Source organism: Cornus florida, unplaced genomic scaffold (genome assembly GCF_030987335.1).
Source record: "Cornus florida cultivar Cherokee Brave unplaced genomic scaffold, ASM3098733v1 CherokeeBrave_3.0.0_Hap2_Chr04, whole genome shotgun sequence".
Lineage (NCBI taxonomy): Eukaryota > Viridiplantae > Streptophyta > Magnoliopsida > Cornales > Cornaceae > Cornus > Cornus florida.
In genome coordinates, this window is record NW_026775574.1 from 101,366,552 (window position 1) to 101,438,640 (window position 72,089).

Sequence of the window (72,089 nt, forward strand, 5' to 3'; positions counted from 1 at the left end):
GGAGCACGAGGTAGAATCGATTTTCAGGTGCAAAGACCAATCACAGTTCATGACTTGGACAAAATTCTCAATTTTAGATAAGCAATTATGATCGGTTAATCAACTATACATCAACCTTCGCAATAGCACGAATCATTGTAAAATAGGGCTATTGGTCGGGTAAGTCGAACCACTGGGACTGCGCTAGTCTAAGGCAACCTAAGTGTCTAGAGTCATTCTTAGGATGATGAAGGGGTGTTCATAGAGGTTTTGTTTTTTTTGTCACTGAAACTACGAATTCAGAATGCATAAAACGATAAATTGAAGGAGATTAAAAGGAGTGAAACTTAGGTGGAGAGGACTAGGGAAATGAATCCACCACACACCTCATAAACATGTTAGCTTGCAATTAACTTGGGGAACTACTTATGTAAATGACCATGATATATAGAGATGCATGATAACTACACTATCTTCAAGAAGTTCATACAATCAGAGCTAAGTATAAACCATCTAAGTATAATCCCCTAGGAATGGCCTATCAAATCCCTTACTTTGTATGGTAAATGCTGATAAGCGCCGAATATTATATATTCAAGCGCCCTAAATTGCATTAGTAAAGTCCGTTGTATGTTAATTTATGTAGATTATCTTCATTTCTATGTTTTTATGCATTTTCAGGTTCATTGGCCAAAATGGAACAAGAATAAGGCCTTGTGGAATCTTGAGCAACAAAAGGTGCCAATGCTGAATTCTGGCAGCAGTAGAACCTGGGATTTGCTCGCCATTTTGACCTTCCAAACTCGAGAACTGGACTTCCCTCATAACATGAAAGATTTAGAGCTCTGAATCAGCTTTCCAAATCTTCAAACGGTTTGTCATTCGGAGCTCGGAGCAGAGAGTTATGGCCTTGTTACCAGAGGCGCGCAGAACTGCCTGGCAGCAATGAAATTCTGCCTTGATCTTCATTTTCGACCAACCATCCTTGAGAATTGGATCTCCACCAAAACATGAAATATTTAGAGCTCTGAATTATCTTTCTAAATCTTCAAACGGTTCATCATTCAGAGTTCGGAGTGCAAAGTTATGGCTGTTTAACCAAAGTAGGTCTGGGCGGAGCAAGTGAAGCATGGGCATTTTTACACTAAATTCGAGTGCTCGAGGCCTTGCTTAGAGTGCTCGAATTTTGGGCAGAATGCCCTTCGGAAATGGCTCATTTCAGCCCACTTGCACCTTGGTTTCTTCACTTTGCTTTCCTCTTTAATGAAGTGGTTGGAGATGTTGGTTGGTGACCTTTTGGTGGTAGATAAGGCAAGGAAGGCCACACATATCATTATCCCATATTCTACAAGATTAGAAGAGAGAGAAGAGAGCAAGGAGATAGAGTTCTTCAAGCTTGAAGAAGGGAGCACGAAAATGGAGGAGGTCTTCAAGCTTCTTCCTTCTTCCATTGCTCCTATGGGTAACTAAATCTTCTCTAGGGAGGTGATGAAGCCCCTCCCTTGTAAGCATGTTCTAGTGTAGATTTTACTTTTGGGATTTCAATGTATTATTGTTGGTGATTTTATGATCTAGAGCATCATATGTGTTGTAATGAATTCTAATGTCTATACATGATTATTTTGAGCTATTCATCTTGTCTTAGATGGTTTCTCTTCCTAATCATATTGCTTGCATTTCCATAGTGACAATGGAAGTTAGATCATAGAATGGTTTTAATGGCATGGAGTTTGAGAACTTTGATAAATCATTGCTTAGGATGCCCTTTGATGGTTTATACTTGATTCTTAACTTTGTGTGCTCTCATCATTTAATTAAGGGCTTGATAATCTTTGGCTTAGGGAGCATGTTGAAGACTACACCCTAGTTTAGGTAGTTCAAGCATGTGAATCTTTGATGGATTATTCTTGTTTTTGATTTAATGAACCTCTTGAGGATAGTATAGCAACCAAGGGTTGTTATGTGTCATGACCATCATTTATGTTGATTTTCCCAATTTAATCTCAATCTAGAATTTGTATAGGGTTGGAGCGGATTCATTTCCCTAGTTTTTCTCTATTTGTATTTCGTTTCTTTTTAATTCTTGCAAGTTTCTAATTTATGCAATTTCAATATTCTTAGCTTAAGTGACAAATAACAAAACCTTTATAAACCCTTCATCATTCTAGAAAGATTCTAGACACTAAGGTTGCTGTAAGACTAGCGCAGTCCCTGTGGTTCGACTTACCCGACCAATAGCCCTATTTTACAATGATTCGTGCTATTGCGAAGGTTGATGTATAGTTGATCAACCGATCAATTTTTGGCGCCGTTGCCGGGGACTGCAAACGGTTTAGCGACCAAAGTTCTAGGGTTAATTTTAGTTTGATTGTGAATATTGTGTCTTGTGAATACTCCTTGTGTATTTTTGATCATCTTCGTGTTTGTGAGATTCTAGGGACTCGAAACTCGCCGTAGGAATGCTAGCAAATTGTAAGTCTAGAGGACCCCAGGTAAGTCTCGTGACTTCTAGTTTCAAATTGTGAATATCGTGCATGTGTCAAGCTTAGAAGTAGATAAATTGCAAGCCCTTGTCGAGGCTTTTTCAATTGTGTATTTTCAATTCCAAGCATCGGTCCTTGTCGTGGCCATTTACATTTTTATCTTGATAATTGAGGAGAAAGGGAATATCATATGTGGAGGTTATGGTGATGAAGTGTTGTATTGATTGCTTTGTGTGTTGTTGAATTACTCCTAGATGGAGGATAATTATCTCCCAACTCAATTCTACACACCACATGCGTTTTGTGCTTTTTGCTCTAGTAATTCACATCATACAAGAGATTGTCTTCCAACGAGACAATTCTCGGATTTTTATCTAGAGCAACCAAATGAAAATTTCTTTGAACCGGGTAGTAATCCATACTTCAATGGTTACAACTCGGGTTGGGGAGACCAACAAAACTTCTTGTGGCATGACATAGGAAATTCAACCCCACAATCTCATATGCAACCTTTTCAACCCAATGATCATCCTTTCCCGCCCTCTTCTCCTTTTCCACCGTCTCCATTGGATGAGCTAATTGCTGCCAATGAACAAATGATGGAGTCTTTCCACACGCAAATGATGGAGTCCAACAAGCAAATGTTGGATGACATTATTGGCATGCAATCCACTACTCATTCTCATTCCCAAGTTAGTGCAATGATAGATGACCAAATATCTCAAATTCAACAAAGGATTAATGCTAAAAATCATGAAGAGGAGGAAACATTTTCATTTGAATTTATGGCCAATCCAAAAGAAAATTCTATGAATGATGAGATTACTCCTAGTAACTTTCATCATGAGAATGATCAAGTGGTTATTACATGTGAAAATGATGAAATGGTGGTGGAAGATCAAATTGTTGCCCCACATCAAAATGAAGCAATTGTGGCTCAAAATGGGAAAAATAATGATGTAGAGATTGTCTACCCTACTCCAAAACAGCCCCTACATAATCCTTTGCTTGATACACCTCCTTCAATGGAGGATCCTCTAAAAGCTTGTTTGGCTCATTTCAATTGTGAGGATTTTAATGTTGACAATTCCATTTCGGAGGTGAATTCTTTGCTTAATATTCATCCACCTATTCATTCTCTTCCTTGGTCAACATCAAATGTATCTCTTTCTTGGGAGCTTGCATCTCATCCCATTCCCTCACTTGAGTTGTCTCAAGTTGTTGAACCCGAACCGCCGGATAAGTGTGAGGAGGATGTTGAAATTTTGAAGGATAAGTTGTCGAGCATTCCCGTGCTCAATATGACCCTTCAAAAGCCTTTGCTAGGTGCACTCTCACCTACTCCATCTTCCTATAATCCAAATAAGCCCCATAATCCAAAGTTCTTCATTGAGGATGAAGAGTGGATTGAGGTCTTTCCATTACCTCTTTCCAACTTTTGTCTTCAAGCTCTTTTTCTTCCGCTTCCAAAAGAACTTTCTTATTTATGGAAGCTTGAATCTCTTGAGAGACATGGTATAGGGTGATGAGGACCAACTTGATCTCGATGCGTCTAGCTATCGACGTTAAATTTAGCACTCATGGGAAGCAATTCTTCCAATTTCCATGCTTCCCTTGTCTTCAATTGCTCGTGCCTTGAAATTTTCTGGGAAACGGTTTAGAAAAGCCAAAAGTTTAATTTTTCTGGAAATATTTTTAGTTGTGTTCCACAATTTTAGACTGGCCTCTTAGATTATCTCAATTCTCACTTTCATTCCTGGAAGTTTCTATCTTAATGCATTAACATGATTCTTGCAAACTTTGAGAATTTTCTCAAAATCATCCATGTATTGGAGAGATTGTATGCAATTTAAAAATTTTCTTAATTTCATCCAGGCATTAGAAAAGAGGTTAAGCAATTTAAAAAAAAAATTTCTAGAAATTTTCCATGCATGGCTTGAATTGAAGCTGCTGCTTGCAATGATTTTTCAATGCATGGGAATGACATGAAAAATTTTAGATGCATGGAATGGCATGCAAAGTTTTCAAATATTTTTCCAACTGCCATGAAAAGCTTTAAAAATCTTTCCATGCATAGGAATGGCATGCAAAGTTTTCAAAATTTTCCTAAAAATCTATCCATGCATTGGATTGGAATAGCATGCAAAGTTTCCAATGATTTTCCAATACAAAGTCTCCATTTCTTCCCATGCATGCCAAGCTTGAAAATTTCATTTTTGAGAAATTCATCCATTTTGCATCATGTTACAATGTATCAAGCTTGGAAAATTTTCCATTGGCATAATGTTGCAATTGTTCAAAAAAATCCTTCCCAGTGATTTCATCCGCCTAGCATGCTCACTGCCTCCAGTTCGAGGGCTCTAGCACCCATTCCGAGTGCTCAGCATTTCATCTCATAAGCCTCCTCATTTTCCCGAGCTTACTGATCCAATTTCGAGCAATCTACCTTCCCTGTCGAGTGCTCGTTGCTGCCTCCAATCTTGCATGCACCACTGTCCTGATTTCGAGCATTCAAGATCCAAGTTAGAGTGCTCGCAGCTGCACACCAATTTCAGCCCATCATTCGCAGCTACTGCCTCTATTTCGAGCCCTCGAATCCCAATTTTGAGTGCTCGAACCTCCTCCACATCTTGCCAATCTCTCTGCCCCAAGCTCGAGCACTCTAGCTCCCATTTGGAGTGCTCGAGCCTAGCCAACATGCCCACCATACAACAAACCAAGCAACCTTCCCATCATCAACCAACCTCTTCACCCCATCCTCTCCACCAACCTCCTCAACCAACCCACATCAACCCACACCCATGCATGCACAACCATGCATGCACAACCTTCATCTCAAACGCATCAACCTCACCTCATCATTCTCAACCCGCATCTCACCTCCCAAACCAACCACCATCCCTCTCGGCCTCACACCATTCAACCACCATCAACCTCACTTCACCACCCTCATCTCATCCCACCATGCATGCAACCCATAACTCAACCAACACCATTCCCTCAACCTCATGCCTGCCCAAAACCATCTCTCTCTCTCGGCACTTTCATGCAACTTGCATGCACCTCACAACCAACTCCAACCACCATGCAACCCAACCTCCATCAACCATGTTCCCACGTCCTCCATGCATAACCACCTTCCTCACCCCTCAAAAACCCACCATCCACCACCCTCACTCTCGCCAACCCAAACCCACCCCTCTCTGCCAATTTCTAGAGCACTCGACCCCAAGTTTTGAGTGCTCGCCATTGCCCGGGCTCTCTCATACCAACCAGCCGAGGCCACTGCCCCCATTTCGAGCACTCGACGGCACCCTTCGAGTGCTCGAACCAAGCCTCTCTCTCCCTCCCTTTTAAAACCCCAGCCCACCACTCTCACTCAACCTCATCTCCTCTCCTCGGCTGCCAACCCCTCTCCTCCACCAACTTCACAACCCAACCACCCTCAACCTCACCACCCCATGCAAACCCACCTTCACCTCCTCCACCTTTTTCCCCACTCTCCTCTAACCCAAGCACCATCATCAACCTCCCACCCATCCCCACCATTTATCCCACGCACACAGGGCCTTTGGTTCTCCATTGTTGGGTAAGTGTCTAACCCTCTTTTTCTTTTAATTTTTGATCAATAGAGGATGGGATTGCTTGTGGGAAGGATTTGTGATTGTTTGGGAGTTGTGTATTGCATTTGCAGGGCCAAATTTTTGGATTTTCTCATCTCTAATCAACCTTTGGCCCTCTTCCTTTTTGTCTTGCACACCACGTGTTTGACGAATTGCCTAAGCCAACTTCATCTCTCTAGATGCACGGCTTTTGGCACTTTTTGGTTTTGCATTTTAAACTTATGACTCATGTGTGCCAATTTGTTTTTTGTACGGATTTTTACCTTGCAATAACATTCGTCTTAGTGTTTTCATTTCCGTTTTGATTTTTCTTAAGAGTCCTATGCTTTTACCTGTGTCTATTAGTGCTGTTTTGATAGGTCTTCCTGTCCAAGTTTGGGGGACGCGTTTGCGCATTCACATCGATGGATATTTTTGCATTCGTCACTCCACTTGGTAATATTGTTCTTTTACCTTCTTTGCTCTTATTTTGTTTAGCTTGTCTTCACACATTGAGAACAATGTGACATTCAAGTTTGGGGGTGCAATAGGACATTTTTGGTTTTGCATTTAGACATTTTTGGTTTTGCATTTTTGCTAAGCAATGATAATGGAATTTGAAACTTGCTGGAGATAAAAGCATATGTTTAAAACTTTGTGTATAGAAGCAGCTGATATTTTTGAAAATAAAGAAAATTTGAGTTGAAATGATCATGTAGATTCAAATTAGTCTGTATAAATGTCTCAATTAAATTCTCGCTGGATTTGACACTCTTTTAAGCTTCACAATGCACAGATGCACATTGGAAACTTAACTGTGAGGCATGCAACTTGATCGACCTTGACCTTGGCCTAGTTAATTTGATTTGATGAACCTGATAGATGAATATCTTTGGCATGATTTAAGTTGTTTAAAAAAAATAAAAAAAAAAAATAAAAAAAAAAAAAAACTGAAAAGGAAAGAAAATAATGACCAGTTGACGTTCGTAGCCTTTCCAACTCGAGCTATTAAGCCCTAGGAGTGTCTCTACACTTAACACCCTAAAGCCATCTGGTTTGGGAGTTGTTGGCCTAACGCTTGCTACAAGGGTTGGTTAGAAAGCTTAAGGGACTTAAACATTGTACGGTCATTCAAAAAAAAAAAAAAAATAAACTGGTAATAAACATGGTTCGTTGGAGTTCGTAGCCTTTCCAACTTGAGCTATTAAGCCCTATGGAGTGTCTCTACACTTAACACCCTAAAGCCATCTGGTTTGGGAGTTGTTGGCCTAACGCTTGCTACAAGGGTTGGGTAGAAAGCTTAAGGGATTTCATCATTGCACAACCATTCTATGTTTCGCTTGAGTTACAATAAATTGTCAACAAGCAACAAAAGTTGTCTTGTAAATAAAATCATGCCTTAGGGACCTCATTTAAAGGGGAATTCAATGATTTGAAAACTTGCGCTTTGGAATTGGAAAAGAAAGTAAAAGCCGCATGTTGAGAATCTAATTCACTTTCACTGAAGCTAGAGTTGATTTCCATTCAAGCGATGATAATTGAGTTATTTATATAGACTTTGATGTTGATGCATGTATGTGGAAATGTATTTAGCCAATTTTTTGTATCAATGCTTCATATATGCAAGGTAGTCTTCCCAATGACCCCATCTCCAGCTCTTTTTCTATTTCAAGTTATTTTTTGAGCAATGTATATATCTTATTTTACCATGGATGATATTTTTGCAGTAGTAAGCCCATGGTTGTCTTTTCATTAAATTTTTCATTGTAGTTTTGCTAAGGGACTAGCAAAATGTAAGTTTGGGGGTGTGATAAGCGCCGAATATTATATATTCAAGCGCCCTAAATTGCATTAGTAAAGTCTGTTGCATGTTAATTTATGTAGATTATCTTCATTTCTATGTTTTTATGCATTTTCAGGTTCATTGGCCAAAATGGAACAAGAATAAGGCCTTGTGGAATCTTGAGCAACAAAAGGTGCCAATGCTGAATTCTGGCAGCAGTAGAACCTGGGATTTGCTCGCCATTTTGACCTTCCAACCTCGAGAACTAGACTTCCTTCATAACATGAAAGATTTAGAGCTCTGAATCATCTTTCTAAATCTTCAAACGGTTTGTCATTCGGAGTTCGGAGCAGAGAGTTATGGCCTTGTTACCAGAGGCGCGCAGAACTGCCTGGCAGCAATGAAATTCTGCCTTGATCTTCATTTTCGACCAACCATCCTTGAGAATTGGATCTCCACCAAAACATGAAATATTTAGAGCTCTGAATTATCTTTCTAAATCTTCAAACGGTTCATCATTCGGAGTTCGGAGTGCAAAGTTATGGCTGTTTAACCAAAGTAGGTCTGGGCGGAGCAAGTGAAGCATGGGCATTTTTACACTAAATTCGAGTGCTCGAGGCCTTGCTTAGAGTGCTCGAATTTTGGGCAGAATGCCCTTCGGAAATGGCTCATTTCAGCCCACTTGCACCTTGGTTTCTTCACTTTGCTTTCCTCTTTAATGAAGTGGTTGGAGATGTTGGTTGGTGACCTTTTGGTGGTAGATAAGGCAAGGAAGGCCACACATATCATTATCCCATATTCTACAAGATTAGAAGAGAGAGAAGAGAGCAAGGAGATAGAGTTCTTCAAGCTTGAAGAAGGGAGCACGAAAATGGAGGAGGTCTTCAAGCTTCTTCCTTCTTCCATTGCTCCTATGGGTAACTAAATCTTCTCTAGGGAGGTGATGAAGCCCCTCCCTTGTAAGCATGTTCTAGTGTAGATTTTACTTTTGGGATTTCAATGTATTATTGTTGGTGATTTTATGATCTAGAGCATCATATGTGTTGTAATGAATTCTAATGTCTATACATGATTATTTTGAGCTATTCATCTTGTCTTAGATGGTTTCTCTTCCTAATCATATTGCTTGCATTTCCATAGTGACAATGGAAGTTAGATCATAGAATGGTTTTAATGGCATGGAGTTTGAGAACTTTGATAAATCATTGCTTAGGATGCCCTTTGATGGTTTATACTTGATTCTTAACTTTGTGTGCTCTCATCATTTAATTAAGGGCTTGATAATCTTTGGCTTAGGGAGCATGTTGAAGACTACACCCTAGTTTAGGTAGTTCAAGCATGTGAATCTTTGATGGATTATTCTTGTTTTTGATTTAATGAACCTCTTGAGGATAGTATAGCAACCAAGGGTTGTTATGTGTCATGACCATCATTTATGTTGATTTTCCCAATTTAATCTCAATCTAGAATTTGTATAGGGTTGGAGCGGATTCATTTCCCTAGTTTTTCTCTATTTGTATTTCGTTTCTTTTTAATTCTTGCAAGTTTCTAATTTATGCAATTTCAATATTCTTAGCTTAAGTGACAAATAACAAAACCTTTATAAACCCTTCATCATTCTAGAAAGATTCTAGACACTAAGGTTGCTGTAAGACTAGCGCAGTCCCTGTGGTTCGACTTACCCGACCAATAGCCCTATTTTACAATGATTCGTGCTATTGCGAAGGTTGATGTATAGTTGATCAACCGATCAAATGCACATGTAATCAAAGACTAAGTATAATCCATCCACGGTTGGTATGAACCATCTACATAACTACATTAAACTAGGGGTGTAGTATGGTTCATCGTTCCTAGGAATGGACTATCAAAACCTTCACAAGACATGCCAAGAAAACCATTTCATATTCTCATCTCCATTCTCACTATGAAGATATAAGCCCTATAATCATGAAAACATACAATCTAAGACAAGATGATACATTTAACACAATCATTTATTGAATTGAAGAACATTTACAACATGTGTAAGTCTCTAGAATATGCAAAGATCACAAATACACTTCATTCCCCAAATTAAAACAAGATTATAGCATGCTTACAAAGGAGGCTTCATCACCTCCCTAGATGGAGGTTTAGTTACCCATTGATGCACTAGAGGAAGGAGGAAACAAAGCCTTGACCTCCATTTTCAAGCTCCCCTCTTCTAGCTCCAAGAACACACCTTTCTTGCTCTCTTCTCTCTCCTCTATCTTGTAAAAATGAAGCTTAATGTCAATGTGTTGATTCCCCCTCTTATCTTCTGGAGATAAGGCTCAAAAAACCCCCACCAACCAACATCTCCAACCAACCATTAAAGAGGGAAATTAGAATTGAGGAACCCAAGATGCAAGTGGCTGAAAATGGGCCATTTCCGGATGCAATTCTGCCCTAATTTCGAGCACTCGAAATAAGGGCTCAAGCACTCAAAATTGGAGCAGAATGCTCCATTCTTGCCTTGCTACGCCCAGACCTACTTCGGTTAAACAGCCATAACTTTGCGCTCCGAACTCCGAATGATAAACCGTTTGAAGATTTGGAGAGATAATTCAGAGCTTTAAATACTTTATGTTTTTGTGGAGATCCAATTCTCTAGGATGGTTGGTTGAAAATGAAGATGAAGGCAGAATTTCATTGCTGCCAGGCAGTTCTGCGCACCTCTGGTAACAAGGCCATAACTCTCTGCTCCGAGCTCCAAATGACAAACCGTTTGAAGATTTAGAAAGCTAACTCAGAGCTATAAATATGCCATTTTATAATAGAAGTCTAGATCTCGAGCTTTCTAGGTCAAAAGTGGCAATCAAAATCAAGCTTCACTGCTGCCAGAATTTCAGAATTGGCTCCCCTATTTTGTAGACATGTTACTCCACCCAAAAAGCCCTCTCTCTCCTCCAAGAAACATCCCCAACCAACTCATAAAGAGAGCATACAAAGTTAGCAAATTTCTGAGCACAAGTGGCTGATCTCGTGAAGCAATCTGCCCTAATTTCGAGCACTCGAAATAAGGCCTCGAGCACTCGAAAATTGGCCAGAATGCCCTATGCTTGGTTTGCTCCGCCCGGACCTACTTTGGTAAAATGGCCATAACTTTGTGCTCTGAACTCCAAATGATGAACCGTTTAAAGATTTGGAAAGCTAATTCAGAATTCTAAAAACTTTATGTTTTGGTGGAGATCTGATTCTCAAGTCTGATTGGTCGAAATTGAAGAACAAGGCAGACTTTCATTGCTGCCAGGCAGTTCTGAGCACCTCTAATAAGAAGATCATAACTCTCTGCTCCGAACTCCGAATGACAAACCGCTTGAAGATTTAAAAAGCTGATTCAGAGATCTAAATCTTTCATGTTATGATGGAAGTCCAGTTCTTGAGTTTGCTAGGTCGAAAATGGCGACAAAAGTCAGGTTCTACTGTTACCAGAATTTCAGAATTGTGCCTTTTGATGGCCAAAGCTCCACAAAGCCTTGATTTTGCTCCTTTTTTGGTAAATGGACCTGAAAATATATACATACACACAAATGAAGATAATCTACTTAAATAATCAAACGATGGACTTAACTAATGCAATTTAGGGCGCTTGAATATACAATATTTGGCGCTTATCAAATTATCAATTAATCGTCGATCGGTGTCAGAATTAATTGCTCGTTTGGCTCCTTCGAAGCGGTCCTTAACATCCTCGAAGAGAGGAGGTATCGTTGTTAAGCAGGAAATGGAAGCGAGGTCGTTTGGGAGTGGGTCGGAGAGGGCGTTGAAGTGGAGGCTGAATGTGTGGCGATGGTCAAATTTTCAATTGTGTGTGGTGGGATTCGGTCGGAAAGCCCCATGCCAAAGAGACGGAGCTCGGTGATGATACCGAACTGGCATGTCACACCTTCTTTAGCCAGAGCTCCGATTCTGTGCACTCTTACTAATTTGGTTTGTTAAATGTGGTTTTGTGATTGAAGGTGAGATGGAAGAGAAGGGTGAAGGTGAGGTGGAAGAGAAGGGAGGTGAATAATATATATGCCTATACATATAATATATACACTCAAAACGACCGTGTTTTGTGCTTTGGTAACTTAAATGTCACCAAGGGTATTTTTGTAATTGGTAAAATACCTATTTTGGCTTTTTTAATTGATTTAGTGTATTAGAAGAGTACTTTCGTCATTTAATCACAAATATGGTGCAATGTGATCAAATTTCATAGCGTTGGGGGTTTTCTAAAGTAGGTTGGGGGTATTTGATAAAAAAAAAAGTGATAATATTGGGGGTTTCGTGAAATTTGCTCTAATTTATATCAATAAGAATCTTGTACATCAAAATCAGGATTCATCTTCCATTACAAAACACAAAGTCTATGAATCTATGGACTATTTAGCTGCGTAGCCAAGAACAAAAGCATTGAACAACATAACAAAAAGAGCAAAATAAACTTTTTTTTCATTAGGAAAGCCAAAAGGATAAAATTATCAAGCTAAGAGGAATAGAGAAAATGCTCATATAGCTCTTAGGAATTTTCACTATTTTCTATGGCATCATTTCTCGACAGCTACAAAAATAACAAAAATAATTAAAAGACATAAAAGTTATAATATAAAGGACAATTAAAACATTTATTCACGCCTAAAATGAATGTGAAAAGTTCATACCTGATTAATGTTATCAAAATTATGGCTTGCTTGATTTTGTATAACATTGTTGTATGACACCTACAAATACATATATGAAAATGATGTGTGTAAAATTTTTATGTCTGACTGAAGCGCACAATTAAGTTTTAAAAAAAAAATTTACCTAGCTCCAATTTGGCAAAAAAGAGTGTATTTGTTGAAAGTTTTTAAAAGGACTATTATGATATCCAAAAACATGTATGATAAATTGTAATAGACCTAATAAATAAATAATTATTATAAGATAATCTCTATATGACTACACATACACTTTGTGTTATATTGTACCTGATTGTGGAAGTTAGAACTCATTTGTTGAGAGCAGGCAGAGACGTGTGAAATATCTTCTCTTAGGGTTAGTTTGGTTAGCGTGAATTAGCGAGAAAGGAAAAGAAACATAAAATTTTTAAGATTTTTAGCCGCTTGGTTAGCGTGAAGAGAAAAGTTTTCAGAAAAGTAATATTCCCGCAACTGCTTGATTTTCCTCAAAATGTTTCCTCTATAAAACACGCGAAAATTTTAGTTTCGCGTGAAAGTTATATCGTTATATATTAATTTCCTCTTATACCCTTGTGAAAAATGTTTCTTTTTGTTTCTTAATACTCAAAAAAGGAGAGTTACACAAATTAATACTCCTAAATTGATTATAACTCTTTTACTCTTGAAATTAAAATTCTTCGCTACACCTACAAAACAAAGTAAACTAATCTAATAGCAGAGTCCTAATATAAAATGAAAACTTCAAAAAAAAAAAAAAAAAAAAAACTATATAAAGAGACACATACATATCTAGACATATATATTTATTTATAAATCTAATTATATATATTATTTTATCACTATTATTATTATTATTAAATTCATAAGGGTAATTTAATTGTATATATTATTTTACAAATATTATTATTATTTAATTGTATATATTATTATTATTTTACTATTAAATTCATAAGGGTAATTTTGACATATAAAATCATTTTCCTTTCATTCTTTTGCTATCCAAACTAATTAAACAACATTTTCTCACAAGTTTCTTCAAAAAAATTCTTGCTAACCAAATGCATAATAGAAAACTAATTTTCTTTTCTTTCACTTCATTTTCCTTTTTTTTACTTTCCATCATCAATTTCTAGCTAACCAAACGGACCCTCAGGGAATTTGTTGCCTTTTTTTTTGCCTTTTTCTTTCGCTTCTCCAAGCAGCCCTTAAGCCTACTATATATTACCCCTTTTGGCTTCATACGTGGAGGATCCAACACCACATTTTCACCAATTGAGTAATTTACTTCATTCACAACATCAATTTTATCAGAATCACAACTATCCAGCACATTCCTTGATTTAATCTTTCTAACTTCTTGCACTATTTGGTCTAGATGGCCATTAGCAATTGCAAATGTTTCCTCATCATATGCACATAAACTCATAACACTAAAAGCTTTGCACATGAGCTTGTTCAAGAATATTGTCTTTGATAATGATATCGCCTTTTGGGATGGCTCGCAATACTCATCAATGATAATCCCTTCCTTTACACCTTTTGCCCACATCTTCAATATATTTTCACTTGGAATTTTTTGGATGACATTAAGATTTAATATCCTTAAACTATGTTAATACAAAAAACCTAAAGATTCAAACCTTTTACAACTACACTGAATAATGAAATTTTACCATATGCTCTCGATGACAACCCATTTTTAAAAATATATATGACAAGTGGCCCAATAGAATCAACCCGTATAATTAACCTCTTCATTTATTACGGCTAAGAACTCACTTTGAAACATTCTAAAAATGGTATGTGTATACACTTGAGCTACATGTATTAAAATACCATTATTAGGTATTAGCACGGGAGGCATATCTCAAGCAGATGAAAAATCATCACTCACTTCAATTTCATGGATTTGGCTTACACTTTTATCGTAATGCTTCACAAATTTAGTAAGAGTCATGGTCTTCCAAGCAATATGTTGAAATATATTATTTGTACTCTCCCTTCTTTGTGTTGATGTAATATCGGCCGAGAATGTATCACGACTGAAAGTTGGGCACCACTTCTCACGAATATCATACAATTTACTCAACCATTTATTTCCTACAATGTTATGTTCCTCATTTATGTTCCCCCAGGTGGACTCGAACTCTTCCTCAGTTTCATAACCATAAAAAAGCTTGTTGAACTTTTCCTTGAACCTTGGATTTGCAAACAAAGTAGAAATGTTTAGGGCGGCATTTTTCAAGATATGCCATGTACATAGGTGATGTCATGTGTTGGGTAACACCTTACGTATAACATTTGCCATTGCACCATCTTGGTTGGTGAAAATTGTTCTAGGAGCTTTATTTCCCATAGCCTCCAGAAATGCTTCAAATAACCACACAAAAGAAGTTGTGGTTTCATTCAATAGAAAAGCACAACCGAATAGTACATTCTTCCAATGATGATTTACTCCAACAAAAGGGGCACAAATCATATTGTATTTATTTGTGCGATAGGTGGTATCAAATATCACGACATCTCCAAAACATTGATAATCTAATTTGGAGGAACCATCTCTCCAAAAAAAATTAGTCATTCAATTTTGATCATCCACTTGAACTGTGTAAAAGAACATTGGATTTTCTGATTGCTTGGACTTGAAATAATTAATTAGAGTTTGAGCATCCCCTGTTTTTATTGATTTTGATTTTTCGGATTGTAAAAAGTTGTGACAATCACGTTCTGTGAATCCAACATTTTGAACTCCACCGACTTCTTTAGACAAGTATGAGTATGCCTTGGTTGCTCTTATACCAGCTTTGGACATAGAACTCAAGACAGCGGCACTAGTGCTGGTCATCTTTCGCCCTGACCTCAACAAGTGTCTTTGCTCAGGCTTTGCAATTAGTGCATGGTTATGTTCAGAAATGAACTTAACCAATTCCTAAATACCATTTTCCACATTAAATACAACACGAGCTTTGTAACCAGTCCTAGTTAGCATTCTTTCAAACTTTTTATCTTCAAAAGGTGAAATATCTTCTTTAAAACCTTCACATGAACACAAAAAGAAGCATTGTCGCAAACCACTCGTGCCTTCATACTTCCGAACTTTGCCTTTCCGCACACTAAACCCTTTGTTTATAGCACACCCATTGTAGAGATTATAAGCTTATTCCTCACTATATACCATACCAGCATTCCAACTTTTAGATCAAAATTATCATCACTCTGATGTGTGACATAAGGGTTGTTATCATTGTCAACATCAATGATTTTTTCATTGGTGCATGATGATTGTCCATTAGGGTTGTATGACATAAGATCAAAACTATAATAATGTTAAAACATTCATCAATCAAAGCAACCTCAATGTGTCATATTAGGTTCAAATGAAAATAATGAGAAAGAAAACTATAATTCTGAGTTTAAAGATGTCTATTAACAAATTTTGTTATTTATTTTTATCAAAGATTATTATGTGAATCAAGACGTGATACAATGTATTATTAAAATTTTCATTCAACATCTTATTTGAAATCATATTATAAAAAGAGGAAAAATCATAGTTGAGATGAAAAATTATGTATATAAATAAAAAGAGGGATACATAGAAGCTAAAACACAAGCCAATATAAAATCAATTTGTCCGTCAATAATGCTCGTATAAGCAAGTTGAAATTTCTCTTATTTCATGTAGCTTAAATTTTGATTTTTTTATATTTTACAGTTAAATATGTGATGTTCAGCCCACTCATCACATATTTAACCACATATATATATACATGTGTGTGATACATATATATAGTCTTTGGACTTGGAGATTTACCATAACTTCAAATTCTAGATCATGAAATCTAGAATTCGACTAGATTGAAAATTCTCTTAATTTCAGGTTTTTTTTTTTTTTTGTTTTCCTGAATCGGATGTTTTTTGTTTTTTTATATAAGGAAAAATAGTACAATTACAAAAAGATTCAAAATCCCATTTCATTTTAGACATCGATTCAATTTCAATACAAGCCAAGAAATGGAGTAAACTCCATTATCAAAGAAAAAATCCAAGTCTAAGACTGAATGGGCAAAATATGAAAGCAAAAACAAAAACTCAATGTTCTCATCCTGCTTTGAAATGAAAAACAAGACTCTGATGTTGAACAAAACCATGACAGCAGCTCAGCAACAAAACCAACAAAAAAGCAATCCCCAGCAAATTCACACTGAACAAAACTCCAGCAATAAAGCCTTAATTTCAGGTTTTAAATATTTTAATCTACATATCTTATTTGAAATCACATTTAGTAATATATAAAGGAAGTAATTCATAGGCTTATCGGAAAAGAGGACAACAGAACACGGAAATAATATCAATAATATAAAAATATAAAAATATATATATATTTTAACAGAGTAAGAAATAGAACAGGATAATAATATCAATAATATAAAAATAATAGAGCAGGAATGTACCTGAGATGCTTATGAGTGAAAGAGGAATAACATAGCATGAAATTTTGTTATGTTGATGCTTATGGGTGAAAGAGGAAAAACAAAGCACAGAGTTTTTGTTGGGTTTAAAAGAAGAATTTGTAAGAAGCAAAGATGAACTTTGGATGATGCAAAAAGCGGGAAAATGAAACCAAAGAGAACTTTGGATGATGCAAAATGCGGGATAACAAGCGGTTTCTCTCAGTTAAGTTTTTTCGTCTTTTGGTACTGACATGGCAGCTTATATGTAAGAGGTCATTCTACCTTGATTATATAGTCTAGTCCACCAAATAAGCTATCTAAACTGGTGGATTAGGACTATGCAATAATTTCTCGTGGACTTGGTGAAAAGGTGACATTTTCAGTCTCTTCCTGACAAGTGTATTTTTCACATTCAGGACAAATTAACTCCCCCCCCCCCCCCCCCCCAATTCTCAAATATTTAGCAAAATGAAACATTCTCCAGCTAGAAAATTCAAAATAAGTGTGTAGTCAATAATTACTTATTGCTATTATTTATTTTATTTATAAGCTTATTGAGGATGCGGCAAGTGGCATGGGCCGGATATGGATCGCGGAAACGAGATCGGGTCGAATGATTGAAGAAGGATCCATGCCAAAGCACCCCGAAGTGGGCCGAACGTGGGGGGTCCACCGAGGAAGGTCAAGCCCATTACAAGACCCAGCCCAGGAGGAAGAGAACTTTGGGCTATAAGCCCAATGTAATTGGTTAACTGCAAAAGAGGGTCATGGCCTATAAATAGACCATGACGGGTGGAAAGTAAAAAAAGGAGGAGCTAAGGAGAAGAGAGAGAGAGAGAAAGTAAGAGTGAGAGAGATGAAACGGAAAATTGTATCTTCAATTGGCGCCGTCTGTGGGAAACGAGGACGAAGATCAATTCGAGCCCGATCAGTACCATATTAGTTCAATTGAGTTTGTGAATATGCAGTGTGACTTCTGAAAGTTGAATCCAGATCAGTGAGATTGTAGTTCGTTCCGAGAGAATTCTTGCTTATTGTGGATTCTGAGGCATTTGCTTTAGAAGGACGCAATTGTGATTTGCTCAGTTACAATCAGATCCGACGAGTTTGAAGCTAGAAAAGTTCAGATCTAGCAAACAGCGATCACGATTCGGTAAAGATAAGCCCAGATCTAGCGGAGTTTGCATCGGTAACTCTTAGATCTGTTTCGAAGTTCGTAATTCATGCATTTGCTTCGATCCGGAATCATGATAGGGGGTGACAACTCTAATACGGTTGAGAACGTCCAGCAAGTGAAACTTGATGAGTTGATGAACATGATCAAAGCTCTCCGGAGAGAAAATGCAGATCTAAGGAATGAAATACAGCGTCAAGAAGCTCCAGTAATTCCACGACCACTTCCGGTAAGCGAAGAAGGTGCTTGTACCGACGTGGCACATCACGGTGAAGAGGTTGAAAACAATCTGGTCGATCCTCACCGCGAGGAAATCCGGCGAGACGGTTTACCGCCAAATCTTCGTCGTATGGATAATCGTGAAGGATCGATTCACATGGATCCACGGCGTGAGCAGATCAAGCAAAACGAAGCGATGACTTTTGATCCACATCAAGAAACTATCAACCGAGGTGAAGCAACAGAGTTGATTCGTCAGAAAGCTATGCCTCCATGGCGCAAAGACTTTGTTGAGGATAGATCATTCGATCCGACCTACCGGCCTTCCATGACGACGTTCGATTATTACAGCTTAGAGAGGAGATCAGTAGACCAGAGAGCAGCCGCGGGATTCCAGAGGGAGAATGAAGCACTCCGTTCAGCAGCTCGAACGGTGGATTCACCGTTCACCGATGAGATTCTGAATGCTCCGAGTCTGAGGAAATTTTCCATGCCCGTTTTCATTCTATTCGACAGAATGACTGATCCGATCGATCATGTGTATCACGTCCAGTTGAAAATGGCTCTAAACACTGAGAATGATTCTTTGATGTGCAAGTGCTTTCCTACGAGTTTAGCCGGACCAGCTCTGAATTGGTTCAAGAACCTGCTGAGGGGTTCGGTGGATAGTTTCCGAAGCCTGTGCGATCGGTTCATAAGCCAATACTATGGAAACAAGCGTCCAACGAAAGATATTTCGAGTTTATTCACAATGAAGCAACACGCTGAAGAGCGTCTCCAGGCTTTCCTAACCAGGTTTAACCTTACCAAGAGCATGGTTATTGAATGTCACCCATCAACGGCAGTTCAAGCATTCATTCTGGCTATGAATCGTGGCACCCCGTTCCACACAAGCTTGGTGGTCAACACGCCAAGGACTATGGATGAACTTAACGAAAGAGCCGATGGATTTGTACGCTTGGAAGAAGAAGAGGCGGCAAACGCTCGGAAGACATCCGTTATATCTATGGAAGAAAAGACCAAAGCAAAGATCAGGCAAAAACAGGTCCAACCGCAACGCTCCTCGTGGAAATCTGAGAAGAGGCCCAGAGAGGAAGAGCTGATTACTCCATTGAAAGTTACCCTAGCAAGACTGTACCAAGAAAATAAAGATAAGTTCCGACCTCTTTTACCAATCAGGCAACATCTCGAACAGAGGGATCAATCTAAACACTGTGCATTTCATTCTGATTTTGGCCACCAGACTAACGAATGCAGGAACCTAAGGAGACAGGTAGAGATGCTGATAGCCAGAGGGGAGTTCACAAGTTATATTCAAGGACCAGCGGTGGAGCAGAGTCGGCCAATTCTCACAACACGCAACCAGTTCGAGCAGTGAAGAAGAATCAGAAATCGAATTCTCACAACACGCAACCAGTTCGAGTAATTAATGCAATTCACGGTCGGCCAGAACCTGCTGAAGAATCAGATGAATTGCTTCGCACACGCCTTCGTCAGGTACGGATGAAGAGAATGATAGGCAGTGTAAACACTCTGCACCAGCAGAGCGCATCAACGCAGATAAAGTTTGATGCAGCAGACTTGTTGCGTGTTCAGATCCCTCATGAGGACCCGCTGGTCGTAAGTTTGACAGTGGCTAAATGCTTGGTGCGCAGAGTTCTAATTGACCCTAGAAGTAGTGCGAACATCATGCCAAGAGATACATTCGATCGGCTCGAGATCAAACAAGATCAGCTGAAATCCACCGGGAATCCACTAGTAGGGTTTGATGGAAAGCGAGTGGAGCCCGTCGGCAAGGTGGAAGTAGCGGTACATGCTGCCGAGAGGGTTTTGATGGAAACCTTTGTAGTTGTTGAAATTCATCCCTCTTACAATCTTCTGATGGGCAGAGGGTGGATCCACAGGGTTCGAGGTGTTCCTTCCACTCTGCATCAGGTAATGAGATGCCTGGCACCAGATGGAACCAAAGTGATTGACATTCATGGAGACCAAGTTGCAGGCTAAAGAATGTTACTCTGTAACGCTGAAACATGTCGAAAAAGGGAAAGCTCCCATTCGTTCAGTAAGTCCGAGATAGCAATTACAGGAGCCTCCCTCCAGGCAGAACGGAGAGGAGGAACCAGAGGGCTTGACCGAAGAACCCTTACTCGATGTGCAGATCGATCAGTTCCAACCAGAACGAACAACCAGAGTAGGGGAACGACTCGTTGAGGAGGAAAAGCAGGAATTAGTTGATTTTTTGTCTCAAAATGCAGATGTGTTTGCATGGAGTCACCTGGACATGCCCGGGATTGATCCTTCGGTATCTTGTCATTCCTTGAACGTTAATCCCAATGCAAAACCTGTAAAACGGAAGCAGCGGCGGTTTGCCCCCGAGCGCAACCGAATTATTGTCGAGGAAGTTGATAGGCTGCTTGATGCGGGGTTCGTAAGAGAAGTGCACTACCCCGACTGGCTATCGAATGTGGTCGTTATGCAAAAGAAAAATAGGAAATGGCGCGTGTGCATTGATTTTACCAATTTAAACAAAGCTTGTCCGAAGGATAGCTTCCCGCTGCCAAAGATTGATCAGATGGTGGATGCAACAACTGGATATGAACGCCTGACCTTTTTAGATGCTTATTCGGGTTATAATCAGATCCCCATGGACCCCGCTGATGAAGAAAAAACTTCTTTCGTTACTGAACGCGGGACGTATTGCTACAAAGTTATGCCGTTCGGACTAAAGAACGCCGGGGCAACTTACCAAAGACTTATTAGCAAGATTTTTAAGGAACAAATAGGGAAGACAGTGGAGGCTTACATTGATGATATGGTGGTCAAAAGTAAGAAGAAAGCCGATCATGTGCAGTATCTTCTAGGCGTGTTTGATGTTTTGCGGCGGTATGGAATGAAGCTCAATCCGACCAAGTGCTCGTTCGGTGTAAGTTCAGGCCAATTCCTAGGGCACGTGGTTAATCTCAGAGGCATCGAGGCAAGCCCTGCCCAAGCAGATGCTCTGACTAAGAATGCCGAGCCGACGACAATCAAAGAGGTGCAAACACTTACGGGACGGATTGCTGCACTGAGCCGTTTCATTTCCAAATTGTCAGATCGATGCAAACAATTTTTTGACACAATCCGAAGCAACGGCAGGCAGGTTTGGGGAGATGAACAACGCCTAGCGTTAACTGCTCTGAAAAAATATATACGGAACCTTCCAGTACTGTCAGCTCCAAAGTCAGGTGAAAAGCTATTTTTATATCTCGGAGTATCCAGTATCGCAACAAGTGGCGTTCTGATCCGCTACGCAGAAAGGAAGCAATATCCAGTGTTCTATGTTAGCAAAACAATGACTGAGACCGAAAGACGTTATTCAAAGGTAGAGCGGGTGATACTCTCGCTAGTGCATGCGAAAAGAAAGCTCAGGCATTATTTTGAATCCCATCCTATTATCGTTCTAACCACTTTCCCTATCAGAATAATCCTGCACAAACCAGATCTCTCCGGAAGAATGACGAAGTGGGCCATAGAGTTAAGCTCATTTGATATCACATACGAACCTAAAACAGTAGTCAAAGGGCAGGCGGTGGCAGATTTTTTACTATAATGTGATTCAGAAGACGTGGAGGAGGATCTTTGTAAGTGCTTATGGAAACTCTTCGTTGATGGATCCTCAAATCAGATGAGTGCAGGCATTGGGATCAAACTGCAGACGCCAGAAGGTACAGCCTTAAGCCAAGCGCTTCGGCTTGAATTCGCAGCCACGAACAATGAGGCAGAATATGAAGCGTTGCTAGCAGGAATAAAGCTTGCCAAAGAACTTAAGGTCAGGAATTTGAATGTTTTCAGTGACTCACAGTTAGTCGTTCGGCAGGTGATGGGAGAGTATGAAACCAAGGATGAAACGATGGAAGCATATCGTTCTGCTGTTATGCGGGAGGCCCAGAACTTTGAAAAAATTGAATTCATTCAAATTCCGAGGGAGTATAACAGAGATGTCGACAGGCTAGCATGTAGCGCCTCGGGTTCTGGAGAAACATTGGCAAGGGTGGTTCCAGTGGGAATATTAAACCAGCCATCCATCTTCGAAGAACCTTCAGGCTCAGATCCTTGGCAAGTGAACGTTATTCCATATGAGCCAAGTTGGATTGATCCGATCATAACTTACATCCGAGATGGTACTCTGCCTGAACAAAGAAATGAGGCTAGGAAAATCAAAGCGAATGCTGCAAAATACGCCGTAGTGCATAACCAGTTATACAGAAGATCCTTTTCCGGACCGTACTTAAAGTGCGTTACCCCCACAGAGGCTCAGTAAATATTACGAGCTATTCATGAAGGTGTATGTCGAAACCACTCAGGGGGGAGATCATTAGCACACAAAGCAATAGCGCAAGGGTATTTCTGGCCAAACATGTCGCGAGATTCAGAAGAATTGTCTAGGAGGTGCGATAAGTGCCAAAGGTTCGGACCACTGATCCACCAACCGCCTGAAGACTTGTATGTAATGGCCACACCATGGCCTTTCGCACAATGGGGGATGGATGTAGTTGGCCCTCTACTAACTGCCAGAGCTCAGAACAAGTATGTGTTACTGGCTACAGACTACTTTACTAAGTGGGTGGAAGCAGAGCCGTACCCGAGCGTTACTCAAACTCATGTGAGACGATTCATTTGGAGTAATATTATTTGCTGGTTTGGTGTTTCGAGGTCAATCGTCATGGATAATGGTACCAACCTTGACAGTAAGCAAGTAAGAGAGCTGTTGGAGGAGTATGGAATTAATCAAAAGCTGGCAGCAGTAAGTCACCCACAGGCCAATGGACAAGCGGAAATTACAAACAGAACAATCTTTACTTGTATCAAGAAGAAACTAGAAGAAAGGAAATGAAGGTGGTTAGATGAACTGCCGAACGTCCTATTGGCCTACAGAACGACCCCAAGAAGACTGACCGGAGAAAGTCCATTCACCATGGCGTATGGAACCGAGGCAGTTATACCGGTCGAGCACTTAGTTCCGACTGTTCGAAGCTTGGCATGGAACCGTGAGCATAATGACAATATGCTAAGGTTTAACCTCGATTTGCTGGAAGAAAAAAGAGACGCAGCAGCGGTGAGGCTCGCCTCTTACCAGCAGACACTCGCGAACAGCCATAACAAGAAAGTAAAGCACAGAGACTTTAGGCCAGGTGACCTGGTTCTGAAAAAGAAGGTGGGGATAGTCAAAAAGATGATGCCACCATGGGAAGGCCCATACAGAATTGCAGAGGCCATAGGAAAAGGCGCATATACCTTAGAAACCATAGCCGGAAGGCTGGTTAACAAGCCTTGGAATGCTACTTCTCTAAAGAGGTATTATCAATAAAAAGTTGAGATTCAGTACTGAATTCTGTTTATTTTAAATTGAAAACAATTGAATGTATGAGTTTCTAAGATTTGTAAAGATTGCACTCCTCTTTAAAATCCTAAGCAAAGTAAGTGGCGGCTGGCACTATGAGCCGAACGCCAAACACTTGCTAAGAAAAATAAAAGGCCAAGTAGCAAGAGGCATTCCAACCGAGCGCCAGGCACCTAAGCAAAGTAAGTGGCAGCTGGCACTATGAGTCGAACGCCAAACACTTACTAGGAAAAATAAAAGGCCACGTGGCAAGAGGCATTCCAGCCGAGCGCCAGGCACTTAAGCAAAGTAAGTGGCAGCTGGCACTATGAGCCGAACGCCAAACACTTGCTATGAAAAATAAAAGGCCAAGTGGCAAGAGGCATTCCAGCCGAGCGCCAGGCACCTAAGCAAAGTAAGTGGTAGCTGGCACTATGAGCCGAACGCCAAACACTTGCTAAAGAAAATTAGAGGGCCAAGTGGCAAGTGGCATTCTAGCCAAACGCCAGGCACCTAAGCAAAGTAAGTGGCAGCTGACACTATGAGCCGAACGCCAAACACTTGCTAAAGAAAATTGGAGGGTCAAGTGGCAAGTGGCATTCTAGCCAAACGCCAGGCACCTGAGCAAAATAAGTGGCAGTCGGCACAATGAGCCAAACACCAAACACTTGCAAAAAAAAAAAAAAAGAGTTGACACAAAAAATTTTGATCAGGAGTCGGCCATCTCATTAATAATCTTCAGAAGGTTTCAAAAAATGAGGTATAAAGATGGCACATATGCCAAATTCAGTACATTTAAAAAAAAAAAAAAGAAAAAAGGAAGAGGTCCTAACTAAGAGGCGTTTGCCTCGACCGCCTCTTGATGATGTTGGGCTACCTCCTCATTGTTGGTGGTGTCGCCATCCTCACGAGGTGGAGAGTCAAGGTGAATGACAGAATCGTTCTGTTGAATCCTACCCTCAGCAGCGCTGGAAGAATCATTCTGCTGAGGGTTATCTTCAGCAGGAACGGCAGAGGGAGTTAAAGTGGACACAGGAAGAATGTCCAAAGTCAGAGCGGCAGGAGGAGTAGGAGTGATCCGAGAAGACGCAATCTCCTGACATTCATCAAATATCCCCTCTGCAGCAGTGGAGTCTGGATCAATATAAACACCAGGAGGGTCAATATCCAAATTCTTATCAACATCATCAGGGGTAGAGCCAGTCTGACCCTCATCAGGGATGTGATCTGCGTAACCCTCTCGGAACCCCTGAGCATATCTGAGGGCCCCAACTCTAGAGAATCGAGCATGCAAAGCTAGCATACCACCATTTACCCTGCTGATGGTATCAAGTAAAGTGTTGCGCTCGTCCAGGGCCCTCTTCTCAAAGGCCATCCGAGTGGATTGCTCGTCATTCAGAAGGCGAAGCAGTTCTTCCTTCTCGGCCCTAAAGGATTCCCGTTCGGTCTGCCAGACGCTCTTTTCAAGTTGCAGGGCATTCCGCTCATCATGAAGAGAGTCAGTCTCCCTCCTTAGCGAATCCCTCTCTTTTTCAGTTTTACCAAGTTGAACCATCAACCCGGTCTTCTGAGCAGCCAAGTTATCGTTCTCCTTGTTCGCTGCGCTAAGGCTGTCAGAAAGTGCGCGAACCTTGGCATTCATCTACTCAACTTGCTTCTGCATAGCCATCATCCCGTACAAGGTCTGTAGAGATATACAGGACAACTGGTTAAGCCGAGCGGATGGTTAAAAGAAAATAAATGGCAAGAGTATGTAAAGATTTATTGACTAAGGGGTAGAAGTTACCTCCATGGCGGACAAGGGGAATCGGCTGAACACCTCCCTCTGAGATAGACCTTTGGCTACCTCGATGTCCTTGGGAGTCCACATACTCCTGTAGTAGGCCATCGCGGTCTAACCATCTTTGAACATGGTCTCGGTCGGCTTCACAGACGATCCGTCTGTTCGGATGAAGCGAGGGCTCCATGGCGCCGTTCCTGAAACGGAGGCTTGCCCAGAAGGGGTGGGGGCCTAGCTTGAGGAGGTCTCGCCAGGGAAATCACATTCGGCCCAGAGGGCCTAACCCTCTGAGACAAGGGAACGTCATCCATGCTCAGAGCACTGTCAGGTTGATGCCTTTTTCCTCTGGCCTTTTCCCGTGCGGAAGCAGCAGTAGAGCCAGGAGGATTGTTGGCAGAGGGGGCAACGTTCGGGCTGGCAGTCGCCGTGTTAGCAACCGAGTCAGCAGCCGTCGCGGATGGATCGGTGGAAGGAGTGGTGTCAGAAAGAGTAGCGGAGGAAGATGCTGAAGCCGGTGAGGAGATTGACGCAGGAGTGATAGCAGGCCTGGGGGCAGATTTCTTACTGCTGAAGGAAGGGATCTGGAGTTGGCTCATTGTCTTGCCGAGGACTGAGATGTCGAGGAGATTATCTGAGGTGAGAAGGTCCGAGCAAAAGGGAACGTTGGTCAGAACGTACCGCTTCAAGTAGTTATCCCTATCCCTGCACACACTGTAGCTCAAGTCATCACAAGGAATGCCTAAGGAATGGCACAAGAAAGAACAAAAACGAGGAATGCAGATCTCGCAAGGACAGTCACTCTTATGGTTTTTATATTTCTTGTAAAAAGAGACAGAGCACTCTCCGAAAGCGCTCGGGATAGGGAAACCCTCCGCAGCTGGAGAGAACCAGGCTCCCCTAACCCCAATAATGTTTTTCCTCCAGCCCTTTTCAGATTTGATCTTATCCGTGCAGATAGACCTCTTCTCAATGGGGAAAAAGTGGTAAAACGGTTCGTCAGTTCTGATCTTGCTGACCTTATAACAGAGGAGAAGATCTACGAGGTCCAGATCCAGACCTTTGTCACGAATCAGGAGTAGCATAACGGATAAAATCCTAAGGAAATTGGTGTTTACTTGTAAAGGGGAAAGATTTAGCTTGTTAAAAACATAGCAGAAGAAAGGATGTAGAGGAAATCTAAGGAGATTGAGATGGAGGAGTGAAAACAAGGCCTCGCCGGGAAGAAGGCCAGCACCGGTTCTAATATTCACTTCCCGGGGACAGTTTCTAATTTCTACATCATCAGGAAGTTGAAGTTTCATGCGAAGAACGTCTAGATCTACTGTCATGGTGTGAGTGGATGAGGATTCCGGGGAGAAGAAAGAAGTCTTCCAAAAGAAAATGCAAATGAAACTAACCTTAGAGAGTGAAAATGGCAGAGAAGTATTGCAAAGCCACTGGAAGGAAGATCTTTCGCAAGAGATAGCCGGAGAGGATTCAAGCAGCAAAAGGTGAGATGGAGACGGTAAAGAGGATCGATGGAGAGTTGATGGAGCTTATAAAGACGAGATAAGCCCGAGAGCCGAGGAGTCAGGAAAGCGATGGGTTGTCTTTTTGAATCTCGAAGTGCCGACCCCTAGATCTAACCGTCCATTCTCCCACACGATCTCCTCGAGCCGTCAGGTCATCATTAGCAGCCTCTAATAATTACCCCCTAATCAATAAGAGGTAATTATGGGGGCAGTTGAGGATGCGGCAAGTGGCATGGGCCGGATATGAATCGCGGAAACGAGATCGGGTCGAATGATTGAAGAAGGATCCATGCCAAAGCACCCCGAAGTGGGCCGAATGTGGGGGGTCCACCGAGGAAGGTCAAGCCCATTACAAGACCCAACCCAGGAGGAAGAGAACTTTGGGCTATAAGCCCAATGTAATTGGTTAACTGCAAAAAAAAGTCATGGCCTATAAATAGACCATGACGGGTGGAAAATAAAAAAAGGAGGAGCTAAGGAGAAGAGAGAGAGAAAGAAAGTAAGAGTGAGAGAGATGAAACGGAAAATTGTATCTTCAATGCAAATACATAGTTTACAAAGTAAACAATAAGCAAACATACATATGGTGAACATTATTCCCCCCCAAATTCTCAAATATTTAGCAAAATGAAACATTCTCCAGCTAGAAAATTCAAAATAAGTGTGTTGTCAATAATTACTTATTGCTATTATTTATTTTATTTATAAGCTTATAATGCAAATACAGAGTTTACAAAGTAAGCAATAAGCAAACATACATATGGTGAACATTATTTATAGATGTGCTTGAGCTACTGCCCAATCACCACATGCATACTCTATATATATTTATTTTCAGTCATCGATACTCTTAACGATCCACTCCTTTCTCTGGGGGCCGCCATAACGCTGCCCACCGTAATTCTGATCATAATAATTTGGACAACGCGGGTAACCACCATTAGTCCCGGAATTGCCATACTCATAGTCCACCACCTCCACCTTATTTGGTGCAGTGGGGGCATGTGCCTCATGGTAATTCTTGTACTCAGTGGTTGGCATCGGGTTCATGTACTTCCCACCAGGCGACGGGAATTGGGAAGTGCTGCTGTTGCAGTTATAAGGCGGCGGCATTTGCCCACCAGAGCCATAGCCGTGCTGGTAGTCACTCGTGTTGTTCTGCCCATAGCCGTGCTGGTAGTCACTCGGCTTCTGCCACCCGTTTTGGTGGTGGTGCTGCTTGTTGTTGCCATACCAGCCCTCGTGTTGCTGAGCACGGCCTCCATCAGGCTGCTGCATCATGTAAGGGTTCGAGTACTGAGGCGTGGCGACGGATGGATTAGGCTTCATTTGCATGCCCCAGTGGTTGCTGCTGGAGTCATCTCCAGGGTAACAACCCTCCTGGTATGCACCATAGGTTTGCTGTTTGTAGCCACCACCAGGGTACAATTCAGTTTGGATGACCATTTTCTATGAACTTCTTTTAGGTTTCTTTGGTTTGGTGTGGGTGGTTACTTTGTGACCTAATTGCTATTTTATAGGCTCAAGAAATTCTATGTAGATGAGAAATGCATCTTATACCCTTTATGGTTTTGTCCTCAATTGCGCACTATTGATCGTAATCTGTTGAGTTGGTATTTGAAAAGACATGGTAATGTTCCACAACTTTATTCTCGAACTTATAAGGAATCTCATAAGCCAACTTTTGATAACCACAAAAATAATAATAATAATAATAATTTCATGCTTATGTTTTGAAGCACCAAAATCGATTTTAACTAAATTTTTTCTAATATTCTAAATTTAAGTCATTGCAAGTGTCATATTGTGCGAGTAGTTGATTGCTACTCATGTCCGGGAGTTCGTGTTCAAGTCTGACACCCTCCCTCTCTCTTCGAATACTAACCCCTAATATTCTTGCCATGAAAAAATAATAATAATAATAATAATAAATTAATCCAAACAGCTGATTCAGTACTTCCAAACATTTCATCAACCTAAAAAAACTAGAGAACTCATTTGCACTCTCTTCCACTGCATTGTATTATTATCGGAATAACATATCAATTTCTTGTCTGCACTATCTGATTTTCAAGTAGACGCAAGCTAAATAATGTTAACGGAGATTCGCCCTTGTTAATCCATAAAAATATGTCTTGTGCTGATGAACAAGATACTGATACAGTACATTTTCATTGGGTGGGTATTACCGACGTAGTATATCAACCGATGTGGAATATCTCGGGTGCCACACCCAATGTCTTGTCATGTACTGGCAGACATTTATATTCAACATTTAATGGCACCAGATGCTGGGGCCAAAACAACCACCACCCCTGGTCCAGATCTAAAACATAAGCACTGGAAAAATAAGCATCCCATTCCCTGCATCACTACCAAAAAGAATAACCTAATTTATCATGAATGATTAAGACATTAATGGTTAGTCTCTAACCGCTTTCTCTATCACAAGGAAATTAGAGGGTAATAAAAGAAAATTTATGTCCCTTTTCATCCAAACAATTCTGGGCAGACAGCATACTAGATCCCAAATCGTCTAAACAATTCTAGGTAGCCAATATATTATAGGCAGAAAGTGAAAGGCAGACGGGTAAAAGCTTAAAAACTCTTCGATCAGATCGAGGAGGGGAATACCTCTCTGGTGGATTTGAGAATCATTTACGAGAAAATGAGATTATATCCAAAACATCTGCACCTGACACACCACAACAAAACGATGTCGCTGAAAGAAGGAATAGAACCTTACTTGACATGGTAAGATCGATGATCAGTTATTCAAGTCTACCAGTATTCTATTTGGGGTTCTATCTGAAGCAGTTCCAAATACTCCCAAGGAATTGTATACCAGGCTTCCCATATATTCCAAAACAATTCTAGGAAGGCAATGTATTAGATCCCAAAACATCCAAACAATTCAAGACAGACAATATGTAACCAATTCATTCAAATAACTTGAGAGTTGAGTACATGCTAAAGCGTATGAAGGGGAAAGGGGAGGAGAAAAGAAGGGCAGAGATTTTTACTCATCTTCTATATTATTAGAGGGAAAGGCAAAGGGAGAAAGAAAGATCACCCTCCAAATCCACCAAAAAACCTCCAGCCTCTTTTATTCCACAAAGTTCTTAGCAAGTGAAGAGAGTACAATATCCATTTTTCCTTGACCAAACAAAATACCTTCCCTCCTTACATAGACCCCTTTCATCCATCCTACCTCTCCCCACTCCTTCCATTTTTTCATATTTCGTAACGAACAGAACACAACGGGCTCCCTGGAAGCGTCACAATCACAAGTCAAAAGGTACATAGAATATTCAATACTTTGTGCTCTAATAAGCCACGTTACTCTTACTATAATGAACACGAGTATATATATAAATGATCTGTCCAAGAGGACTTCGTTAGCAGAAAAGAGAAATGCCTAACGCATAGCAGTACCATGTTTAAGAGATCTGAAGATAATTAGCACCACAATTTGCAAAAATATATGCATAAATTAGTCTCATATCAAAATTTCCTAGTACAAGGAAAGTCCAGGAACTGCCACACATCTTTAAGGGAGAATACTTAAGGAACAGACCAGACCAATGCATAACTTACCATGGCAACTTAGCTGTTCCCATCACAGAAACCTTCCTGCTCAGCAAATAGATATGCTCCACTTTGAACAAGAACCTACTATAAGAAAGAAGTTATATACACAATTTCACCCTAGAAATACAATAATTCATCCAATTCGCCGAAAGTTTCTGAAAGAATGATATATATTATCGAACATGTAGCACAGTTGTAGCAGCGACACACTGCAGTCATCAATTGTTCAGTAAACCATTCACGAGTAGTCACACAAGCTGCACCCCGAACCTTTACAAAAACAAATATAAAATTCATCCAAAAAGTTCAACCACTTTCTCTTAAGCAATTCCCAGGCAAGAGAAATTTATACTTATCAGCTTTCTCCAGAAGATGCGATGGAAGATGAACAGCTGAGTAAGAATGAGGAATGGGTCCCATTTTCCCAATGATTTCCTTAAACGTATACTCCTCGGGAAGCATATCAAATAGGTCAGCCCCTTTGCAAATTACTCTCTGAACTCTTTTAGGGTTCAAATAGCGAGAGAACCTCACTCTGTCAAAATGGCTGTAAGCTTTCATCTTGAATATGAACTCACTGATGCGCCGAAAGCAAAAGCTACAATGCCATCCTGCATCTGCCAAGATGACATCAGACTGTCGATAATGTGCATATTGAGTCTTGCCAGATTGATATCTATGAACCGAAGCTCTCCAGCTATTATTATCCAAGAGAAACTCAAAAGAGTACAGATAATTCTTCAGCCGAAGATGAAGAACCGGAGGTATGTCATCACACCACCTTAAGAGATTGATAGTGTGTCGGCTTGGTATCTCATCAACGTCTGACATTATCAACAAGTCATCATCTGTGATACCTGCTTGTTTGAGAAGATAATCCAATACTACTCGTTGATATGCCTCCTCGACAAAGGGGTTTTCTCCCTTCTTAAATCTTCCCCCAATTTTTCCATAAGTCAGTCGTGGCTCAACAAATTTGAACTTACCCCTATTGTTGGCAAAAACCAGAGGCTTTAGCGATCCCGTGAATGTTGAATTTGACTCAAGGAGAACAAACTCTGTTACATAAGGATACAATTCTTTCCATCGTATGGTAAGAAGGTCCAGCTCGTTACTAAACAACACTGCATCATAAACACGCCTCGGGTACTCACGAGTCCTCCAACCATGAAGACTGCAAAGATTCTCCATTGACACGTTCTCGTGATAATAGTGTGGGATCTCATGAAATGGTTTGGGTGGTGACTCCCATAACGGCCGTAAAAAGTAAGAGATCTTCTGCCCGTGCAAATATATAGCAAAGACACATGTTGGGACCATAACAAATAAAAAGATAAGGGTTTTCAAATCCAGTCCTCGCAAGAAACATCTCAATCTAGACATGCTCAAAGCTCTGTTCGACTCCTGAAAGTTAGAAAGAAGACATCTATTCTTAGATTCAATGAAGAAATGCATACATATATGTATACATAAATATCCTGGAAGTTGGAAAGAAGACATATTTTCTTAGATTCAACGAAGAAATGCATACATATATGTATACATAAATATACTGTAGGAAAAAAAATTATATGCATGCATGTATGTATATATATATGCAGGAATGATGTCTTGTACACCTTAAGCAAGAAATTTATTCACATCATGAATAATCACACTTGGATAAGATTGCTATGTTTTTTTTGGTAACTACATCTATGTTTTTTGGTAACTACCTTTTTTGTAAGAGATCATTACTCCATATATATGTTTGCATATAAACTCTCAAAGCACAAGCCAAGCCAAGCCAAGCCATTACAAAATGCAAAGTTTAAAAATTTATTTATTTTTTCAATACAAGCATTAGAACGGGGAACAATGCTATAGAGGCCATTTATAACCAACAAATTCACAATACAGAAATGCATAAATTTTATAAAAATCGAAAACTCCAGATTACAAGATTTACATGCATCTCCCCTCAACATCAACTAAAAAAAAAGAAATGAAATGTTAGTACTGAATTTGGCTCTTCAGACGAAAACATGATGCATTGATGAATTGGACCTAAAATATGAATAAAGACACTTACATAACCATGTATAAGACTATAACAACCATTCAGGGGCCAGTTCTAGGGTTCAGATGCTATGCTACGATTGGGAGCACAAAAATGGCACCTTACAATTGGAATTAAAGGAAATTTAATTCATGACTCCATTTGAACTAAATTTCCACCCATTCCAATTCCAAGGAATCGATTTGGTGACATCAGGGACATATAGTAAAATTAATTCTCTGTTTGGTTGAACTAGATTTCCTCCAATTCTATTTTGAACTAAATGTACTCCAGTTGCAATTTGAAGGTCACAAATGCAACATTAGGGACAAAGAGTTCAATTACGTCTCTGTTTGGTTAGAAGGAAAATTGAGTAAGAATAAGAAATTGAATCTAGAATCCTAAAGGTTGTGTGGAAAAGTTTCATCAAACCCCAGAGAATTAAAAACCTCAAAGATACCAAAACAGAGCATAAATCTATCAAAAAGAATAAACTACCCTTCCCAGAAAGTCAAGCCAAATAAATAAATATATAAATATAAATAACCAAAATGGAAATCGAACCGTTAGATCAATTATTTATATAAATATCACATATATGGCAAAAAACTAAAAAAAAAAATTAACAAAATTACCTCATCGTAGTCATCACCACAGAAATCATCAGTCTTCTTAGAACAGTAATGAGATCCTCCTTCGGCCATCTTATACACTTTCTCACAAATTCTCGATACACTCCACATCTCTCTCTCTCTTCTCTCACAACAAAAACAACAACAAACAGTGTCTCTCTCTCTAGACCTCTCTCTCAAATTCAGCAGTCAAATAGACAATCACACTGTAAAATTCGAAACTAGAAGAGATCTTACACTCAAAATCTAGCCGTTGGGCGAGTTGGGTTTCTCTCTCTACCCAAAAAGACTACAACTTTATTTCTCTCTCTACAAACCCCATTGATAAGCACCCGGAGAGAGAGAGAGAGAGCAATACAGAGCTCTATGATGTTCAACGAATTAAACCCTCGAATAATATCAGAAATAGAAAAAAAATTAAGTTAAATAACGGGAAAAAAAACACCCCAAAAGACAATGTTAGAGAGAGAAGGAGAGAATGTTAGAGAGAGAAAGAAAGGAGAGAGAGAGTGTGTATGTGTTGGAGCCTCTCTGGTTAATGGGTGGCAGTTGTAAAGACCGAAGGGAAGCCGTTTCTCTTGTCTTCTACCCCACTTAAACTCGGATTTTAAACTATCGAATATTTGTGATTTTACCATATTAACCTTTTATTTTGTACTTTTTTTCGAATGGTGGTATGGGTATTTTCGTCATTTCATTTTCGATACGGGTCTGCCTAGGTCCACCCACGCGTCCGTTGAGTGGCTCAACACAACTGTCCGTGTCGTGCCCTTTCTTGATTTCTTCGCAAATTTAAACCTCTCTTGTCTCTCTCTGTATTTTTGTTGCCAAAATTAACCTAAAAACCAAGCACCAATAGACAGAAATGGCTGAAATTTCAGTGTGTTGAAGAACAAAACAAATGTGCAACAATCGTGTACCGTATGGAATTAGAGTTTTCCAGCTACGTGTTGGATTTGCCAATGTGTTTAAGATGTACAATATTATCCGACAACACTCGTATAAAAAAATTTCACGTATTTATAAGACTATGACAATTATTATGTATTAATTTTAGGTAACGGAGTCACGATCTTAGTTTAGACGGAGGGTAGTGTTAAGAATTTTTTTTTTATTATTTTTAAGGAGTAGAAGGGGAAAAAATAAGTAAAAGGGAAAAAGGGTAAGAAAAATGACAATTTAAAAAGGAAAAAAATTAAAATTTAATTTAATAAGAAAAATTTAATTTTTTTAAAGGAATTTAAAGAGTAAACGAAAAAAAAAAATATTAAGAGATAGTTTTAGAAACTAATAACTTAGAGGGGACATTATATAAAAATTTCATCTTTATACACGTAAAAAAAAAAAAAAAAAAAAAAAAAAAAAAAAAAAAAAAAAAAAATTATCATATGTATGGTGAGCGGGACCGGAGACAAGTCTCCCGAGCACACATAGGCTCCGCCATTAACTTTCTACTTTATGAAACAATTACTACTTATATTTGTGTAGAGTGGACAATGTAAGTCCTATATATTTATATTATTATACGGGTGTGTATTATTTAAATTCCATTTGATTAGAAAGAAAATAATATTTAAGTGTAGATATTAATAGCGTGGAAGTAAAATAAACTGTTTTTGCCTATAACAAGACAATTGATGACAATACCATTTTATTATAATTTGAAAACATCACCTTTTTGTGAAGAGTTTCAGGAATATTAAGCAATAATAAGAATGTTGCAACTAATTTAATCAGTTATCTCAAAATAGATTTCATGAACACGGAAAAGGGGAAAACGTTTTCATGAAAATTGCAAAACAAATATTCTTTTTTAACTTTATTTTTATATAATATTTAGAAGAAGAAAAAAACTAATTAAACGGATTTTCAATCAATTGCATGTTTCAGTTTTTGATAACATAAAGTTGTTACCAAAACCAAGTCCTTACTTTTTATTAAAATATATATATTTTTTAATACAAAAAATAATATATATATATATATATATATAACCTTTGCATTTCCTGCACTATTATATAAATAACTTAAAAGGGTAAAAAAAATGATAAAGCTTGGGAATCTAACCGTGAAGGACACGTGGTGACCCCATATGTACCATTGAGACCTCAGTTTCAGTCCTTTTCTGGTGAAGTCCTAAGCTATTACTATAAGCTTGGCCGGGCCAGTTTGGACTGGATTTATATATATATATATATAAAATGTAAACTATAGTTGACTCATAAATTAGGAAACGACCCTTTGTCCTTGGGGCAGCATGGCAGCACATGGGTTGGTCATTGTCAATCTCAATTATAGTATCCAACATTTGTTACCATTCTTAATCAACCCTAAATTTATAGAATTTGATAGGGTAATTGTCAAAACTTTTTACTTAAATATTATTTCTAGTCAAACAAACACCCAATCAATGGCCAGTATTTTATTTTTTATTTTTTCCCGGGTACATGTCAGTTTATGGTCCATCCACTAGTACATATAATGGGAAGTAATATTTTATACTTTTTTATTTTAAAAAAAAAAAACAATTACAAATTGATATGGAGCAACTGAACAAGTTGAGTGTAAGAGTATTTTTTAATAGATTAAAATTGTAAGACAACTTTTAAATATAATTGTGTCAGTACTACATTTTCTGAAGTGCAAATAAAATATTTCATATACAATTTGTATTAAATGCTTCTCCAAAGGGTTTAAAAAATACTTTACTTTAAAATTTCCCGTTTGTGAGCTTATTCTTTTAAAAGAGTATATTTTTTTCATAAGAAAATGATAAACAAATTTGCATATGGTGCAAATTCAGACACACCTTTGTTATTAATGAGTAAGTTATTTTTGTTATGTTTTAATATTTTTTTCTTCGTAAATATTTTACGACAATAAAATACCAAAAAATAAAAAATAAAAATATTCTACATCCCCTAAGTAAGAAAATAAATAAATGCAATAAAATTATCAAGAACCCGATAAATATAATTTGCATTTATATTTTATTCGCTATCAAAATGTATTAATTTTTTTTACTTTGAGTTTTGAACCGGTTTAGAATTTTCAGAAACGATCTTTTTTCTTTGAAATTTATCACTTAAATTTTACTTAAATGGAGTAAAAAAGTTTAAGATTAAACTACTTGTCACTTGTTAAAGACCTCTTAATTTTTTTTTAAAATACTAATAGTAATATACAATTTTCACTTAATTTTTTTATTTTTATTTTATTTTTATCAAAACCAACTAAAATAATAGTCTAATAAAATGAAGCAAATGGAACCATATTGGAATGATTCCAAGTGGAAGGGTCAACTCTTATTTTTAGTTGGGGTGTATAAAAATCAAATTGACCGGTCTAATCTAATCATGACACGAAGACCCCCTCATTCACGGTCCTCATATGGGGGTACAAGTGTCATTCATATTTTTTTTATTACTCATACATATTGTAGAAACAACTGAAACAAACACATATTTTGACCAACTCAAACTTCAAATATCAGACCACACATTTCAAGCTAGACTCGAACCATGGTCCAAGACCTACCCGTTTACCGGTCATCTCTGAAATAATATACAATATTCCGGGAGTAATTGAATTCTTCCCGGCTAAGAAAATGGAATATTTTAAGGTTAAGATTTGTTTATTTACCGATAAGTAGATTATTTCTATTGATTACTGATATGATCAAATAAAAAGTAAATGCATAGTTTACAATTTTAAAATTAGGACGATGATAAATATAAAAATCAGAGAAGATGATTGAATATTATTCCAAACAAATATATTGTCTTTATTTATAACTATTCTGATTTTGTAATTACAGTTTATTTGTGCATTTGTGATTGAACCGAATTAACGATTAAAGATAACTGAGTTGATAAATCTTGTCCATATTTTAATTGAGTGAAAGTGTTTAGCAACCAAGATTCGGTGACATTCAATAATTTTTAGCTATGAAGCACGGACACGGACACAGAATACGAGTACGATACGACACGGATACGGTGATACGACAAATTTCAAAAAAATAAGACATGGACACGGCGGGGATACGCCTATAAAATTTTATATATATATATATATATATAATTATATATTCAAAATATAATTACTAGAACAGGTATATATAAATACAAAATTGCAAATAAAACAAGAACAAATAACATGACCAATTTTAATAATTTCATTTCTGTTATAAGAAAAATATAGACAAGACAAAACAGAAAATAAATGAAAAATAAAGTTGATCCAAATTCTAAACGAAGATGTGCAGAAGAGACATAACTATAATAAGCTAAATATGTATATGAATAAATATATATACTTTCAGTCTTCCACCAAGTCTTATTCATGTAACTTAAAAAAAAAAAAGTCTTGTTCATGTAAAGAGATAATTGAAGAAGAGGAGAAAATAAATTTTTTGTGTAATACTTTATTGTCTGTAGTTGTTTTTTTATTTTTTCAAAATTTTACTTTTAAGCTTTTAAAATTAGTAAATTACATTAGGTACCCCATTTATCTTTAAAAAAAATTACAAAATATACCCCGCCATGTCCCAAGCGTGTCCGAGCTGTGTCTAATAAAAAATAATTTCTGAACACTTCACAGAAGTGTCGGACATGTGTCCGAGCCTCGGATACGGGTGTCGGTGTCCGAAAAGTGTCCGACACTGGTACGAGACCCTGGAAGGAGTGTCCATGCTTCATAGATTTTTAGACAACTCTATCATCCAATTACCATTTTAATTAAGTATTTGTTTGTCTATTTAAATGACCGATATCCAAGAAAAGATAAATAGTATCTTAAGTGATTTTATAAGCCTACAAAATGTGACAGAAAATAGAGACATATCGATCACATAATATAGACCCAATATTAGAGGACAATGCTTTTGGTCTGAATAGCATCGAAGTAACAGAAATTCCTCAATTAGAATTATTGATTAGACCGTTTACTCTTAATAGCATTGTCCTTCGAAATTACTTCATTTCATGCAAAGCAATGAAGAACAAAATTACGTCATCATTTATATATCGGATAGCCAAAACAACTTTGTTCATAAAAACCACCCGGATGGTACAAGGTCAAGACTACAATCCTCGCGTAAAGTATAATAGGAATAGATATTGAATGGGCCGGGTATATCAGGTCATTGAATTGATATGCTCGATCAATAAAAATTAATATAGTAGTTAGTTGAGAATAATTTTCAAAAATAGATGAGACCAATTTTATAGAATGATTTATTTTCATTTGCGGAGCATATTAATGAGGTGGCATGCCTAACGGAATATCTTCTCCTAAATTAGGTATTTGTTTGCGTACCCAAAAATAAATAAATAAATAAAATACCTTAATTTATAAAAGCACAACCCATAGGAGTGGGTAGGACCTTTTGTTGGGTTTGATATCCTATTGCCCCCGATCACAAAGCCAAAGTTGGCCCAATCCTTTGGGCTTTTTATATTGGCGTAATGTGGTATGGCATTCATCCTTTGGTCCTAAGGCAGAAGTACACCTTATAGCTAGATATTTTGAAGCGGCCCAAAACCTAATTAAAATATTTGAGACACCCAAAATTTCAATCTGGATAGTACATCTTAAACTTAGAGGTCATTGACCTATACATGGATTAATAATTTTTGTATTTGGGAGCACGAACGTTGGATTTTAAATTGAAAAAAATTTAGTTTAAAATTCTAACTAAATTTCTTTCAATTTTAAATTCAAAATGTTGATTCAGTATTACCAAACATAAAAGAATTAAATTTAAAATCTAAATACGTGAAATTACTTATCTAAATTGACATCTCTCAAATTCAAATTGTGTCAATCTCAGCCAACTCTTGAGCAAAGGTTCAAATTTTACTTATTGCCGTTGAACTTGCTTGTACATGATGAAGCTATATACATGTTGTATTTCTCTATGAACATTGTTACTTTGGTTGATAGTTCAGGCTTAAAACATTAGCCGAAAAGTTTTTATGTCTTTAGATATGTTTTAATTGAGAACCTTGAGTCCCCCCACATAACAAACAAATACAAAAAACGAATAACCCTTCCGCTATTGTTTTTGGCATAGATTATCAATTCAAATATCATTTTTCTCTCTCTATAGTTGCAAAGCACAAGGATAATATATGAATTCTTTTTGGGAAGATATCATAATTAAAGCCCACGTTTAGAGCATCCGTATCAAACTCTCCGGATTTTGGTTCTCCAAAAATGTCACTTTAGCTTTTTCAAAAGTCACGTTAGTAATTCCAAGATACACGTCATTAACTTTTGCTTTCCAGAAACAAGCACTCCATCATGCTCTCTGAATTTTCGCTCTAAAAAAATATATATATATATTAATTTTTTGTTTTTTTAACCTTTTCCTAACGTCTATAATTCTAACAGTTATATTTCTAACGGTTATATTTTTAACGAATACATTTCATGTAATAGAATTTTTATTATGTAATAATTTTTTAAGATTTAAAATGATGAAATTATTTCTCAACAACCAATATTTTTCAATCAAACAATATCTTTGCGAATTATTAAAAAAACTAAGATTGATATTATAATTTTCAATAATACATTATCCATTATGGATTAATAAAAATAAATAAATAAATTTAAACAAAAAGTTAAAAATAATAGCTAAAATTGAGAAAATAGAAGATGAAGTAACCTGAATAGTAGAGAATAGAGATGGGTTAGATGTAAGGTAAATGGAAGTAGGAGTTGGGGTATTTATAGAAGATAAATGATTTTTTTAATTTTTTTTTAAATAAGTTAAAAAATCAAGTTTAAGGGGAAAAAAAATAGAGTTTTAAATTTATTTTTGGCACAAATCAAATTTTGTTTGGACAAACAGTGCCTAAAACAATACGTTTTTTCTTTAGTGAATTTTATTAATTTTTTTTTTTTTTTGGCCAAAAAAGCTATTCTGTTGCTGCGAGATTAAAAAAAAAAGGAGCCGCTGAGCCCAAAACGTAGACGTTTTGGCCAAAAATAAAAGAAAAAAAAATTCCCCAATTGAGCTCAGGGTCGTGCTATTCCGTGAGCCAGCCTACAAGTCCTTGTGGGTTCGCCCAATTAGCGCGAGCCCGATGTGAATTAATTGGGCCATTTCGCTCACGGAAATTGGGTTTCGCGAGAAGGTTGCAGATGCTCTTAATAATCAAAGAAAAATGTAGAGAGGTCACTAATTGACCCCGATCGTATGTTTTTATTTTTATTTTCAGAACACTCTATATGCTTTACGTTCAATAACTTAGAAAGACAACAACTTCATTCAATTTAGCATCGAATTTGCCTAGGTTGTTTTGTAATTCACTACAAAAAAATCTACACTCAAATACTTTGAAATAACAACGGACCAAAAAATACCGGACATGATGTGTCATTTTGTCATTCCTATATGTGAACTGCACGTGCGCATCTCAACAACCCTTTGGTGGGATGGTTTTGTCAATGCCCCCATACCAACTGGCAGTTGGGTTCTTGCTTGGGTTCCAATTCCACAACCAAACTAAATGGATCCCAAAGTTTGATCCCATCTTATGTAAACATAATCTTTCAATGGGATTGACAGTGTCTCAACTCTTTTAGGAACAAACCAACTTGAGTTTACTGTCAAATGGAGCCCAACTCTGATCCATCTGCTCCACCATATATTCTTTTAAGTTTACACATATATACATGTTTTATAAGTTTGCCTCTTGTTGTTTTACTTTTGGCTTTGTCATTTTTGACTTGGTAACAAAGTGTGCCATCATAAGGAGATGGTAGGTCTCATCTTTGTCCCAAAACACAATTTGATATGGACCTAAAACGAAAAATTATAAAACGTGTTCGTTTTATACGTTCTGATCCGGAAGTAACAAATTTGAAATGAGAAACAATCTCTTCATGTACAGAGATAAAATTGCGTACATTTAACTCTCTCCAGATTTTGCAATAACAAGAGTCTCGTACCGGCAAAGTAACCTTGTTGAAACCTTCCTTTTCACCTTGCCATTTTAGGTGGACCAAACCCTAAAGGTTGTGGTCCAATAAGATTGATCAGTTGTGATTTCTTGGGTAACCTAATCACTACTCATTGTGCAATTTCAGCCACAGACCATTGTCAATAATGAGACTATATTAACTTACCCAAAAGCCTAACCTAATTGAAAAGAAAAAAAGAAAAAAAAGAACAATCATACAAATAAATGTCATAGCATGGACCAAGATAACATTCCAAATCCCATCAGTGCATTCTTTTCCTTTATATAAAAGGTGATGAACACTTAGCCTATCCTCCTTGGTGTGGTCACTAAGTGGATGGGACATATGATTATCTCCTTTTTTTTTTTTTTTAAGTGAGACCATAAATTCTTAGTTATATGTATATGGACACCACCTAGCTTTTGACTTGGAAATTTATCTCTCTGTACTCTCAAGTTGAGAGAAATTACTATATGATCTCAAATTAGTTTTTAATTGATGCGTAAATAAATATGTTAATTATATATATATATTTATTTACAAATAGTTAGCGATTGATCAGAATCAACAGTCCAAAATTATATAATAATTCGTCGGTAGTTCCTGTCCCTATAGATCCTGGAGGACCTCTACCAAGTACCAACTTCCACAACCCCTTTTCAAATTAAATTAATAAGAATTTTGCAAATCAACAATGTAATGATTTGAAAATGAGATTTGGACACAAAAGCAAAAGAGGGGACTCTGATCACACATATCCTTGAGATCTCGTCATCAAGGTTGTGTTTATCTTAATCTACCCAAGTGCCCTAACTTTTTTGGTTTAGCTTTAAAGTTGATTTCCACACTTTAATAAAGAATATATGATCTTGTAGTAATAATTTCGAGATTGGTCAAGATAAGCGCACTCTGATTGTCATTAGGGTTGTCTTAATTTTTTACATTAGGGGTAAAATTGGGCACTTGGATGCCTATTCCTTTCACATTGTAAAAATATCAACAATTCTTTAATGAGATAGCATAACTTGCATAACCTTGTAAATTTATTTTTAATTTGAGTTTTTATTTATTTATTTATTTATTTTTAGTTGATACTCACATACTTATGTCTTTACTGAAACTCAATCATAACCTCCTTTGAAAAGATAGGGTTCAATATAGCTAGTATTTTTGCATTAAGAGTGATTAATTTTGAACTTTTATATAATTTTTTAAACTTTTATGATAATTTTTTAAAGAAGGTGAGTATACAAAATATCTTGTCCCCTCCCCCACCCTAATTTTAGTATAAACTTCTCTTTCACCCATTAAATTTAGTATCATCTTGTTTAGTCCATACACTAGTCAATAGATTTATGACCTATACACTTGATAGCGCTACAACCTACATATATATACACGTGTTCGCGCTTACTCTGATACACATGGAAATATATTCAGTACACCGAGTCATCAGAGCCATCCACAATGCATGCTGCATGCAAGACTCAACTCCCGAATGTTACACAATTCTTGTGGGGCCTGCCATACAAACATGGTGGGCCCCACAACCATTGTGTTTGCTTCAATCGTTCCGTGTTCGGCCAAACTTGCATATTTTCCTGTAAGTACGTATATTGGAGCTAGGCATGAATTATACAGACTACATATACAATACCAATCTCAAATTAAATAGACCTTTCTTTTTGGTTGGGATATGGAACTTTCCGCCAGGAAAACAGTGAAAAGTGAAATTTTCAAGCTGACCAAACAGGAAAAAGTAAATGGAAATGCAATTCACGTCAAACAAAGAAATGTGAGGAAAGAGCATACTATAATGATTGGATTAGATGGGGATTAGTACTATTAATCGATGTTATGATGGACAAAATGACATGTATCCTTGTCTGTGCCCACTCAGTGATCCATATATTCTCAACAAAAAAAGAAAGAAAAGCTTCTTTTTTCTCACAGTCAAAAACAAACCTAAAGCTGAAGCCAATTTGGTCCCGTCACACTCATCCTGCCTATCCATGCGAATCTTTGACAAACATATGAGGGTGGGTAACTTAGGAAAACGAGTTCTTTCTTCTTTCTCATCATTTACCAACTACTACAACAATCATATATATTTATATATATATATATATATATATATATGATATACTGCAGTCTGATGAGTAAGAATGTTTTTTACACACCAAGCAATCAAGTATAGCGACATATCAAACGTTCACCATATTTGGTGTGAATATGAATTTTGTTCACTAGTACGCGTACAAGAAATTATCTATGTATGTTCTTATTGGTGAGAATTTATTCCATTCTCATCACATATGTTACACAATTTTGTTATAACTTGCAACGTAAGTCTTGTATAGAAGAAATTGGTAAGATTAGTTTAGTAGATTTGAAGAAGATTAAAAAAAATAATTTTGTTGTATTAAAAAAGAGAAAAAAATATTATATATAATATGACCTTAGCGGTTGAAGAAAATTTATGTCTATATAATTACATGGGTTAATGGAAAAGTTAGGGTAGGTTAGGATTGATTGGTTGACTTGGGCTACTATTGTTTTGATAATTAATTAATTTGTTAAAATAATAAAATAAATTGGGAGGGAAAATTTCACGTTGTTGAATATTATAAGAGATTCGCGACACACAAAAGATTACCATTCTTGAAAATCGATCATACTTTTTTCTCAATCATCCCAAAACTGATTTGGTCATGGAGGCTTTCAAAGTTGGGTACAGGTTGGCCTGCTAAGTTATATTCCTTTCACAATCCGTATTAGTCCCACCCATTACACTAGATGTAACCCGATGATAAATGCATGAGAAATGCAACCAAATTTTTTTTGACCTGCTTTCAAATTTGGGTAAATTTCACATTCACAGGTAAATATTTCATAATCTGACTTACTTCCAATCAAGTTGTGATTTATGTAACAAATGTCTCCTGTCATTAATGGAATCTGCTGATATTAAAATTTATCACTGATGGGGGAGTAAGTGAGATTATGTAATTAAGAGGAGGCTATATGAAATATTGACAAACCTTAAGTAAGGTAAGTGAAATTTATCTTCAAAAACTCTATCCCCAAAGAATTGTTTGCATCCAACGTAAGTCAAACTTTAAACCTGATGATGATTCATGAGGCACCAGGCCGGATCAAGTGACTTTTACCCAATTGAGCCAACCCCTTAAAATACCTTCAATTTTTTAACTAATAGACATAGCTAGGAGTCTATATGAATTGTGGTAGTAGTCCCTATTGTAGCTTGTTATAACGCTGTTAAAGCACAAATTTTTTTCCCTAAATTCTTAAAACACGATTTAAGTCCGTTAATACTAAAAAAGAGAATTCATCACATGTAAAACTTATTTCAACAAAATTTTTTAAAATTAAATGTGTTAAAACTAGATTAAATTATGTTGAAATTTTTTACAGCCCATGATAGTTGGGATTGGTTGGCACAAATCTTAAACAAATGTGTTGAAACTGAGTTTAAATGTATTGAAAATTTTTACAGCATGCTACATTGGAGATTGGTTACAACAAAGGATCCAAACTCTAAATATATATGAGTAGTAATATACTTGGGCCAAACTTTTAATGTAAATTGTCTCACCTATAAGTTTTGATTAGTCATTTTTATCAAATATAAGAAGGAAAATGATTTTTAAATCAAGTTGTTGCAGTGAATTGGCACATATATTGTTTTTAATTGGTCATAGCGGAGCCTGCTACTTACTTGTATTTTCCATAAATAAACAATAAAAAATATTTATTTAAACAATTCACTGCAACTCTGTAACGTGATTATCACCATTTATATAAGAAAGTGTGGAATTCCACTTCCTCATATTTTGCATACTAATCAAAACTCGTATATCAGGCAATTAATTTTAAGTAATTGGCCAAAAATATTTTCTAATATATATATATATATTTATATTACACACTTTCTGAGGTGAGGCAAACAAGTATTAATGGTGTTGGACCAGGAAATGGCTGGATTAACATTTGCCAGGTGTACGGTCATAAGAATTTGGTCTGTCTGTCTGTGCCAAGATTCATGTCAAAAAATAAAGACACAGAGGCCCCACAGGCACACAAGCTGTGTATGAATATGGAGAAATCTTGCTGTTACCAAAGTGGGATGAATGAAAGTGGACCCCCTCAATTTAAGAAAAGATGAAAGAGACTTTTGTGTGTGTGTGTGTATATATATATATGTATATATATGTGTGTGTGTGTATGGTGATCAAATTGCCAGTTCATTTTTTTGAGGTCCCTGTGACTCTGAATGATACAACTCCTAAATTCTGGAACACGACAAGAATGAATATATATACTACTACTATAAAAACTATACATTGCAGTATCACATCTAATAAATACAAAAATTAAATCCCTAAAGTAAAGTTTATGAACAGAGAAGAGACAGAGACAGTGATCAAACATTGCCATGACATTTGCTACTCAATATACCTAACGAACAAGACATTTTGTGATGTGTGTGTAATTTTCTGGATTCAAACCACTGGAAATTCACTTCTGACCATACCCTATGCCTATATGTGTGTGACTGTGTGTGATTTCAATTTCCAGAGTTTTTTTATTATTTAATTTTTGCCTATAGGGGAAATTTGTATGGAGGTATGGACATTTCCATTTTAGATCTGTCAATGGGGACTGCTAGGACCATGAGATTTCTGGTCACAGCTGTCCATTGCAAGGCCAATCATCTTTATGCGAAGGAGAAAGTTAAAAATAAATTAAATAATGGATGCATTATTTTGTATGTATATTTATTGGGGGAAAAAAAAAAAAAAAAAACAAGAAGAATGATTTACGGGCATAATTAAATCTCAATTTATATTAATTTTCTCTTAAAAATGTAAACAATCCTTCTATATGCAAAGATAAAACTACCCACATTTAACCCTTTTCAAATTTCATAATAACAAAAGTCTCCTCCATTAAATTAACCCTTTTCACTCAAAACCCCTGTTTAAACCCAACTTGAGCCCTATTTGATCCTAATTCCTAAATCTATTCACATTACTCACAAGTTGCACAAAATGACAATATGTTTTTGTTTTTAAAAAAAGAAAAAGAAAAAAAGAAAAGATATACCATTAGAATCTATATCTTTATTGAGACTTGAAGGGTTAGGAAAATCGGATGGTGACTCCACCATATTGGACAAAGGGTAACTGTAAACCGTATTGGATTCCCAGCCCACAAAGTAAGTGATTGGTGGGTCCCACAAAAGAGAGAAGGGCCCCACATGTCGATTGGCCACCCCGTTGGGTAACACCGACGTGGACCCGTACGGCGTGCGGATTGTGCCCTCTCACGCATGGTGGATAGCAACCCGAACCCACACCTGTTTACTTGGATCCAGTCTATGTGGTATTTGCCCTTGGTTTATAGTAAAAATTTCAAAAATACCAATTGGCTTGGTTTTTGGTGGACATTGATCGAACCAAGACAAGGCTAGGTCTTGGCCCATGTGGACACTGATCGAGCCAACACAATGCCATAATGCTTAAACTCTTAGACTCTTCTTGGCCTTTGGTGGACATTGATTGAGCCAACATACAGTTGGGTCACATTCCCTTTGTGGTCATGCCCAATTTGCTGAAACATTCAGGTCCCCAGACTTGGGCCATCACTATTTTTCAATACCCATTTTTCCTTTTTTATTTTTTACCTGAGAAATAAGTAAAAATGTCTATGTTATCCCTCTCTTAAAGCGTTTTGTCTCGCATCATATTCCAATGAAAGGAGTTGAGAACTTATGAAAACAAGTGTATATCACTATCTAATAGTTTAACCTTTTGGGATGTCATTGTTATATTTTAATGAGTAATGATAGGAAAACCGAAAAGGAATTCCTGAATTAACATTGAATTTGTTGTGTTTAACTATGTTTATTACGTGTTAAATAATTATTTTTTAGAAACTGTTTAAGTAGATGAGGTAGATAAAAACACATCAGATTTGGAATTTATTCGGAGAAATCATTGGATGACCCTATCATTTTTCTTTTTGAATACCCACTTTTCATTTTTTTATTTTTTACTTGAGAAATAAGTAAAAATGTCTATATTATCCCTCTTTTATAACCGCTTGTCTCACGTCAAATCCCGATAAAAAAAATTAAAAACTTACAAAAACAAATATACAGCACCACCTAATTATTTATCCTTTCAAAATCTAATAAAAAGCATCCCACCCATTACACCCTCAAAGGTCGTATTTCAAATAGATTTGACTCTATTTTACGAAAAATTATTGAATACCCTGGGACATATCAACCCTTGGATGTGGTGGTGGGCCCCACCACATCCATAATCCAATGGCCCTCACTACCCCGGTGTACCATACCCCGGGGGTATTCAATAGCTGCTCCTATTTTACATGATAGGATGCCTTGCACATGTCAATCATTTCACACAAGTAATTTATCAATAGAACTTTTTTTGTAGGACACTCCCTAGGGCAAAATTAAATAATGTTTTTGCTAAACCTACTATTCCCATGCGGAAAATGATCCTTTTCATTTATATCTCAATACATTAGTCTCTAAGCATCTAATAATGAAGTCCATATGTATATCATCAGAATTTTAATAAAAAAGTAAGAGGAATATCCTTTTATATTAAAGAAAGTTGTAGAGTTATAAAACTTTTTTTTTTAAAAAAAAAAAAAAAAAAAAAAACTCTTGACAAATATTCATACAAAAAACTCTGTATATATATATATATATATATATATATATATATATATATATATAATTTGATTATAGAAAAATAGCTTTCTTGGAAGTTATGTATAGTCAATTTAATACAAAAAACAAATAACTTACGTCATTTGTGAGTATAATTTAAATCAAACAGTAACAAAGAAAAGAATAATATCAATTGTACCTTCAAAAGAAAATGAAGACACTGGGTCGTAATTTTTTGAAAGAAAAAAAAAAGCAAATGGACAAGGACACCCAACTACCAAATTAATGCAATTTAGCATTATATTAGACAACCTTTCGACCAAAGCCCTTTAATTTCCTCATACTAAATATCAGTTTGTACCACCCATAATATATTTTCTTACCCTCATTAATACCCATGGGCCTCCTGCAATAATTGCACCCTAGGTCATTTCCGTAATTCCATCAAAACAGAAGGGCAATCTTGATAGACTCCATTTATATATCATCATCTAATTGAGTCCAAAGAGTTGAGAATAGTTAAAAGCCATATTTGATAGTGATACACACACATCCTATTCCTCTTTTAGCATCATATCTCTCTTTATCTCCAACTCCACACATTTTTTTTATATCCATAATTTATATAAACTATTATATTCTCAATTCCCTTTTCAATACATATAAATTATACATACATATATAATTATATAAATCATTGTGTGTGAAATTATGGGTTTGTGTATAATGGGAATAGAGCGGCGTACGATGTTGGGATAAATTAGTGTTTGACTAAAATAATCCGGGGGTGAAGAGAGAGAAAGAGAGAGGAAAATGGTGTGGCAATGATGAGAGAGAATGGCACTAGTGGGCGCAGGATAAGCACGTGGGCGTGGCCTTTCTGTGATTGCTCGCACGCTGTCATTAGTTCTTAAAAACAATTTCTCTTCTAAGTCACGAAAACAAAACGTCACAGTTTTCCATTTCATCTCTGATTTTCCTGCAAATGATTGGCAATTTTCCAGGGAACCAAACAAGCTTAAAAATTTCTCAGGTTGTATTATATTTTATTCCCTGTTTAATTTTAAACATACCCATTATAGTATTTTGTGTATATGTTTTAGAGTTTCTATTATTATTATTATTATTTTTTAGTTAGTGTGTTTTGTTTGTTTCATTGACTTGTGTTTATGAATATATTGATCTTGATGGGATTGGTGTGGCTTTGATTCTTTGTTTGCATGTCTAAATCAAAATGGGGTATAGAATTTGACTGAAATGACACAGACTTGGTGGGTTTTTGATATAAATTGCATACACAATATTCACATAGTGACCAACACACACAAAGCAAGCATTCTTTGTATTCCTTGGTTCTCGGAGTACTCTCCCTATCTCCTCCATGAAAATTTTTCCTTTCTGCGATTTTTTTCATTCTTCTTCTTTAATTTGAGGTCTGTTTGGTTGATTACTTTCCTATTGGGTCACTAACTATAGAAAATCAAATACAGGAAATGGGTGTTGTTGATTGTGATCTCTAGTTGGTTGGTGAATTTCCTTTGGCCTGTGGTTTGCTAAAAAGTGAAGTTTTTATCAGTTTGTGAGTTGCGTTTTGTTTGGTTGTGGCATGGTGAGGCTTATCTGAGACATAGATAACCTAAGTAGGAAGAAAAATTCAGAGATGAAGTTTATGAAACTCGGTTCTCGGCCAGATACTTTCTATACTACTGAGGCTGTTAGGTATCAAGTTTACTGAATAAAGATAGAATTTCTTTGAATTTGTATGCATAAACATATAGATACTGAGGTTTTCTAGTCTTAAATGCAGGTCAGTTTCCTCAGAGGTGTCTAGTGATCTCATAGTTCAAGTGAAAGGAAGTAGATATTTGCTTCACAAGGTAACAAATTAGTGTGTGTGTGTGTGTGTGTGTGTGTGTGTGTTTCCTTTTTTTTTTTAATGAAATTTCATGTTATGTTGTGTGAATTTTGATAATTGATGCAATTTAATTGAATGGTATTCTCGTGTTTTGTAATTTTTGTTTAAGTTGATTAGTTTTGAGTCTTTGGTGCACAGTTTCCTTTGCTCTCCAAGTGTTTGCGCCTCCAGAAGCTGTGTTCTGAGTCTCCCGACTCCTCAAACCACCAAATAGTCCAACTCCCCGACTTCCCCGGCGGGGTCGAGGCGTTTGAATTGTGTGCAAAGTTCTGCTATGGCATCACAATCACTCTCAGTGCCTACAACATTGTCACGGCTCGATGCGCAGCCGAGTACCTCCAGATGACTGAGGATGTTGAGAAGGGGAACCTGGTATACAAGATTGAAGTGTTCTTCAATTCTTGCATACTACATGGGTGGAAGGACACTATAGTGACCCTACAAAGCACCAAAGTGTTCCCTATGTGGGCAGAGGACCTTAGCATCGCAAGCAGATGCATAGAAGCAATTACCTCAAAAGTCCTAGCCCACCCCTCAAAAGTGAGCCTCTCACACAGTTATTCGCGGAGGGGTCGGGACGATGTATCGTGTAATGGAGGAGAGAGCCAGAGAATCAAACCTGTGACAAAAGGATGGTGGGCTGAAGAAATAGCAGAATTGGGCATAGACCTCTATTGGAGGGTTATGATAGCAATTAAGTCTGGTGGGAGGGTACCCTCAAATCTCATAGGCGATGCATTGAGGACTTATGCATCAAGATGGCTACCCAAAATATCAAGAGACAAAAATGTTAGTAAGCAAGTAGAATCAGACACAGAGTCGGATTCAATTGGGGAGTTCACTTCAAAGAAAACGGTGCTCTTGGAATCAATAGTGAGCTTATTACCGGCCGAGAAAGGTGCGGTGTCTTGTAGTTTCTTGCTTAAGCTCTTGAAGGCAGCCAATATACTTAATGCTTCTTCTTCTTCTAAGATGGAGTTGGCTAGAAAGGTTGGGATTCAGTTGGAGGAAGCAACAGTTAGTGATCTGCTAATACCCTCTTTATCTTACACAAATGACACACTCTATGACATAGACATAGTCATGACCATATTGGAGCAGTTCATGTTACAAGGGCAGAGTCCCCCTACTAGTCCTCCAAGAGCTAAGGGGAGTTTCGAAAGGAGAAGGTCTCGCTCCGCGGACAATGTTGATTTTGAGTTTCAGGAGAGCAGGAGGTCTTCCTCGGCGTCACATAGCTCAAAATTGAAGGTAGCAAAGCTTGTAGATGGGTATCTTCAAGAGATAGCCCGGGACATGAATCTGCCTCTGTCAAAGTTTATTGCTATAGCAGAGGTGGTTCCTGATTTTGCAAGGCTCGACCATGATGATCTATACCGCGCAATTGACATTTATCTCAAGGTAAATTAGGGATTATTCAGAAAATCTTTCCAAGTTCTTGTTTTTTGATTTCTTTATGAATGTCTTTCTCTTGAAATCACCATAACTCATACTGGTATTGAAACGCGAAAACTTTATCCTTGGACATATTTTCAGTGGTTAGAAGTTAGGGTGTGGGTCACCAACTCCCTTGACATTTGGTTACTGCCATGTTCAATGTTGGTTAGGAATTCGGATTAGGCTGACCTATGCAATTTGGTGTAATAGGTCTTATTTATCTAGATCCTAGTACCATAATGGCAACATCTTTCAACTAAATTGACTTAGTGAGATTGAATCGTGCATACTGAAATTTAGATGTATCATTTTTTTACCTTTACTAAGTTTTAACAAAATTTGGCATTATAAGTGTGTGTATCTAGCCTTATAATTCATGATTTGTATGTCGTTTGCTCTATTGTGATCTGGAGATCATGGGTTTGAAACCGGAAACAGCCTCTCCATGCGAAGGTAAAGCTACGTCCATCTGACCCTCCCAGACCCCACAATGGCAGGAACCGGCCAGCCCTCCCCCCCCCTTTTTTTTTTTTTTTTTTTTTTTTTTAACATAGAAGTAGTGACATATGGAATCACCAAATGGTATTATTCATGGAAGAACTGTATGTAATACTAAATTCTCTTGCTTCTGAGCTTCCAGGCACACCCGAGCCTGAATAAGAGTGAAAGAAAACATTTGTGCCGAACTCTAGACTGCAAAAAATTATCAATGGAAGCCTGCATGCACGCAGCACAAAACGAGCTACTCCCTCTAAGGGTAGTGGTGCAAGTCCTCTTCTTTGAGCAAGCTCGAGTTGCTATGTCCGGTGGCCAAGTCACGGAGCTGCCTAGCAACATCAAGGCACTTCTAGCCGCGCACAATGACCCATCAAGGATTCCAGCTTCGTTAAGCACAAACGCAACTACTCCAGCAGACGACCAGTGGAGCGTCTCGGGCCTCAAATCACCAAAGTCAAAGCTATCAACCTTAAGGATGAAATTGGCCGAAGATGATGACTTGGAGGAAAATTTCGCAGAAGGAATTGGGAAATCCTCAAAAATTAAGGCTCTTTGTTCGATTCCAACTCGACCCAAAAGGATGTTGAGCAAGTTGTGGTCCATCAATAGAAGTGCAAGCGAAAAGAACTGAGAGACTTGTGTTAATTTTCGGGTTGGGAATGGTATTTTTAATGGCAATTATACTCTACTTTTTTGTTCTGTTCTTGCAAAATGCCTTGTAATTTTTTGGGAAAAAGATCACTATGCATTGTTGGTGTAATCTATGTTAATAAGTAACAAGTTTTTGGAGACATGAGAGGAGGAGGGAAAAAAAAAAATCTCTCTGTGGTACCCTCATTTTGTGGAAATTGGAATAGGACCCTTAGTTGTAATTTGACTAAATGGGGGACCAAAATTGTTGTGTTTGTCTATAGATCTGTTAACAGTTAGTACCTGTCTTTATCTTTTGGTTGTGCTCATTGAATCCTCAACTGTAAATTCAAAGTCCTCCTCAACACACCCACACACACACACACACACACACACAACACATACTGAACCTGTGGTTATGCAATGCTGTTTACCTTTTTTGGCTTACTATAATACTGTAGCTATGAATCTAAGTATGCATTGGATTATACATATAATGTATATCAGCACATGGAATGTACAGGCATATGCTGGTCCCAATTTGTCATTGATTATAGATATAGATATTCTTTTTTGGGAGTAAATATACCATAAATGATTTGAGCTACTGGCACTGGACCAGAGATATATCCCATTTTTGAGGCAATGATTTTATTTTATTTGTGTAAGATACGGATATTTTTTTATGCAATGTATGTCGGTATCTTTCATATATCTTTCTGAGTATGGGAGAGGTCTAGATTGCCTAGTGCACAATCAACGGTAGTGATTGTCACCATCAATTGAGACCCAAATGGGACTCTCACGTGATTGTACCAATCACTACCAGTAGTTGCAACACTAGACCTCTAAAGTATTTTAGTATAGGAGAGGTCTAGACTCTCTGCGCACAATCAGCGGTAATAATTGTCACCATAAATTAAGACCTAAATGGGATTCAATACGTGATTGTACCAATCACTACCGATAGTCGCAACACTAGACCTCTAAAGGACGGAGGAGGATTTTAATTCACGTCGGTGCAAAGAAGGAAATGAAAATAAACACCAAAGCATTGAAACAATAGGAGAATTATTACCATTGATAACAAATTTTAATGAAGTTTAACTTAAACATGTTTACAAAAGGACTCTGAGGGATTTAGGTGCTTAATACACATTTAGCTTTTATCTCATTTACACAAATTTATCTTGACTCATGTACATATAGTTAAATCTCTTTCATTTTGGCACTTTAAAACTATTAAGGTGGTAATCTTAAAAATAAAAATAAAAAATAAAAAAATCAGGATCACCTCCTTTGTAGAGGGATTTTTTGCTGATCTTGTGCACCGAAATGTCGTTTCGATGCACAAGCACAGAGTCTCGTGTTGGAGGTCCGTCTAACATGTACTGGATTGTGTACTAGTACTATGTACCACTCTAAAATAGTTGGGATCCTCTCCGATACCGCACAAGTTATCGAATTTTCAACATTTACACGTATAAATTATTCTTTTTAAAAAAGTCTTAGGTACCAAGATTGAGATTCATTGGATGCAATACAACACTTGTGTTGTACTACATAAGATCCCAACTCCATCTAAAAATCCTATTGAGAAAGAAAAAAAAAAGACTCGTCATTTTTATAAATTTAAAAGCAACCACACAAATCTTCCTCAATAATACAGCTAGTACTTACATTGAAGATATATGATGAGTATTATTCTCATTACATCCAAGTATCTACAGTTGTTCTATTGTCCTATCAATTAAAGCCTTACAGTTATACAAAACATGCATGCTTCATAGTCATGCTTTCATAATATTGTCTAAGCACATGAACCATCGAATATAGTTTGTTTTCTGTTACTCAATTATTAATCAAACACTATGTATATGACTTTTTCTCATCACATCTTCAGTCGTTCTGATTCTATTCTAGTCTTCCATTATGGTATCCACTTAATAATAGTACTATTGAGTGAGTCAGTACGTTATCAACTGCCTGACCAAACACACACACACACACACACACACACACACACAAACATATATATATCGATCTCATTAAAAAGTTGAATAAAATAACTATATGGGAGCCAAGATCAAGCAATGATTCAACCTGTCTGATATATTTGGTGCAAGAAGATCAATGTACAGATCCCATGTTACATGTTACTAGTTTGTGATCATTTGTGTATTGAACATGTGGTGAATATAATTGACAGCTGCATGCATAAATTGGTCTCCTTGCCAAACATAACTTTAGATGATTGGATTCCCAAATGTCTCTCTCATTCATGTCGTATATCCACACACACACATATTTGGAGTGAGGCTAGTAGAAAATCTTTATGATCCATAACATTAAAGGTTTCACTTGATCTTATTTCTTCAGTATATCAAATGATTGACATAAGATCAATTTGATTAGGATCTCACCAAATTTATTATTTAATTTGTAAAGTAATAGTAAATTGAGGGTGTTGCTTTTAAATCAATGAAATAGTATTTATTATTGTTATTATTATTACTTAGATCTCAATGCAGGCACGTCTTGTGGCAGACGAAATGAATGAAGAAGTCAATATGACGATCGAGTCAAAAATGCAATTAGGAATCTCAAAGATGTTTTAGCTGCATGTAAAACCAAACAATTAACTTATAATATCACGCTCATAAAGTCGTAAAATCTTCAAGGATAAGAATAATTTGTATGGAAGGAAAATGATAACTAGTCCGACTCTCAGAATAATGGAAATATTTTATATTAATAGATTCATAAACGGTTAGTATCATAACTAAATTTATGTTACATGTGAGAAACAGGCCTAACAAATTTTATAAAGTCGATACTATTGTTAGAAATTTTGGTCAATTTCTTGTATCAATCTTCCTTGTATGTGCTTTATATAATTTATGAGTAATACTACCATGAGAACCCTCTCATAATGAGTTTTACTTATTGAATCAATAAATTAACTGACTCATTTGAAATCTCAATATATTATCTCAATTCAGTACTTAAATAAGAAAAACTCGTGTCAGGACTTTGTAGGGGATGTATCCCACGGATCCACATGGTACACCCCAGGGTACTCGTCAAGCTTGAGCTTGTCAGTGAGATTGCTCGCAGCCCATCTCGACCCAAAGGTCCACATGGTGTATCCCCACACAAGTCAAGCTCTAGTGTAATCGTATGTCTCAGCAGCAAGCACGACTGGATCTCATGCGTATCGTGGACCGGTCTCAGTGGCCCACGATCTACACTTGCCTAGCCTATAGGCCTAGTCGATCAACAAGATGACGAAACCACGTGTCTCGACTGTAACACTGATCTCAGTTACCGCCGCATGTGCATTTAATGCAATAACTCTCACCCTCAAGCTAAAGGACCGAAATGACTCTATTAAACATAATAGGGTCACAATGGTTACTCTAACAAGGTAGGCCCGAGCTTTGAGTCTGAGCCTCGAGACCCAAGCAAACTATAAATGAAGGCCTTCATACATACGTAAAAGATGATTCAGGAGAGACACATATAAGGAAAAGAGAACTCTTTGACTTCATCACAGATCTCTTCGAATAGTCTTCTTTTCCTCCCGATAAAGCTCTTATTCGTTTTCATCACATTTTGTATTTAGATATTACCCCCGGTGCGGTACTTGTAATAATTATTGTAATAAATAAAAAATTCACAAACTCTCCTAATAGCATTATTCACTGCATTTGATTTCCTCTTATTTTAATAAGATGTTATCAAGAGCCACATTAAATATTATTTTTATGTGCATCAATTTTTCTTTCCTATTTCTATTACTCAATTATTTGTTGTAAGATTTCTCAATGTGGGACAGTATTGTGCCACGTAAATTTGAATCAGCTTTTGATGGGACTTGCAAGCTGGAGCCTGGAAATCAACACAATCACGATAAAGCTAGTTTGGACAATGAAGCTAAAATTAAAGTAGGTATACCTGCCATTATTAGATGGTTCTCGATGACTAACGCTTAATAATTCGGTCCAATCTAAATTTTCAGATTGAAATTTATTTGGTGAACTTGAATCGGCATGATTGTCTTTCTCATAAAAATTATGTCTTGCTCAAAAAAATTTGTTCATAAGATCATTTCATTAAATAGACGAAGTTGAACAAAGAGAATCATTTAATTTAACAAATGAAGTTGAACAATAAAACTATAATATCTGATCTTTACCACTGAGATTTCCCAAGGCATAGCAATTGTGATGAACCCCAATGATTCGATCATGTCCATCAAACAAAACTTGCTTGTCTCCAATATTAATTTCCATATTCATTCACCAATATTGCACTCAGTCTTCTATCACACTCCAGGAAAAACCTCTAACATGTTTTCAAATTCCTCCTATACATATATAATTCACATTACAAGAGAGAAAAGTGCATGAAAAAAAATAAAAATAAAATTAAGAAAGCAATCGCAAACACACATACATATAATGATGGACACAAACAATATAGCACCAACAACAATTTATTAACACTTATCTATATATCATCAGAACATATGATTCACTGGGCTTCTACTGTGTTTCTTTTAATAGTAGTGTCACAACTTGTGTTAGCCTTGGACTGATCAGAGTCCTTGTGCCCTCCCGAGTCGATGCTCTTGGTCCGTTGGAGGGTCGGGGCACGGTGGAGCCTGCACCGGAATGAACCTGCATGGGTTGTCGGCGAGCAAAGGCAATTGCTCTTAGCAGCACTCCCTTGCCTAGCCAGCCCTCCTCCACCACCCGGCTGTCCCGATGTCGGCGAGGTCGTTTCGGACTCCGAGGATGGTATCTCCACCTTCATCATCATCTTGTTGGTTATCCTCTCTTCGCTATCCATTCTCTTTGTCCACCTTTTCTAGCTATATCCTGCAATTGTTTCTATATATATAGTTTTCAAAAAATTGGAAGAAAAAAAAAATTAAAATTAACACATGATCATGTATGTGTTGTTGTTACCTCTGAAAGCTGTGGAATGGGCTGCAAAGTCTAACATGACTTGTGCATAGAGTTCATGACTTGCTTTTAAATAAAAGATAAAGTAAGATCAGATATTGGAATTGGATAACTGTGGATAAAGATAAAGATAGGTGATGGCACTATACACTATGTTATTAAATCGAGAAGGCCATGCACAATCTCTCTCTCTCTCTCTCTCTCTCTCTCTACATATATATATATATATATATATCACGGGTGTTATAATTTAGTCCATGAATGTCACTTTTGGTAATGCTTGAACCACTACTAGCTACAAATTAAACCTAACTGCCCCGTGCCCCATGCAGGCCCACTAGGATTTATTTTTTTCATACATTAATTTAAAGAAATTGATAATATAGCCCTATGTCCATGAATTCACTAAATTTTATTTTATTTTATGTATATAATTTATAAATATTTATAAAATAACCCTATAAAATTTATAAATTATTTTCCATAAAATTATCTGTTTCTAAAAACGTTTTAATTCTTTATTCATTTTCCTTCTTTTTCTTCAAATTTCTTTTTAATATCTTCAAAAACTTTTGTATTATCTTTCTACAATTAAAACTTATTTTTTTCTTCAAAATTCACTCATATTTTTTTCTTTTTATTTCATTTTCTTCTTAAAAATTTCTTTTTTCTTGTACTCATACATAATTTATATACAATAACATTTTTTTTTTCGTCTTATTTATTTTTTATTCACTTATTCTAATGTACTGGTATTACGCTATTATATTTTGGGATGTTTGAAAAAAAAAAAATTATTTTATTAATGTTAACATACCTCTGAACTAAATTTTTGACTCCACCCCTAAACATAATCAATAGAAGAACAACCCTATTAGCTTTTTTTCTTTATTTGATATTTCTTTCTTTATGGGGTTGAATCATGAGAAAAGCAAGGCAATGAAAGAGCTAGCTAGGCACTTTTGATTTATGAGGTCCCACTTTTTTAAATTATGGCAGACATTCTCGTGGGTGTCACAATTAGCTTATCGTTTCCTCACCCACACTGCATTCATGTTTTACACCCACCAGTGGGTCACATATATCACCTATATTAAGGATGTGATACCATTTTAAATCACTTGCTTGCCACCATTTGGCATTCCATGATGACTTTTTAGTCCTTTCCATTTCTTCTTTTTCTCTTTCCCTTCAATTTGCCTTAATTTCCTTTGACCCCTACAATTCAACTATTGAAGCAAGTTGAGAGAGGAAGAGAGAGATTGAGAGAACATAAAAAGATGGTCACTTATCCAAACTGTATAATTTTTTTTTGGTTGTATGATTGATTCAAATTAAAGTTCTAATTATCCTCAAATCACTTTTAGTGCATTGTGGTTTGACCAGCAAGAATACTTGTTTGGCTCCAATTGTTCCTTTTAACGGTATGTTTGTAATTTTCTAGTGTCCAAATGAGAAGTCAACCAAATATTTCTGATTATTTTACAACTGTTATGATCGTAAGAGCGTGTGCATTCGTGCATAATGACGATTGAGGAGGGCAAAAATGACCAACTACTAAGTTTGTAACATTGTGGCCCTAATGAAAAGGCTTTGTTAGGCATGAAATGAGTTAGATGGGGGTTTACGGATGTGAACCACAAACAAACACAAAATACTTAAGAAAAATGTAACCTTCTCTTCATTAACTTTTAACAGTACAATGAGGATCAATTACAATTTCTTGGACGGTACAATGCACAAGGACCTAGTTATAGTTTTAAAGAGTTCACTAGTTAAACCACTGATCACGTGTTACAAGCTTGAAATGTAAATCTAAGTGAAGAAATTTAAGCTACACCACAAAAGGGTAAGCAATGTAAACCTAGGATTACAAGCTACATTACGGAAAGCATGTAAGATATATTAAGTGCAAAGGCAAGTACATAGGATGTAAAGTTAAAGTATAGATCGTGCAGGCCGGACCGGGCGGTTGTATAAACAGTAGTTGTGTTGGTGCAGGACCTTGATTTCTATGTAAATGAGTTCTATTTATAGTGTTTGGGATACTTAGCCTTGGAGCGTGCCATGGACAGATGAGATGGTCTCGTCCTAGGAAAAAAATCCTCTCAGTTACTCTCTTATTGGATTGGTTCAGTAAAAAGAGTTGACTTGGCAGTTGAGTCATATTTACCAAACTTCCAATTTATACATACAACTTTCGTATATAACATATATATATATATATATATATATATATATATATATATTGCATTATTTAATGAATTTAACTTTTTTCTCTATGAGTCCCAAAAAGAAAGAACAAAACCTTTTTCCCCAAAAAGTCAGTTTTCCATCAAAATGAAATAAAAACTTTCTCTCATCAAAATTAATTATGAAAGAAGCAAAACCAAACAAAACGTAAAGCAAATCTATAACACATTACATAAGTAATGTTTTGTGATTAACGAGCTCTCTCTTCAAAAAAACAAAATCAAACTTTTTCCGGAAGAAGAGCAGACGATTTACCAGATAGAGGGAAGAACAGAATAGAGAAGAAGAATTTTTTTTTTTTCACGAACCAGAGGTGGACGATTTCTTTACCGAAGAGAAGAAGTAAAAAATGTATTTTAATTTAAATTAAAAGGTAAAATTAAATTGTAAAATAATATATTATTATACGTATAAAGTACAACGTATAAAATGATATGGGTTTAATATATACTCTATATAATATATTTCTATAAAGTATAATGTATAAAGTGGTATTTGTATATATGGTAAAATAAAAATAAATTTTTTTCTTAACTTGTTGACTTGGTATGACAAAGCTATGTTGGGGAGGTAGCGTTAATCAACATTGTTAGATGTTCAGTGAGAGAATAACTGAAGATAATTTTTTCCCCTCGTCCCAAGGCCTAGCACCGCACGTAAGGCATCATTCTTTGACTGACACAGATATAACCTTCTAGGTTTAGTCTTCACATGTATAAATAATAGGAAATTAGATTTAACACTTCTCAAAATACTTCTATAATATTTGTTGTCAGGTATTGTTATTGGTGCAAAAATTTCCAATATGGTTGTTGTGGGATAATATTGTTGGTGTCGTGATTGGTGCTTTAATTGAAGCTATGGTAAGTGAAATCTTTATGTGTCGAGTACATATGGCGCCATAGATGAATATGTTAAATGGATTGCAATTAATAATGCATGCAATAAAAGGAATTAGTAAATTAAGATTGAAAAAATAGTGATTTTGCTATGATTTTTTTAATTTTTATTTTTTGCCTTTTGATGTGAAAATTTTATATTTGTCATGCTAGTTATTTTTTCTCATCACATATACTACGCCCCCCTAAAATGAAATTCTAGCTCCGCCCTGGATGTGATGGGTTGCTGGGAATGCTTATCCAGCTAAAGCACTTTAGTGTTGTTTCACTTTCGTTATTTTGCCCAGTAGAACTGTATGTTGATGGAACAGAAGTGGGTGACTCTGCCTGTTGCTGGTCATCCGCTACGTCTAGCTTTTACTTCTCGAATACACTTATGCCTAGCCGAGGAGCCAAAGGTGTAGTTGATTATTCGAAAAAATCTATTTTATTACCGCCGTGGGGTTGGACATGGCCGTAATGACTGCTAGCGTGGCTAGGAGTAGGACCAAAGGTGGATTTAGGGTGGGCTCTAGTGGGCTTAAGCCCACCCCAAAAAATATATGTATTTTTAACTATAGACAATTTTAGCCTAGTTCAAAAAAAAATAATAATAATAAAATAATAAATAAATAAATTATTAGTATTAGTCTACCCAAACAAATATTAGTCCACTCCATTGACAATTCCTAAATCTGCCCTTAGAGTGAGGCTCAATCATGCCTCTTCGATCTTTATGCTAACCTGGGTCCCTCTTTTCGTGATGTTGTGCCTAGGTGGATCAAATTTCTAATTGGATGCAAACAAATACTAGTATCTATGTGCAATAGCAATTATATACAAGCGGTGTAATGAACTTGGACAAAGTCAATGTAAACTGGCCGATACGGGTCACATATCGGACTTAAAAAATGGTTGCGTATCGACTAATATGTGATGTATCGGATAATATGATGAACCATGTATACAAAAAATACTAAATTATACAATACGTCAAATATTTTGGAATGTCATTAATAAAAAGAAGTTATGAAGATTTTGGAACTATATATAACTTACCCCTCGGAGGAAATGGAAAATTCTTATCAGCATGACATATTGTTTATGTCAAAAAAATTATTTTGAGAGAATTAATTATATATATATATATATATTAGAAGTGGCCAATATAGGAAAAGAACTTCACATCATAGTAACACCAAACGAGCACTAAATCACCTTACTTTCCATATGATATTTGTTTTTGGGTTCCTAAAAGAAATTTCTCTTTGATCATCTCGTCTCTCTTGTTGTGTCTCATCTTTGAATAAATCAAACTGTGTGAAAAAGAGAAATTTGGTAAAACAAAACCTTGTACTATTATTAAGTGGGCTTAAAGGTCCATTTAGTCTGATAAAATATGCCAATATGGGGTCCGGATTATGGCCCACTATTAATCGCCTTTGACATAATTTTTTTTGAAATCAATCAATATAGACAGCATGATTCATCATACCTAACTCATCCTTACTTGAAATCATTACACATGCTATTCCAATTTAACAAATAACCTATTTAACCTTTATTGAGGTCCACTTCATGAATGGATCATCCCAAGATATGATCAATATGAAGAATTTCTTTTTTATATATAGACTCAGACTCTCATATGTGTCCGTGTTTAATCAATTAGTGCGTGATTATCATGTTATCACTACTATATCAAGAGAATTTAAGTTTTTCTTCTCTGAAAGGCCGGTGCCATTGAGAATTTAAGTTTTTCTCCTTTAAAAGGTCTGACATTACCATCGTCGACCAAAATAATAATAATTATTATTATTATTATTATAAAAATAAAAGATTTAGTAAACTAATGCAAACACATTTGGGTCAGGAGTAGTTTGTGTATAGAGAAGGTCCACACCATCCTTTGTTCATTTCTGCTGGGCCGAACTAAGGTTTGGCCCGTAGAAGATGACTTGGGCCTTAAGCAGATCATCCGTTGATTCCAGTTCAAGACCTAAGCTGGTTACAAACATGTTTAGAGCAAATGTCAATAATCATTTACCATAAATTAAGGACTATTCTCTCAAAGCAGTGATTTAGGGATCGAATTCGGCAGTTACCGAATACATGTTCCCAAGTAAATGTTAACGACACAAGCAGTGATTTCGTTGATTCCAGTTCAGGACCTAAGATCGGGCTTGAACCCACTTTCATATATGCTAATGGGTTGGACTTTGAGCTTTGTGTGGCCCAAAGCATTATAGTAATCAACCCTAGTGGGCTAGTCCACTGTGTCGGGCAGATTCCATTTCACTTGGTTGAACAAATCTTAAGAGATTGCATCAAGATCAAAAAAGATCAGGAATGGAATACACTGCTATATGTGCATCTGTCAATTCGTAAGGGTTTTGATGACTTGACATCTTTTTCACCTTTCTCAAGCAAATAATTCACAATTGGATCAGGATTCTAAACTCCACGTTGGCAATTAAACACGAGCTAGGGTTCGCTTATAGCCGAACCTAACTCACACCTAATGGCACGAGAGCCATGCACCACTTATATTCGCGCTCCCCGAAGGCACCCCAGCCTCTTGATTCGCGGCATCTGAAACCCTAATAAGGTTCCCTTGCATGTCTTTTGAGATGATTCCATATGTAATAGAAAATGAAATACTATCAAGATGATGCTCTTTGATCGAGTTGTGATTTTTATTTTATTTTGAGTCTCAATGTCAGAAGCGGAACTATGTGTGCAATTATACTTCGATTTGATGAGAACATCACATAGAGAATGTATGTGCGTTGGACATAGTGCACATTTATATTTATGTTTCTTCCAGCAACCCTTTTACAAGGATTAAGGAATAAGCCTAAATGATGTAGCAAGGGGGGACGAGGAGTGTGAGGTGTTCAACAATCGATTCTTGGTTAAGCAGAGTGTGTGTGAGTTTGAGACAAAATCTATTATACTTTGCTTAATAGTAGATTGTTTGATTCAAAATATTAGAGTCTTACCTTCCCCAAAAAAAAAATTTAATAATAACGGAGTCTTCATGATTTTTTTTGCAAAAAGATTTCCACGCTAAAATCTCAGTATCACTCCCAAACATTAATTTTATTTACTGCTTTGTGTGATTGAGTTAATTTTAATTTTGACTAAAATTGAAATAATAATAAAAGAGTAAGTATTACCTATTCACCACCTCTAGATTTTCTCACTCTCAATCAAAGCACTGCAAGTAAGCGCTCGTCTTTGTGATGATTCCGTATCTAATTTAGAAGGAAATACTATGAAGATAACGCTCTCAATCCAATTATTGCAACTAAATGGTCATTATATATGAGATGACTTGTTGTGCCAAATGATGTTTGAAAACAAAGAAGAAAAGAGCTTGAAATACTTTTTTAGGTTAATGCGTGGCCAATATTTCAAACACACACACTTTCATCTCTTGAGCTCTCTAGTCAAGGCAATATTTATGGATATTTTTAACAATATTTCTAAAATAATAAATATTAATAACTTTGATTTGACTTATGCTATCAACACAACTGTTCAAATCTCCAACCCATAATTGAGATTGAATTGAAAATCTAACCCAATCCTAACTACAAAACTTTAAATTAAATTTTCTTCCAATCAAAAATTTTCAAATCAAAATTGCTAATTTTAATAATTTCACCTTCTTGAGAGTACTAAAAAGTTTAATTAGAAGTTTAGAACAACACCGGATCATCTAAAACCGCATTTGCATGGGCCATGTCTTATGACCCAACAAATATCACCAACTATTTTTTTTTAAGGGTCATTTCAGAATATACTTCCATTAATTTTGAAACCCATGACACAACTTAAATTAACCATCCATAACCACAACTTTTTTTCCCTAACACTACTCAAAATAAAAAGGACACTCTTTCCATAAAAAGGTATACAGTAGTAAGTCCAATATATATATATATATATATATATATATATATTAGAACAGCACAAAAGCTGGACCAACGTACACAGCTTTTTCGAATTCGAAGGTCAACTCAAAAAGCTACTACCAAAGCATGTTGTACTACTCCTACGGAGGATCTAATGAAAACTGAAATCACAAACCCCCTTCCAACAATATATACAAATCTGAAAAGACCAACTATATTAAAAATTTTTAGATAGCTCAGCATCACAAAAATAAAAAATTAATACAATTTTAATAGTTAGATCCCGAATTTGTAATAACTTCTCCTAAACATATATACCAACATTATTTACATAAGAAAAAAAAATTCAAATACCTTGATATTTATTTATTAAAAAAAAAAAAAAAAAAAATTAGTGAACAGGCAAAATATATTATAGCTTGCAACATAATGCAAATAAACTTTCATTTCAACATCTTAAATCAAACTAATCATAACCTTTTAACTAATAATCATAATCTTTTAAGTTTCAACACTTTAAAAAAAAAAAAAAAAAAAAAAAGAGGGAAATTTGTAACATTCCATTTTTTTTGAGAAATGTTAACATTCCATTCTAGGAAAAGATAGGACCCTGTTATAGCTTCACTGCACCAAAAGACTTGAACCCATTTCACTGCTTAGCTGCAAACACCCCAAGAAGATCCGGGTACTGAAAGTAATCCCCCAACATGTTCTCCGGCGACGCCTGGAGGTTCCCCGGAAGCTCACCACCATATAACGGCACACTCGGCGAGCCAAAACCACCATTGAACCCCCCAAACTGCTCTGGAACTCCTTGGTAATCAAAGTAGAGCCCAAAATGATCCTTCTCAATACCCTTCCTCATCTCATCATATGACTGTTGATTGTTGTTACAAGGATCAGACGACACAGGCTGAACATAAGTCCCACCAGTACTGCAATTCTGGGGTTTTGACGGTTCAGATTTGTTTGATGAGGGTTTCGGGAAAAACCCATGTAGGATTTCCTGCAACAAGCCCGAATCAGACGGCTCAGAATAAAAGAACTGCATACCATCTGTTTGATCATGATCATGATGGTCAGTTGATGATAAACAACTTTGACTTTGACTTTCTACTACTAACTTTGACATGTTTGTAGTAGTTGTGTTGTTAAAGTGATGATCATTCACTAGAGATGAACCAGAGCCGTTGATATATGGAAAATGATGATGATTATGATGATCATGTGGAGGAGGACGAAATGTAGAGTATGATGAAGTGTTGAGATTGTCACGAAAGAGAAGCATGTTCAGAGAAGAGCTTAGCTGTGGTTGTGACACGGAGGTGTTATGGTGATTAGGGTTTGGAAGAGAACTAGGGTTTGATGAAAAAGATGAGGAGCCAGTAGAGCTAGTACCACCACCATACATGAATTGATGATGACGAGTTGGGAAGTGTCCATCTCTGATGGACGGCTGTGATTGTTTTGGGAAGTTGAATGGAGAGATGAGATTGTCTTGATGATGAGGAGGTGAAGTAGGAGGGTAGACGAAGTTAGTGCGGGCCTTGGCACCGCGCATGGCACGGGCGGCGCAGTCGTAGGCGCACGCCGCCTCCTCGGCCGTGTCGAAGGTGCCGAGCCACCGCCGCTCCTTGGACGAGGGGTCACGTATCTCGGCGGCGTATCGGCCCCAGGGGCGGCGGCGGACACCGCGGTACCTCATGGAGCCCCCAGTTGTGGTGGTGGTGGTGGTGTCTTTGAGAGAGCGCTTGTTGGCGGCTGTGGTGGTGGAACGCCTGTTAAGGGTGGTGGTGGGTTGGGGTGGTGGGTCAGATTCCGGCAGGGTGAGGGTCTGACCTCCTAGCCTCCTCATAGCTTCTTCCATTTGATAGGGTACTAGAAAATGAGTGTGTGTGTGTGTGTGAGAGAGAGAGAGAGAGAGAGAAACACAGTGAAATTGCTAAAAGAAATGAAGTGTGAGAGAGTTCACTTAGCAGTTAGCACTCTTCGTGTGGCAGATTGCACCTGGGTTATGGTGGTGAGGTTCTATTTATAGTCAGAATTTGCACTCGTGTAGGTAGAGAGAGAGAGTAGAGATATATAGAGAGAGAGTATGCAAATATCGAAAAAGAAGTAATTTAGTACTCATATTTTAAATACTGGGACATTTTATATTTTAGTAAATTATTGTCAGACTCAATTAATTCACTTCAGTAATCTATCTTGAAATTTTTGGTAAATAAATAATTTACTTTTTATTATTATTACAATAAACTCATATATACACCTTTATATTGTTGAGTTGAATCCTCACCTCTCATTTATTTGGATAATTATATATGTATTACTTTTCAGTATTATATAGAATTTCCAAGCTTGATATGTATATATTTTATGAAAATTTTAAACCTCTTAGTATATATAGATAACGCATATATACACACACACAGTATAATTTATGTAAGAGATGATAAAGGCAGTCTCTTTATATACACACACAGTACTATTTTTTTATTTTTTTTTAACATAAATGAAAAAATGTTGTAATACTTGATTTTTTATTTAGTGTTATAAGTCAAGAACATCTGTGTGTCATTTCAGTTTAAGAGAGAGTAGTGGATTTGGTAACATGGGAATTCAAATATTGGTTCTTTGTGTAAATGTAGAATTGTTTTATAAATATGTATACTCTATATTTTTTGAAAAAACAGAAATTACGGATTTAAGAAATGTGTGGGAATACTAGAAATCTATTTGGGCATGATTGTTATGTACCTCAAGTTTTGAGGAATGGTTGGGGGGTGGACAGCTAAGCATATATATTGGATAGTAATTGCCTTCTGATATTTCCGAGAGAGTTTCGTAATGAAGCAGAAATCTGTGAGAGAGAGAGAGAGAGAGAGAGAGAGAGTGTGTGTGTAGTGTGTGTAGTTGTCGTTTATGGGCTGCAATTATTTGATTGATGTGTATTTTGAGATAAGAAAATTAATATAGTTGAAGTAGTTTACCTCTTAAATGAAAAAAAATTAAAACATATATATATATATATATTTACAAAAATCAATCCACTCATAAACTATATTGAAACTTTGAATGATTTGTAAATCCTAATATAAATCGATTGACCCATAAACTACATTGAAACTCCCAATGATTTGTAAATTCTGAATATAAATATATGTATATATATTTCTTTCTTAATCTAATTTACTTTTTATTTTATAGTAATTCCTCAATTATTTGAGAAATTCCTTATAATTAATGTACTTCAGTATATATCATAACATTCTGTACATGGGTTCGCATCCAAACGTCTCCATCCAACATGTAATTAAAGAGTGTGGATTTGCTGGCAGAGAGATGAGTAAAACCAACTGTTAATTTTCTGGGAAGTTGAAGTTCTCTCTCTCTATCTCTATCTCTATCTCTATCTCTATCTCTCTCCTCTCTCTCTTTCTCTCTGATGAGTATATATTTGTGTATATCTGTGCCGCAGCTGGGGTGCCTGTGATTATCATTCTGAATGATTACACTGGCGGCTCTCAGAATTTGTTCCTCCCACTTTGGTATATGCTAGTATTCTACTTGTCTATTATTGTATTTTATAATAAAAATGTACTGCTAATTAATACTCCACTACTGTATATATATACGTGGCCTTTTGGTTATTTTGTGTTAGTAACTTTTAGTAGTAGAGTAGTAAAAATTCATTTTTAGGGTTTGAAAACCAAGGGTTCTCGTGTTCACATGGTGTTGTCTGAAGTAGGGTTTTATAGGGTTTTTAAGAGATGATGTTTAGGTTCTGCTGGTAGATGGAGACTAAAGTTGTTGTGGATTGTACTCCAAGTCAGAAAAAGAAGGGAATTTGTCTACTAACCCTAATTTCTCTCTCTGCCCCCTCACTCACAACGTCCCTTCAATTCGTTCCTCTAACAGATCTTTCAATTACAACTAACTACTTCACCACTGTTCTTGTCACCAATCACCACTTCCTCAGCCCACCTACATTAACAGACAAAGATTTTATCCAGCGCGGGAGGGATTTTGTATCCTATTTAGTGATTGAGATTGTATGTCACTTGTAAGTCTCATTTATTAATTCAATCTTAATAACAAAATATAATACAAAACCCTCAAGCATTAAAGAGGATACTTGTACTTATATTAAAATGATATTTTCACATCCTTTCTGTATTGCTAATGCAACACATTATATCATAACGTAATTGTTGAAGTTGTGGAATGTGAATCACAAAGTCCATTTATATTGCCGCTTCACGGGCCTTTTAGTCTTTCGTGTTAGGGTTATTTGATATTTTGATAAGCAACTGAATTTATGATCTTTTTGTATTTCTAGTGTAACATACTATATGGTAACATAACAATTGTTGGGTGAAGACTTAATCACAAGACTCTTTATCCTTTTGTGTTAGGGGTAGTTGATACTTTGAGAAGCAGCCGAATTCGTGAGGCTTTTGTAGGTGCGAGCTTTCCGTTGTACTCCGTAAACTTTTATTCTTCGTAATAAAATTTGTGATGTGCTTCGTAGATATAGTAAGAACAACTTTGTTGACCCCCGTAAATAGTGTATTAAAACACTATGAAACAATGATGATGCAAGCGATTATTGCATGAGTTATGTCAAATTGTATAAGTGATCAATAAATTAATTATTACATAAGTTACGTAATGACACGGAACAGATATAAAATATTGAAAACAGCATAGTAGAAGATTTGGGTTCAAATTAAGGTATAACACACATATATATAATTTCACGTATATGTATCACGATTTACAGTATCAACCGAATTGGCATGTATATAAAAATATATTATATGCACACATTATCTATGGCTCAGCAACTTTGTATTGTAGATATATATATAGAGAGAGAGAGCTAGATATCAAGTTCATTATATTATTGTGTTAATGTTTAGGATTTCTTAAGAGGATTCAATTAAAACTTAAAAAAAGTACGATTTTATGAAATCTGATTTACAGAAGTGTACTTTTGTAACACTCTACAAATAGTGTGTGAAGCAATCGTGCCAATGCAATTCCATGAGACCTACCTTTCACTATAAAACATTTTTGTTGGTTATATATATATATAATTATTTATTTATTTATTTATGTTTTATACTTAAATCAGCCCTAGAGGGAAATTATTTTTCCTTTTTCTTTTTTTTTTTCTCTTTTTTTTTTTTACCTAAAACATTCTTACAATATTTTTGAAATATTTGAACTCTATTTCACTTTGAAAGAAAAAGAGAGATTTTAACAAGTTTAGGAGCAACAAATCATCAATTAAGTGCTGCTAATACAATTAAGTGTTGTCAAACGTAGCATAATGAACTTTTCATTTAGATTTGGAGAATCTATAATTTCATTCACGGTGAAAACCCCTTTCGCTCCCAAAAGTAGAAGTCAGCTTTTTACAAGATTTTTTGTCTTTTAAAGTTTGTACCCATGCATACTAAGGATTGTGTTGACAAGATCGAGCAAAAGTTACAATCAAACTTTTGTCAGTCCCATCTTAGATATTTAACATATAATTACAAAACGAAGTCTTTTTTGATAAATGGGTGATTTATAATCGCACCACGAAATACCCCCATACAAGAGAAAATATATATATATATTTATATGGGGATATTTAACATATTATTATTCTTTTTTAATGAAAAATTAAAACAAGCATATACATTTATTATTCATCACATGTCCATTATGAAAACTTAATATCTTATGCTTTGATCAGTTGGAAGAAAGAAAGAGTAGTGGAGAAAAAAATAGGTAAAAAGTAAATTATTTTGGTAAAGAGAGGATAATAAGAAAGATAAGACATCTTTTATCCTTTTTAAATTTTCATTTCTCTAAATATTAATAGAAAATAAGAGAAAAGACAAGTAATACTATTACGAAAGTTCTAAATTACTATAATCATAAAGTATGCAACTTTTGAATTACAAATTTACCCTCTATAAATTACTGGAATCTTATAAATAGTGATGGGTATAATGAAAAAAATAAAAAATAAAACTATCCTATTTTTCCTCTTAAAATGGGTGAGACGTATATTTTTTTTCTTTCTTTCATTTAAATTTTTTATTTCCTACCCAACAAAGCATCAATCTCGAGATTAGAGACATGGTAGATTGATTTTCGTTTATGCACTCGTATCATCATTTTAAACTCCTCATTGATTGGATTAATAGATCCCATTTTTTAATTACCACCGCTAAACTAATCATCTCTTGTGATCTCATGTTTCTTGTTCAAACTTGTGTAGCTCATGAACTTGTAGAAAAATGTCCCTTTGCAACGTATCAAACCATAATGATGTTAGAAGAATATCTCATGCCTTTCATGTCATGTTAGTTTGATGAAGTCATGATCAATATATATTTGATTGTTTATACTATATAGTTGTACTCATTTTCATTTTATTAATTGTTTAGTCTCAACAGCAAGTGATTAAACTAGTAGTTCTAGCTTGTCATCTGAAAGAAAAGTGACATAAAATATATAGTATATAATTTATATAGAGAGAGAAAGATCTAGAGAGAGAGAGAGAATAGTAAATGACGGTGGGAGAGGAATGTAAAGGCGGAGAGACCAAACCAGGGAGAAGAAATAAAAAGCAACTAGATTCTAACGACAAGAGAAGATCCTACAGGATATAGAAATCAATGAATGACCAGCTTTTTCCAGTACTGAAGATGTGAAAACCTCTGTGTACCTTGCCTACCAATTAAACAATTACAAAAACTCTATGCCTCTTGTACATTATATTTTCTACATGAGAAAGTAATGCTATATTATATTATAGTATTATATGTGTTACTTATTGAAATATTATTAATAAATTATATTTAAAATCGGGAAACAGGGAATGTCTGAATATCTATTTTGACCGTCTTTTCACTACTCCAGTTTATTGTAAAGGTAATTGTTTCCAATACACATATAATGATGCTTGAAATATATATACTATATATATAATGATGCTGTGTGTTAAAAATTGATGGTTCTTATGAAATTCTCTGGTAATTCAAGTGTTATGGACCATGCAGAAACCTTTTTCCAAATATATACGAGTATTAAGTTTGAACAACTTTTAGAAAGAGTTTTTTTGTTTTGGAAATTCGTTTAGAAAATTAAATAAACTTTTTAAATTAATTTTTTAACATGAAAATAATTTTTTATGTCAATATATATATATATATATATATATATATATATATATAATTGAAAACTTGAAATGAGAATAATGAGGTGAATGATGGAAGTGATTAAAATAGAGAGATTAAAAATTAATGTGTGAGAAAAATTAGAAATGACAATAATTTTAGGAATATAATTCTATGTTAGGATTGTAATTTTGAGTTAAATGATTCAAGTGTTAAGAATGATTTGATCTTCTAAAACATTGTGTTCAAATACATATATAGATTAGAAGCTAAAGCAAATACACTCCACTCTCAATCAATGAAAGTTTGTATCTGTTTAATTTTTGCTTGCACCGGTTGTAGAGGTTACTGGACTAAAATATTTTCGCTTGCACTACTAGACTAACGTTACAAGTAGGAAGTTGTCCCGCATT

At 36.4% G+C, this 72,089-nt stretch overlaps 3 protein-coding genes and 1 long non-coding RNA gene across 7 annotated transcripts; 1 reads left to right on the forward strand and 3 right to left on the reverse strand.

Moving 5' to 3' along the window:
• Nucleotides 1–30,506: 30,506 nt before the first annotated feature.
• On the reverse strand, nt 30,507–33,864 carry LOC132304261 (uncharacterized). The gene is made up of 2 exons (XM_059801854.1): nt 33,300–33,864; nt 30,507–32,030 (listed from the first exon to the last, which is right to left on the reverse strand). Exons 1-2 carry the CDS (start codon nt 33,405–33,407, stop codon nt 30,933–30,935), a joined length of 1,206 nt encoding a protein of 401 aa, XP_059657837.1. The 5' UTR covers nt 33,408–33,864; the 3' UTR covers nt 30,507–30,932.
• Nucleotides 33,865–48,651: 14,787 nt separating this feature from the next.
• On the forward strand, nt 48,652–52,787 carry LOC132304262 (BTB/POZ domain-containing protein At1g67900-like). 3 transcript variants are annotated; one of them, XM_059801857.1, is made up of 5 exons: nt 48,652–49,030; nt 49,488–49,716; nt 49,805–49,874; nt 50,051–51,313; nt 51,990–52,787. In XM_059801857.1, exons 2-5 carry the CDS (start codon nt 49,658–49,660, stop codon nt 52,476–52,478), a joined length of 1,881 nt encoding a protein of 626 aa, XP_059657840.1. In that variant the 5' UTR covers nt 48,652–49,030; nt 49,488–49,657; the 3' UTR covers nt 52,479–52,787. The 3 variants fall into 3 exon arrangements, with proteins under 3 accessions (XP_059657840.1, XP_059657839.1, XP_059657838.1); XM_059801856.1 differs by lacking the exon at nt 48,652–49,030 and adding an exon at nt 49,272–49,358; XM_059801855.1 differs by lacking the exon at nt 48,652–49,030 and having other exon boundaries at nt 49,296–49,716.
• Nucleotides 52,788–56,816: 4,029 nt separating this feature from the next.
• LOC132304264 (uncharacterized) lies at nt 56,817–57,703 on the reverse strand. Of its 2 annotated transcripts, none has more exons than XR_009481555.1 (2): nt 57,451–57,703; nt 56,817–57,360 (listed from the first exon to the last, which is right to left on the reverse strand). It is a non-coding gene; the product is annotated as an uncharacterized LOC132304264 (long non-coding RNA). The 2 variants fall into 2 exon arrangements; XR_009481556.1 differs by having other exon boundaries at nt 56,817–57,372.
• Nucleotides 57,704–64,771: 7,068 nt separating this feature from the next.
• On the reverse strand, nt 64,772–66,365 carry LOC132305480 (ethylene-responsive transcription factor ESR2-like). The gene has a single exon (XM_059803119.1). The coding sequence runs from the start codon at nt 66,363–66,365 to the stop codon at nt 65,148–65,150; it is 1,218 nt and encodes a 405-aa protein (XP_059659102.1). The 3' UTR covers nt 64,772–65,147.
• Nucleotides 66,366–72,089: the final 5,724 nt, after the last annotated feature.

Bases quoted from the DNA above. Each gene is read 5' to 3' on its own strand.
- LOC132304261 (XM_059801854.1), bottom strand. From the start codon at position 33,407: ATGTGGAGTGTATCGAGAATTTGTGAGAAAGTGTATAAGATGGCCGAA. The intron at 32,031-33,299 runs GTAATTTTGTTA...TCTAACTTTCAG, and splicing joins GTGGTGATGACTACGATGAG to GAGTCGAACAGAGCTTTGAG.
- LOC132305480 (XM_059803119.1), bottom strand. From the start codon at position 66,365: ATGGAAGAAGCTATGAGGAGGCTAGGAGGTCAGACCCTCACCCTGCCG.
- LOC132304262 (XM_059801857.1), top strand. From the start codon at position 49,658: ATGAAGTTTATGAAACTCGGTTCTCGGCCAGATACTTTCTATACTACT. The intron at 49,717-49,804 runs GTATCAAGTTTA...TCTTAAATGCAG, and splicing joins TATACTACTGAGGCTGTTAG to GTCAGTTTCCTCAGAGGTGT. The intron at 49,875-50,050 runs GTAACAAATTAG...TTTGGTGCACAG, and splicing joins GTAGATATTTGCTTCACAAG to TTTCCTTTGCTCTCCAAGTG.